General features: G+C 40.6%; 1 protein-coding gene across 1 annotated transcript; it reads left to right on the top strand.

The window, feature by feature from the left end:
* Window positions 1-15,441: 15,441 nt before the first annotated feature.
* On the top strand, window positions 15,442-54,279 carry WNT2 (Wnt family member 2). The gene is made up of 5 exons (XM_003789793.1): window positions 15,442-15,822; window positions 17,942-18,168; window positions 23,489-23,766; window positions 35,623-35,887; window positions 53,109-54,279. Exons 1-5 carry the CDS (start codon window positions 15,740-15,742, stop codon window positions 53,336-53,338), a joined length of 1,083 nt encoding a protein of 360 aa, XP_003789841.1. The 5' UTR covers window positions 15,442-15,739; the 3' UTR covers window positions 53,339-54,279.
* Window positions 54,280-72,089: the final 17,810 nt, after the last annotated feature.

A 72,089-nucleotide genomic window follows, 5' to 3' on the forward strand; every position in this document is an offset into this window, starting at 1 on the left:
ATAAGATGGAGCCATATACTAAGAACAGTGAGGCTGAAAGAGCCCTCCTTGTACATAGCCTAGAGCAGTTGCACCGGCTCTGGATGGTCTAACTGACTTGTTGCAGGGTAAGAGGAATAAACCCCTCTTTAATCTGATTAAGCCATTGTGGTTGCGTTTTCTGTTAATGGTGCCAAAGGCACTCCAGGCTAACATGGGGTTATACTTACATTGTCTCATTCTGCTCTTTACTTTTCCATCAACACTGATCTCAGATGCATCCATGTCAAAAAGAGAAGAGATGATTAACTGCACTCAACTGTTCTATAATATCCCATCACATGTCCGTCTGAAATGTCACCTCCCTACTCCCCACAGATAAAATTTTGATTTCTTTTTTTGACTTATTCTTCTCAACAGTATTATACTATACATGTATGTGTGTGTCCTTACGTACCTGTGACAGAGTTTCTTTAATAAATATCAGTGGAATAGTGGAATAGTCGTAGGGTATGAATGCTTCCAATTCACTAACTTCTGATATTGCCAGATGTCTTCTGTTTGCCCCTCCAGCACCTTTCTCCAGCCTACCCCACCCTGGGAGGACAACTCTATGAACTACAGAAATGAACCTCAGCTCCTGGTTAGGTTTGTCTGATGAGAATCCCAGCAGAATAACTGAGGAAGAGTGAAGTCTAGCTAATTTTTTGGGAATCTATTCACCTGGCTTCCTCCCCTCAAGATTTCTTGACCCCCACTGCTCTTCCTTGGCCAGATTTCCTCCTCAGAGTTCCAGAAACTTTCCCTCCTTCCCCTTGGCCCCTTGAGCCTGAAGGGGTAACACTTCCCCTCCTCTGCTCACATCTTCATAAATAATCTCTTATCTCTTTGTAGCCCATCTGTAGCCCAACTACCTAACTGCTATATTTCTCTTCAAGGAGCCTTTATTAATGTATAGACTTACCAGCAGTACAGAAGAATATTCATTACCCCCAGAATCATGCCAACACTTAATAATAACTGACTTAAATTTTTACCATCTTATGGATTCAATAAAGTTGATTATTTGTTCTGTACTTTTCTGATCAGTATTACATTGAGAAATTTCCCTACAAATTTCTTTTTGCTTCATTTGCCTTTTTTCTACTAGATTGTCTTTTTCTTGTTGAGTTTTATTTCTTTAAATATTTGAAATACTAATCCCTTATCTGTTATATGTGTTAGAGCATCTCCTATCCGCTGCTTATATTTTGCCATTGGCATTCTTTGTTGCCCGAACCTTTAAAATATTTACCTTTATTTTCTTCTGTTTTAAAGTTTTGCTTTTCATATTTTGGTCCTTAATATATATGAAAATTATTTTTGAGTATCATGAGTACAATTATTTTAAGTACAATATGAAAGTCTGGTCTTATTTATTTTCTTATTGTGAGCCAGTTTTCACAGCACTGTTACTGAATGATTCGTCTTTTCCCCCCGATTCAAAACAGAAGCTACCAGTGTTCCAAAAGTCACCATACATAGAGAAAATGCTAAATTATAGCTAAAATGTACTTTTATATACAAAATATTCATTACAAAATTTTACAAGATGTTTTCCAAATATTCTTTATGTGTTCACCACCTCTTTCTACATATACACAAAGTCTTGTCTTCCACTCGTGGTGAACATGTTCCAAGATATCTGTCATCTTATAGATGGTGACTTGTGGGACCCCGTGTATTTCCCACACCTAACTTTTAATGTCTGTTTGTGAGTTTTATATTCTATTCCACTCATCTATATGCTGCCAATATTAAGATCTTTTGGTATGTCTTAATATCCCAGTTATTAGATTATCCCAATTTAATAGATTTAAATTGTTTATTGCTGACTAGAAGTGTAAGTTTTTTTCTGTATTTAATCTTGAGTCCAGTAATCTTGCTGAACTACCTTATTCACTATAATAGTTTTTTTTTCTTTTTTAGGGATGGGGGTCTCACTTTGTTGCCCAAGCTATCCCCAAACTCCTGGGCGCAAGAGTTCTGCCTACCTCAGCCTCCTAAGTAGCTGAAACTACAGGTATATGCCACTGTACCCAGCATATACTAATAGTTTTGTACATTGACATTTTTAGATTTTCTATGTAGACGTTCACATCATCTGCAAAAAATGAAAATTTTATCTCTTTCTTTCCATTTCCCATAACTCTTAATTTTTTATCTTGGTAGAACATTGTAGGGTCTTCATCCCATAGTTCATAATAGTTAATGGTGATAATGGATCTTCTGGTTCTATTACTGGGAGGATATTTCTAATATTTCATTATTAAACATTTCTATAAGTCTAGTAGATTCCTTTCAATTATATAAAAATGCTTTCTCCTATTTCTCTGTAAAAAGGTTTTTTATGGTACATGATTCTCGTCAATTGTTGATCTTTAGCAAATATTTTGATGCATAATATAGGATAATCATTTTTCCCTTTCTCTTATTTAGATAAAAAAATAGCTTTGATAGTTTTTTTGATGTTGAAGTATTCTTGAATTTCTTGATCATGATTTACATATGCCTTTACATATGGTTTGATAACATTTTATTTATGTTTACATCTATATTCTTAACTGGTAATAAATCATTTCCTTTCTTGTAGTGACTTTGTCTAGTTTGGTTAAAATAAGTTGGATGGGTCTCTAGCGAATAAATCTTACTGAATCTGTAGTTACTCTCCTTTTTTTCCTAAAGGTGCATGCCTTTGTTTTTTTTGTTTGTTTGTTTTTTCTGGATCCATCTTATACTAGACACGTCTATTTTATTTATTTCTTTCTTTAGAGACAGGGTCTCATTCTTTTCCTGACTAGAGTGAAGTGGCACAAGCATAGTTCACTGCAGCCTTGAACTCCGTGATCCTCTTGCCTCCATGTCCGGAGTAGCTGGGATTACAGGCATGTGCCACCACATCTACCTGTCCACTTTCTTAGTCTTTTCAAAGACTAGTACTTGTTTGGTTGAACCTTTCTCATGAATCTGTGTTTCCTATTTCATTAATTTATGTAGATTGTGAAAATGTTCACAAAATATTCCTGGTCCCCTCCCACCACATCCATACCCTTGCACTAATATAGCAGGTTCATTTAAAAAAAAAATAAGAAGTTAGAATCCCTTCCTCTACCCTTGTATTCAGGTTAGTTATATGAACCTTTTTTTGACCAATGAGACATTAGCAAATGTGATCCAAGCACAGGCTTGAAAAGTGCTGTGCATAAAAGTTTGTTCTCTTGTTGCATTTCTGATTTCCCATCACATGAACAAGTTCCAGTAACTTAATAGATAATGAGAAAAATACGGCCCAGTTCTCTCTCCAGCAAACTCATAGACATGTGACTGAGGCCATCAAACATAAATGACCACAGTTAAGACTAGCAGAAAAATGGCCCAAATACACACAGTGTAAATATCTGATTCACAGAATAATTCACGGATAAATAAGTGCTGTGTTAAGCATCTAAATTATAGGGTGATGTGTTACATAGTAAGAGTAAACTGATAAGTCGATTACTGAGAGGGATGGGTTCAAAAATCTCTCACTGACAGAATAGTTTACCAGTTTAACCTAGGATTTCTATTAATTTTTTCTATGAAGACTTGAGACTATATAATTAGGGGAATTTAAAATTATTGTTGTCTTCTACGTGCAATGTATCTTTCATCTTTCTGTGATCAACTTTTTAATCTCCACTAATATTTTTGCCCTAAAATCTAATTTGTCTTATTCTAACTGGTCTGATTCCTCCTTTTGTCCTCAGGTTCTATTATCTCTCTAAATAACACTGTAGTGGTTTTAAAAGGAAACCAATCGGCCAATCCCTGTCTTTAAACAGAGAAGGAAAATTCAATTCATTGATATTTATTGTGATTATTGGTATATTTGCATTCATTCCTACTATTCCATCTGCTTTCTTTATAAGCTATTTCCTCTTCTCCTTCCACCAAATTTATGAAGTTTGATTTTTTCTCCCCTTCCCTTTTCCCTACTCGGTTATAAATTTATATTCTTTTTTTATTCTTTTAGTGATTATCTTTAAAATATTAACAATACCAGATGGAAGGTCTAAAAGGAAGAGTAGCTCTACCTTTCCCTTAAAACTAGAAACTAGAAAACTTTAACTCTGATCATTCTCTTTTTGTTTCACTTGGCCTTGAGCACCTGTTCTTGTATTGACTGGACATTTGAATGTTCTATTTTGTGAAATGCCTGTTTGTTTCTTTCATGCATTTTATAATTGGGTTGTCTTTCTTTTTCTTTTTGACTGATTAAAGTTTTTAAAAATATTTAGAATACACATCCCTTATTGAAAATATGGGCTTACTGTTTCACAATCCTAATTGTGTCTTGATGAACAAAAATTCTGAATTTTAATTAAGTTTAATAAAGTAAATCATCTTGATATCTCTTAGGGTGAACCTTCCAGGTTTTTTTGGTTTCAAAATTATCATTGTTCTATGCCTATTGCATTTTCAAGTAGAATCAGCACATGAGGAGATGTATCTGCACTCAGTATTGATTTAGATGACAAGGTCCGTAACCTGAAGCTGAGGCCATATTGGAATAAGACACTGGGGGACTTGAGAGAGAGTGAGCTTATTTTACACGTGGAAAGAATGTGAACTGCTATGTCCAAAGGGAAGATTGTGGAATATTGCATTTTCCAGAGATGGCAACGATAATAGTTCCCATTATCTCATGTTTTTCTGCAGTGTTACCTTGTTACTCTCCTATCAAGATGTAGAGTCTATTTCTCATCCTCTTTAAATCTGGGTAGGTCTTGTGACTGCTTTGATGAGATCCTGATGTATTCCTTAACTAGTCGGGCAGATTTTAACTTCCTGTATCTTGGTGTCCTAAATACCAAGTCCAGGCCATGTAGAGGATCACAGAGCTGTCAGACAGATGAGTAAAAAAGCCATATATATATTTTAAAAAGCCATATGGGACCTCTAACCCAGTCACACTGCCAGATGAATCCAGTCCCAACTGCAACCGTGGTAACATGTGAAGGATCCAAAACATGAACCACCAAGCTAATTCTAGTCAACTGACAGAGTTGTGAAAGGTAATGATACATTGATGTTTTAGAGCATGGAGTCTTGGGATGCTTTTTTTGATATACAATAGATAACTGGAGCAGTCGTATATTTTATGACTTTTAGTTGTTACCCTGGAGATTATCATATGTATTCTTGACTTATTAGAATCTGTATTAAATATAGTTTCACAAAAATGCATTTTTATTTAGTTCAAATATTTTTAATATCCCTTGAAACATCTTCCTTGTTTACAGAGGAAACAAGATTATTAGAAGATATTGGAATAAGACACCTAGTGTTGCTTAGTTTCCAAGAGTTTACAGATTTTCTTGTTCTTTTTCTCTTGTTTATTTCTCATTTAATTCTATTATGATCATGGGCCATACTTTGAATGATTTTTGATTCTTTGAATTTGTTAAGTTTTGTTTTATTACGCAGCATATGATCTACCTTCATAAATGTTTCATGTGCATTTGAAAAGCATGTAAGTTCTGCTATTATAGGGTAAAGTTTTCTATAAATGTCAACTAAATCCAGTTGGCTAATGATGATGTTGAGTTTTTCTATATCTTGGTGATTTTTCTGTCTATCTGTTCTATCAATTACTAAGAAAGGTATGTTGATATCTCCATTTGTAATTGTGAATTTGTGTTGTCTTTTTCCTTTCAGTTCTGTCAAATTTTTTTCATATGTTTTAAAGGTCTGTCATTTTTTGCATACACATTTAGAAACTATGTCTTCTTGGTGATTGACCTTTTTATCATTATGTTATGTCCCTGGGTAAATTTTTTTGCTTAGATATTTACTTTGATATTGGTATATTGACTTCTTTCTTTGAGTTAGTGTTTGCATCATATATCTTTATCTATTCCCCTTTTTACCTACCTATAATATTATACTTGAAATGAATGTCTTATAAACAGCAGATAGTTTGGTCTTGTGTTTTTGTTCATTCGAAAGTCACTGTTTTTAAGTTGTTGTGTATGGATCATGTGTGTTTTATATAATTATTGATATTTGGGGATTTAATTCTATCATTTTATTATTTGTTTCCTATTTGTTCCTCTTGGTTTTTCATTCCTGTTTCCCCTTTCCTGCCTCCTTTTATAATATTTGGACATTTTCAATTTTGTTTTAATTAATTATTTATTTATTAAATAATAATATAATAATTTGTATAATTTTTAAGTGGTTGCTGTGGGGCTTATATTATATATACCTAACTTTTTACAAAGCATTCAGGATCAAAACTTTGCCATTTCAAGTGTAATATAAAAAGTTATCCCATACCACTTTTTACCCCTTCCTTTTAAGTTATAGTTTCTTATGTATCACTTCTACATATAATGGAGACCCTATTTGGTGATGTTACAATTTTTGCCTTCAATAATGAAACATATCTTAAAGAACTAAAAAAGACAGGTGGCACCTGTGGCTCAGTGAGTAGGGCACTGGCCCCATATACCGAGGGTGGTGGGTTCAAACCCAGCCCTGGCCAAACTGCAACAAAAAATAGCCAGGCGTTGTGGTGGGCACCTGTAGTCTCAACTACTCGGGAGGCTGAGGCAAGAGAATCACCTAAGCCCAAGAGCTGGAGGTTGCTGTGAGCTGTGATGCCACAGCACTCTACCAAGAGAGACAAAGTGAAACTCTGTCTCTCTCTCTAAAAAAAAAAAAAAGAGTTTATTATATTTACCCAAACATTGACCATTTTTCTTTCCTTTTTTTCATGTTTTCCAAGTTTCCTTTTTGTATCATTTCATGTCTGTCTAAGGAACTTCCTTTAGCAAATCTTTTAGAAAAGGTTTACTGACAATTAATACTCTTTGATTTCTTTCATCTGACAATGTCTTTATTTCACTCTCACTTATGAAGGATATTTTCTCTGGATATATAGAGGTCTGGGCTGATGATGCTTTTTTTTTTTTCAGGGCTTTGAGAAAGTTCATTCCACTTCCTTCTGCTTTCATAATTTATGATGAGAAATGTAATGTCATTCAAATCATCGTTCTACTCTGTTCTCCATAAGCAATGTATCATTTTTCTTTGTATACAAGATTTTGTCTTTGCCTTTTTAGTTTTCAACAATTTTACGATGATGTGCTTTGGCATTAAGTTCTTAGAGTTTCACCTCTTTGGGTTTACTGACCTTTTTTGAATCTCTAGGTTTATGCTTTTGGCCAAATTTAGAACATTTTTACTCATTATTTAAATTTATATAAATTTTTTTTTGCAGTTTTTGGCCAGGGCTGGGTTTGAACCCGCCATCTTCGGCATATGGGGCCAGTGCCCTACTCCTTTGATCCACAGGTGCCGCCCATCTGCAAATAATTTTTGAAATTATGAACTGTTTCCCTTCTCCTTCTAGGATGCCAAGGACATAGTGCTATACCCTCTGAGGCTATGTTCATTTCTTTTCAGTCTTTTTCTCCCTCTGCTGTTAAGATAATTTGTATAGCTCTATCTTCAAGTTCATTCACACTTTTTCTGCAGTCATGTCAATTTTGCTATTGGCCTTATCCAATGAGACTGATATTTCAGTTATTATATTTTTCAGTTCTAGAGTTTTGGGGTGGCTTCTCTTTTCATTATCTATTTCTTTACTGAGACTTTATATTATGGATTTGATTTAATGATATTCATCCTTATTTCCTCAAATATTCTTATAATAGGTGCTTTAATGTCTGTGTCTGATAATTTCAACATCTGTCATTTAAGTTGTAGTGTCCCTTTGTTGTCCTTTCCTATTTGAGTTTGAGGTGCAATTTTCCTGGTTCATTGTATGCCAAGTAATTTTAGTTGTATCCTGGACATTTGGAAGAATGTTAAGAGACTCTGGGTCTAGTTTAAATCCTATCTATGGAGCATGTTGATATTTTTGTTTTAGCATACATTCAATGTTGAGTTTTTTTTGCAGTCACAAAATCTTCTGGGGGGGGGGCAGGGGGACATAATCTCATTCTGTTGCCCAAGCTGAAGTGCCATGATCTCAGCCTAACTCATAGCAGCCTCCAACTCCAGGGCTCAAGCAGTCTTCCTGCCTTACCCTCCCAAGTAGCTGGGACTACAGGCATGTACCACCCCACCGGCTAGGTAACAAATTATGACAGCTCTCTGTGGCTTTTGGTTCTGATAAAAGCTTAGTTTTCAAAACCTTTACAGTGCTATTCATGTCTGTCTTAAATATATGGGGTACAAAAACATGTATACACATTTTAAGAAAGGAAAAAAACCATATTAAAATTTTAATAATCCATAATATTGGTAATTTCTTATCTTTTATATTATATCTTTGCGTCTCCTGTAATACTCAAACATGACGTAAGTATTTTATATATATATATATATATGTATATATATATTTATTTCATATTGTATCTTTGCATCTCCTGTAATACTCAAACATGACTTGATATATTTTTTTTTTTTTTGGCAGTTTTTGGCTGGGGTTGGGTTTGAACCCACCACCTCCAGAATATGCGGCCAGCGCCCTACCCCTTTGAGCCACAAGTACCACCCGAGTATTATAATTTTAGTACAGTTTTCTCTTTTCTTAAAGTGTGTATACTTTTTTTCGACACCCTATGTATGTATCAATTAAACCCATTGACTTGTCTGGAATCTAGGTTGTGATCTGTCCCATAGTCCTATTCTCAGAATTCTGGATCTTTGGGAGCATATCCACTTGTCCATAGCTTAGGGAGTAAGCACAAGAGCTCACATATAAGTTGAGGGGATTGCTTTTTCCAAGTTCTTTATTCTTCATGACTTCCTGGGTACTTTCTGCTTCTCAAGGATTCCTCTTTTTGGTCTTCTGGCTTTAGTTATCTGTTATCTTATGCTACCACATATTTTTTGTAACTACATCCATGTCAGGAGCCACGTAACAGAAGGAAAGAGAAAGAGAAAAGGCTATGGAATTTCATATTGTCTTCTTGAGACCACAGTTTCTCAGGAGAGAAATTTTCCCATATCTTGGAGTTTTAGGCATCTTTGGGCTGTCACTGCTTGTAATATCTACTTAGGACTTTCCAGAAGGGTGGAGTATGAGAGAATCAAGCAGAGGGTAAACTCAGGGGAATCTCTTTCATACTCTTTAAATCAAAACTGGAGGGCTTCTCTGTAGGTCTCTCTGTCTATGCCAAGTTTTCGTTTTAAAGTCTTTGGGTGTTTTGTTTGTTGATTTTTGTTTTGTTTTTCTGTGGGATTTATTTATTTTGGCTGCCTGTGTCTAGACTTCAGGGTACCAGAGGAAAAACAAAATGAGAAATTTACCACCATTTAGTGGTACTTAATATTTTTGTCTTCCTCAATCCACCTGATACTATTTGCTTTACAGAGTCCTCAAACAGCTTCACTGTGAAATCTGCCCAAGTTATATGTGTCTATAGCTATCTTCAGTGGGAGAGATAGGACAGAGTACTTACTTCATCCTACCTGGATTCCCCTGCTGCTTTTTGTGGTACTGGTGTCATATGTTTTTTTCTCCATGTTTTAAACTTCAAAAGATATTATACTTATTTTAACTATCAATATTATTTTATGTTTTTCCACAAATTTATCTTTCCCAATGTTCTTCATTCCTTCTTGCAATTCCATAATTCCATCTGGAATCATTTTCCTTCAACCTAAAAAGATCTGGCTTAATACTTATCATTAGCTCAGCTAATAGTGGATTTTCCTACCTTTGGTTTGAAAGCGTCATTATTTTGTCTTCATTTTGGAAGAATCTTTGCAATGATTATCGAATTTCAGGTAGGCAGTATTCCTCCCCACCCTATCTGCTTTATAAGATGCTATTATATCACCTTTTGAATTCAGTAATTTCTGTTGAAAAGTCAGACTCATCTTGTAGTTTTTCTCCTGAAATTATTGTGTTTCTTTTCTCTGGCAGCTTTTAATGTTCTCTCCTTATCTCTGTCAGCAACTTATATGTGATGTTCCTAAATGTGGTTTTCTCTGTATTTGTCCTATTATAAGTCAGTAGATTTTTTGAATAGGTGCTCTGATTTCCTCCATCAATTTTGGAAAGTTTTCCCTTGGTATTTCTTCAAATATTCTTCAGTCTTGTCTCTCTGTCCTCTTCTTCTAGATCTCAAATTTCACTTTAGTTAGATCCTTCACTCTATCATATTTATTTTATTTTCTGTATTTTTATCTTTTAAATTATCTCTGTGCATTAACCTTGATGCTTAATGTTGATTTCCTCTGCTTTACGAAGCCACTGTTCTGCTGATTATCCACAGATCCTCAACTCACCTAGCTAATTCTTAATTTCAGATACTGCTTCCTTCCTCTTCCCCCAGTTCTGGCTTTTAAAAAAAAAAAATCTTTTCTATAGATTTCAACTCTCTTAAAATATTTGGGGTTTTTGTTATTTTTTAAAATTTCAATTTTTAGTTATTTGGGAGTCCCTCTTGGGCAAATCAGAACTCTAAATTACTTGTGCATCCATTTCTATTTTCTGTTGGGTACGGGAGATTCTTTTGTAGTTTTTGTTTGGTTTTGGTTTTTTGCTGGTTTTTGTTTTGTTCAGGGTGTTTTGGTAATATTTCATTTGATATTGGGCATAATGAATGAAAAATTTTGGAGACACTGAATGATGTTATATTCCTCCAAGGAGGGTCAAGTTTTCTTTGGGGTTGCAAATAGAACACCCATGACTGATCTTGATCTTATCTAAAGATGGTTTTAGACTTTATTCAGGTGGCTTTGTGTACATTTTGCCCTTACTCTTGGAGTTTAGTTCTTATTATCAAGGTAAGGAGAAAAAAGAAGTAACAAAAGAAGAACTCCACTTTATTTTTAAAGGACATTTTCACTGATTATAGATTTCTATGTAGACTATTTTTTTCTTTTAACATTTTAAGGATGTCATTCCATTTTCTGACTTTCATTGTTACTGATGAAAAGCCAGTGTAATTCACATTCTCGTTCTTCTGTATTTAATAAATCTTTTTTCTCTGGTTGCTTTAGAGATTTTTCTCCTTATACATGGTTTTAAAGAAATGGATCATGATGTGAGTGGGTGTGACATATTTGTATTTTTTTAAAGAGTTTTCTGACATTGTTGGATCTCTAAACTTATATTCGTATTATATTGGACAAATTTTGGACATTGTTGCTAAAACACGTTTTGCCCTATTTTCCTTCTCCTTTCTTTGTGGAACTCTACTTACACATATATTAGGGTTACTGGAATTGTCCCACAGATCTCTGAGGTTCTATTTATTTAATTTTTAATAAATATCTTTTCTCTCTATTCTTCAAATTAGAGAACTTGTACTTTTACAAGTACAAATTTCAGAAATCAGGTAATTATACTTATTAGGCCTCACATGTTCATTTGTTCCGTATGGATTCCATTTTTCTACTGAGATCCTCCGTCTGTTTGTTCACTGTTCATTTGCCCATCCTATCTTCCTTTAAATATTTGAATATATTTATAATACCTACTTTAAAATTCCTAGTCATTCCTATATCTGGACCATCTCAGGATCAGTCTCTGTTGACTGCTTTTTCTTGAGTGTGGGTCACCTTTGAGGTTTTTTAACTTAACTATTAATTTTTTTTTCAAGAGACAAGGTCTCTCTCTGTTGCCAGGCTGGACTTAGACTCCTGGGCTCAAGCTATTCTCCTGCCTCAGCCTCCAGAATAGTTGGGACCACAGGGACATGCCGCTGCCCTTAGCCTATTAATTTTTATTGTTAAAAATACATTGTAAGAAGTCTGTATTATGTTTTCATCTTTTAATGGATGTTTTTGTTCTTATAATGCCCTTAATCTGTCTGAGTTTTCATTCTTCATTAAAGCATGTGATATGGGGAAACAAACTTTTGAATTTTGTCCTACGCATGCTGGTCACAGGAAAGCTTACAATTACCTTTAAGGCATTGCCTTTCTAGCGTCTCTTCTCTGAGGTCTCTGTATCGTGCTAAGAGGGAACTCCAACGTCTCTCACCAATGTATGACACACTGCAGGCCATCTCTACTAGGCTTTGCCGAAGCTTGTCCTTTCCCTACTCCGCCCAGCTCTTGTCAAGGACTTGTAGTAAATCTCCATGTAGACTTGTACAGAGACCCCCTTTTCACCGCTACCTATTCTCAGAAATGCTACCCTGCCAATTTCAGGTGCTTCCACAGCCCTCAACTTCAGTCTGTCCTTCCTTAACTAAGACTGCTGCCTTGCTTGGGTTCCATCTCCTTACGTGAAAGAAAAAAGCACTTTTCAGCAGAAAAACTAGGACAATTATTAGACAGTTGTAGCACAAGTGTCCTATGTTTCCCTTCTCTCAAGGATGATAGCCATGTGCTGCCTACTATCCAATACCTGAAAAGACATGCCTCACGACGTTTTGCCCAGTTGTATAGGCCCCACTTTTTTGTAGGGCTGCAAGTTAGGTACCTGTCACTTTCTCATGGCTTGAAGCAAATATCTTTGGTATACATTAACTTAAATGCCCACTGGGATTTAAACGGCTGATATTAGAACTTTTCATTCAGTTAGTGAGTGGCTATATAGGAAGAACTCAGTTCAGACCGAAAGGCAAATGACTATTTAGTTAAAGAAGTAACTCTCCACTTCTAAAGGGTGGAGATGATTTGGTAGTAAATTAGTTCTCTCTCTTTCCCTGCCCTGGGAGATTAGACAAACAATGGATCTAACTAAGAAAATAGACTGACTCATTTGGCTACAGTGCTATACTGAAGTTACAAGCAAACTAGCATTAATCTCCAGAAAGAGAATTGGGTTCTGTATACTGTAACTGAGTTTTCTAGTCAATTCTGAGGTTTGTCATTGAAGAAATCAAAAATCTGATATTACATCCATAAATCTAAAGGCCTGCTGCACCCTGTCTTTCCTTACATCATCATCTGCTATAGCTAGGCTGAAGTCATATGCAATTTTCTTCAGTATTTATTAACTCTTCTTTAGGATGGTAGTTTTTATGGGAAAAGAAGTGAGGTTTGTTGTAACTGTTTTTCCTCCTAATTTTCTTGAGCGTTTCACAACTGCCTTTACTAGTGGACATTATCTTCAAAGTTCAGGAGTCCCTCAAGAGAATAGGTACAGATGAGGAAGGAGGAAAAGGCCTTCTTGGCAGAAGCTAAGTTGTATGGGGCTAAGGAATGGGTCGTAAGTGAATAGGGGTGGAGAATGGAAACCAAATCAGAGATTGGGAAGAGACCAGTCATGGTCTAGACTGCCTCTTCAGGTCAGGAAGGGGTGTTTGGGTGGACCTTTGCTCACAGCTGGGTTTAGCTCCTCTTGAATTCTTCAGCCTTTTGCCTTTCACCAAGAAAACGGATTTTTCCTCTGCAAAACATGTGGGCCTCCTCCTCCTGCCCTAGGGTGAAGTCCTTTGGAGTGGATTTAATTAGCTTTGAGGATGGTCCATTCCTTTTCCAGGAGGTCTGTTTCAGGTTGAGGTCATCCCATTGGCTTCGCCGTCAATGCTCACCATCAACTGAAGGGCAGGTCTGCTGGCCACTCAGTAATTCCCTGGGCGGAGAGGAATGGCCACGAAGCTGATGGTCGCACTCCATGTATTCTAACACCACTTAGTTGTGAGGACACAACGTCCTGAGATGGGTGGGACGTCAAATCGGAGTTTTTTTAGGTAGTTCCAGTTCTCACTCTCCGTGAGAAAATCATACTGCTGCCTACCTCTCCCAACATGCACATCCATCCTCGTGGTATTCACTGGTAGAAATGAAATGTTGGCAACCAGCGGTTCCTCTAGGGCCAACCATGTCTTCTGCACGTCCCAAGTGTCAGGATTTATTTCAAGAAAGTGTGAGACAAAGGAGTGTGAAAGTAAAGTGTAGCCTATTCCTTCGAGGCGTCCGGGTAGGAGACGTTAGGAGTAAGCATAAAGGTACGTTTTGTTGCTATGTGACGCCTATTACTGCCTCTCCTCCCCCACCCGCTGGGTACACAGACTCTGAGCAGAAATGCGCCCCCGCCGCCCCCGGCGCTCCCCGCCCCCCGCGCGCCCGGCACAGACCGAGCAGAACTTCCCCTGGGTCGTGGCCCAGCGATACGGAGCGGCCCTGGCGGGGAGCCCTGCTCTTCCCGAGTCGTGGGTGGCGCGGTGCTTGTTTCCCTCCCCTCCCTTTCCGGACCCAAACGGGGATGTATCTGGGTCAGCCTGGGAGGGGCTGGACCTGCCAGGGACCGGCGTGGGGGAAGGGGGTGGCGATGACAGCATCTTTCAGGTTTTTGGCGTCTCTGAGCTTCTCCTCCTCGTCCAGCCTCTCACCGAGCTTGCGTCCCGGAAGGGCTGACGCTCTGGCCGGTTCAGGCCTGAGGGATGGGCGGGGGGAAGAGCCCGTCTTTCCTATCTGGATGGCCACCCATCCTACCCCCGACGCCCTGCGAACTATTCGGCGCCCTCGCCCCCCGAATACACACACTCCCTATTCCCTAGGGCACGCTCCCCGGGTAGGCGGCGGGTCCCTCCACCCCAGGAAAGGAGCAATGGAACAGTTCACGGCCGCCGCCAGTTCCTGGTCTTCCTTCCTTTCGGGCGATAAACGGCGGGGCTGCAAGCCAGTTGCGCTCAAGATGCTCCACCCGCGGGCTCGAGCCCCCGTCTGTTGGTTCAGCGGGGCCCGGGGTCCAGGACCGAGCGTCCCTTTATCTCCTCAAGGCGCACAGGCTGAGCTCCCGGGCCGCGGGAGGTGCGACCGGTGCTTGCTGGGGCGCACACGCCTGGCGGACGCCTGGTTGCCTCGATTCCTCCCTACGTGATCTTTTGCGCTCCACAGCCCCGGGAAGCAGCTAGGCGTGCATAAAAACTCTATCTTTCCTGGGTGCTTTGGCCGAAACTGCTGAGTGAGGTCGCAAAGGTCGTGGACCCCCCGCCCCCCACCCCCGGCCCCCACACACACCCCAGTCTAGGTCTCCTCTCTACGGACTCTGTATATAAGTCCTGTACCCTGAGGCCTGGCTCCTCCCTCCCCAACCTTGTCTTGCAAAGACACACAGCTCCAAATTTACAAGTGCTCACTCTTCCTCCCAGCGTTAGGGAGAGAAACGAAGCAATTGAGTGAAAATCATTTCTGGAGTCTTTTATCCTGTACACAGTAACTCCTTATCCTTCCCCTGGTTTCCCCACATTGCATGTTCAGGAACTTCTGTTTGCCCAAGGGTAGCCTTGCCTCGCGCTCCTGTGACCCGAGCCCACAGATGCTCTTTGGCCGGAAGCTTCCCGAAAGGTCCCTTATCTCCGGGGGTGCTCGAAGTCAGGCAGAGGTGCTCCTCTTTCCCCGCCTCACCTCACTCCCAGACATCTCTTGCCATCATTCCATCCACTTCGGTATAAAACCCCACGCTTCCTCCACCCCCGCCAGGCGCAGCGCCCCCTCCCTGGGCTGCGCCCGCCGGGGAGCAGAACGGACAGGGGCGCGCGGGAGGCGCACAGAGCTTTCGGGTTGCCAGCGCTCGCAGCGCCTGGGGAATTGGGCTGTGGGCGAGGCGGCCCGGGCTGGCCTTTATCGCTCGCCGGGCTCGTCCTTTGAAACTTTATCAGCGAGTCTCGCCACTCGCCGCAGACGCGAGCGGGGGGCGGGGGCGCGGCGAGGCGCCGGCGGCCGTGACGAGGCGCTCCCGGCGCTGAGCGCTTCTGCTCCGGGCACGCATGGCGCCCGCACACGGAGTCTGACCTGATGCGGACGCAAGGGGGTTAATATGAACGCCCCTCTCTGTGGAATCTGGCTCTGGCTCCCTCTGCTCTTGACCTGGCTCACCCCCGAGGTCAGCTCTTCATGGTGGTAAGTCCGCGCGCACTAGCGCAGAGGGATTTTGGAGATGGGAGTGGGGACCGCACTGGCCACATAGCCCCTGCCTGGTGGCGCGTCCCCACCGCCGAGGCAGTCTCGGTTTCTGGCCCGCATCCTGACTACTGCCCTCTCATCGCCCGCTTGCGATCCCAGTCACTTTCCCCCCGAAGATCACTTGGGCTTTGACAACTCCCCAAACCACATTCCCCCTCAAATGAGAGCTCTGATGTTTGGTTTATTTGGATCCAGCCGAGCGACAGCAAACTCAGCCAATTTCTTATCCTGTTGACTGACGTTCTCGCCAGGTCTCTAGCTCTAGCAGAGATGTGTGTGTGTGTGTGTGTGTGTGTGAGAGAGAGAGAGAGAGAGAGAATTCACCTTGAAAACTACAACCTACCCCACACCCCGCGCCTCCCGCCCTCCCAAAACTGCCTCAAGATAAACCGCCCCGCCAATGCAGGCAGTCAGGATTGCAGAGCCCAAAGCGTGTGATTTTGTATTATTTCCCGTCCTTCCACATTCCTAATGCTTCACCCTAGTGGGGCGGAAGGACACGTTGGTGCCTCCAGTGGTCACTATCACCTTCATGCAAAGCTACAGACCCCGAGGGCTGTCTCTAAATGTTACCCTCTTCAAAACCGTCATCCCAAAGGCCAATTTTGCCGCTTTCCTTTGTACGTTGTTGATCTGTTATTATTTATTTATTTATTCATTTATTTATTCATTTTTGCATAGTGACGGGATCATGAACTCTAACAGGTCTGAGCATTCCAAGGGCAGATTCTCTCCCCGTGCAGAAACTGTTCCCCATCTCCCAGACTTTCCCATCTGGCAGAGAGATGGAGTTAAGAGCCCTGTAGCTTCCCTGCACCTTCAAGTTTCAGAACAGATATGAAAATGCAGATACAAAGAGATCGGCTACCATGGGCTATTTTTTTCTTTTTTCAGAGAATCTGGTAAAAGTAGAGTCTCAGTCAAAAGAAAGACTAGAGCAGGAAACTTTTTAGGAAGACACTGGAGCTCTTCAAAGGAGCAAGGCAAGGCGGTGACGGGAAGAGGGTTCGATCCCTCCCTAAGCCCGCTTTGAACAGGAAGGCGGTTAGCCTTGACACTGCTGACACAGGATCAAAGATTGATTTATCCGACTGACCATTTTTCAATAAAATGACCATTTCTGTTTCCATGGGTGTATAAACATTATTTATGGCTCTGGCTTTTTGTCGCATTGTCTCTCAGCTGTCACTTAAATATATTTTTTGGAAGTCACAGCTGTAACGATTTTATGATCATATAAAATAATGAAAATACGAGAAAAAGACATTCTCCTTGTTTGATCGCTTCAAAAGGCACCTATGGCGGCTTGGGTTCTATAAAAGGTACCTTTCTAAACATTTCACAACTAATAGAGAACATCTGGGTAGAGATGATGATGTAATTTTTTGTTAAAGTTTCTTTTCAAAAAGTACTTTATGGAGCTATAACACTGTTTGATTCTTCCAAACATTTAGTGTCCTTAATAACAATAGAAAGAATTTCTTCCAAAGGTTTTTTTTATAAAAGCCAAAAAAAAAAAAACCTACAAAATGGAAATATTTAAAGGACTTTTCAGTAAGGAAAGAACAGCATGTCTGTGAGGAGAATGCAGCATCAGATACTAGCAGGTGTTGATTAGACAGATAAGGGTTTTAAGACATTATGTCAAATAAATGGGAACGAGGAGCTTCTAAAGGTCGGTTTCCCCAAAGCCAAGTCCAGACATAATTGTGCCACCGAGATCAGAACCTACTCGGGAAACCTCTTTGATGCTCTCTCCCCAAAACACATTGCCTCTTCCTCCAAAATCAGTTCCCAGACTCCCTGCACTACCCAGCTGGCCTGGAGCATCACCTGGTGGCCCTGCTCTTGTCTGAGGCAGTCGCCGCCCTATTTGGGTGTGGCTTCTACCAGATCACTCACCAGGCCTGCCTGTCCTGTTTTTCTACTGAATCCAAAGTAAATAACCTTCTCTTTCTAACATCATCTAAAGTATAAGGAACTCTTTCCTATCCGAGAACACTGAGCCAGGCCTTGCTACTCACATTGCCCTCACCTCTATGTTGGTCCCTTACAGGTACATGAGAGCTACAAGTGGCTCCTCCAGGGTGATGTGTGACAATGTGCCCGGCCTGGTAAGCCGCCAGCGGCAGCTGTGCCACCGGCACCCGGACGTGATGCGCGCCATTGGCCTGGGTGTCGCAGAGTGGACAGCAGAGTGCCAGCACCAGTTCCGCCAGCACCGCTGGAACTGCAACACCCTAGACAGGGATCACAGCCTCTTCGGCAGGGTCCTGCTCCGAAGTAAGTTCCCTGCCGCGCCCCCACCCCCCCCGCCCCCCAGCGCCGAGGGCTCCCCACTCACACGGAGCTCCCCTCAATCTTTAAGGCCCCCACTCATCCTGGATAGCATTTAATTTAATCAGAAGTTTGTTCTGTTGGGTGACATTATCCCTGTGTCACAAATGAATGGAGAAGTCAGGAACTTTAGGGTAGAGTCTCACTGGAAGCCGGTCAGGCAGTGGGAAGTCCTACCCTAGGCTGTCGCCTCCACACTCTGGCTCTGTGCGGCACTTCGACCCTGTATATCATCCTACACCATCCGTATTCAGATTGTGTAGACTCTAACTCTAGGAGAAGGGAAGCAGCAGCCACAAGGCTCTTTGGACTTCTTCCTCATCTTTCTGGGTCTTCTCCAGAAGAATCTGAGCGTATGCTCGAAGTAGAATGTTTAATGATTGTCATTATTACAAAAACACCATGTGTTATTAAGAAACAGAGACAAATCTCTATTCACTGTCTTTGACTGCCCATTCAGCTACTCAGCCGTGGGTTGCTCTGTGTATGAATGAAATGCTTTTTACCCCATCACAAATTTCATAAAGGCAGGGACTAGCCTCAATATCCTGAGTCTTGTTTGGTGCCTGGTGTATTGCAGGCCTCATCCATTCCCTAGGGTGAATTCATTATGAGGGGATGGATGAACTAGTAGTGAGCGCCTGTTATTTTCCAGCTACAATGTAGGCAATAAGGATATTTATGGAGGATAGGGGTTGAAAACAGGAACACAGAAGAGTTTTTCTTCCTTAGAAAGAGCCTTAAACATTATCTAATTACATAATTTCATAAAACATCTGAATATGGAAAGTAGCTCACTAGCTAGGATACAATCAGACAAAATTAATTGAAAATTAGATCTTATTTTCCATTAATACTCACCTACTATCCTGGCATCATTAGCATTCTCCAAGAAATGTCACAGCCCATTTGCTATTAGGAAATCTGACTGAAAACACAGCAGTTTATGTGTGTACCCCAGAAACGGGAAACTTTACACTTGTTTCTGCCCACCACCCCCCCATTCCTAAGAAAATCATCCAGACTGTGCACTTGGTAATGCTTAACAGAGGGTGTTTCTATCATGTAATCATCACAGCCCTAGGGTTTTATGAGGCCAAATGCATAACTGAATGTCTCTAAAATCCCCCAAGGGCGTAGTACTCTCATTCTTAGAGTATCCTTAAAGTTAATTTACTGCGATATTCTGCAATTTTATTCTCTAGTTTAAGAACTATATTCTTCTGCATTCCTTTTGGAGTTTCGATATGACATCGCAAATTTTTGAAAGGTCAGTAGTAAGTTTCAGCTCCATGGAATTTTAAGACTTCACCTAGATTATCTCACCAGTGAATCAATTAAAGTACTGGACCTTGTCAAAGAGAGTTTACAAGTATCTAACTCAAAGTAATCTCTGGATATATGTGCAGCCTCTCAGTGTTTAAAATGTATCAGGATATTCCTTTACTCACAACCATTTTGCAATAATTTCAAATTAGATGTGCTTCTCATTTATAAAATGATCACTTTCAGATCCATAAAGATGTCTCATATTGGGGGAAAAAAAACCTTTAGACTGCAAATAAAAAAGCAAATTCGTCTACTGTTTCTAAAGATAGTATATCTGTGAAAGTTGGGAATTCATTCATAAAATACTTTAACAGAATCTTGGCAATGTTTGCTTCCTCAGAGTTGTAGAGTGGCTGAGAGAGAGAAAGTTAGAACTAAAAGCAATGGAACTGGTTTGACTTATTCTAAGGCCTCAGGTAAATAAGAGATTCCAGCTTGTACTTCCTTCAGATTTCTTTTAGATGAAGCTGAGTGCTTTGCCAGAATACTCAGAACTTAAAACACTCATGCTACACAATTTCCCTCCATTTTTCACAGAGGACCAGATTCCTTCCTATACATTTATGCAAACTCTTGTGACTGTCAGTGATGATTTTGTGCTGGTTATGGGAGGGCCGAATTTGGCCTAAAGCAGCTTATCCTGGAAATAATCATGAAATTCCAATGAAGCTATCCAAAGAGTTTTACAATTAATTTGCTTGGAGGGAAATTTACATCTTAGAGTTGTGAAGAACTCTCTTTGGGAAACCCAAATGTGCTTATAGATGAATGGGAAAGGCAAAGAGCAACATCGTTTATGGGACAAGCCCAAAAGTTACTAAAATATCCCAAGGTCATACAGGAATGGAGAATATTTGCCTATTTTGCTTTAGAGAGTCAGAGTACGACAGAACAATTTCAGAAATATTTTTAATTTGCTCATTCAATGGACAGTTACCCATCACAGAGGCAGAGAAACAGAGACAGAATTAGTAAGCCCAAAAATACTCTTGCAAAAATATACCTCCAGAATTCAAGAATGAGTCTTATAAAACAGAAAGGTGAGTAGGCCTCATCCTTGTAAATTTTTTTATTAAGGCACATATTTTAAAAGAAAGTTGAATAGCCGATAACTTTCAAGGAAGCCTAACTTCTAGTGGTTTGCCTTCCTTGGTAACAATCCCCCAGTCCAAATAAAAACTGTGCCTAAGTGCTTAATAGTTTGATTTATGCTTGATTTATCTCAATCCAAAAATTAGAGAAACCTCAATAGTAACACATCAGGAAGTTGAAATATCACCAATTAGATTTGGATTTTGTTTCATTTTTATGATGGTTTTAAAAAGAATCAGTTTTTCTAAGAAGAGGCCCAAGATCAAAATTTGTTTTGTTACAAAGCCAGCTCTTGAAATGTGCTACTATTTCACACATAGCATTTTAGTGATTCATCTAAAACACTTAACTGAAAACATCTTAAGGCCATATCTACATGATACCAAACCATCTGGAGGTAAAATCAAAAGTCAGTCAATGTGCTAATTTTTTTTATTTAAATAAATGAACATCTAGCTATTTAGCAATGTGTTTTAATAATAAATGAGAACTATGCATATGTTATTTTCGCTTTGTAAATCATTTCTAAAAGTAGCTGATTGTGCTTTTTTTTTTTCTTTCATCAAGCAAATTGGTGTAATTGTTTCCAAGTTGCACCAGGACAAATTCTCAACCTAGACAGACAATTTATTTTTCTGTTGCTGTCTAAGTACTATCTGACCACTGACCTACTATCATCTACTTCTTCCATGCCATTTCTCGAAAAGACCACCTTATAAAACTTTTCTTGCTCCTTAAAAAATATGATCAGAGCCAGGCCTAGTAGCTCACACCTGTAATCCTAGCACTCTGGGAGGCAGAGGCAGGTGGGTTGCCTGAGCTCACAGGTTTGAGACCAGCCTGAGCCAGAGCAATGTCTCTTCTCTAAAAGTAGCTAGGTGTTGTGGTGGGCGCCTGTAGTCCCAGCTACTAAGGAGGCTGAGGCAAAAGAATAGCTTGAGCCCAAGAGACTGAGGTTGCTATGAGCTATGATGCCACAGCACTCTACCTACGGTGACAGAGTGAGACTCTGTCTCCAAGACAGAAAATAAATAAATAAATAAAGTAAGATCAGTGCTAAATACTTAAGCACTTGGGAATTTTTCTCCTATGTAATGTCTGTAAACGTAGTTGCTGGACCCCACATCCAAAACTAGGCTTTAGAAGATAAATGGGGTAACTATGGACATGGTATTCTCCTAAACTAAAAATGGATATAGCAAAAATTTCATTTATCTGAAAGTCACTACCTGAGATTAAGCCACATTAGCATCTATTAGTCACATTCTTTTACAAAACATCTCCGTTCCACTTAGAATATCTGTAGTCCTTATAATACAAGCTAGGACTCTAAAAGCGCTCCCAGGACCATCACACTTCTCTCTGGAGAGCACTACCAGCTACCTATGGCAAATATTCATATAATTGATTTTACCTAACTACAAGGCATGATTGATTCCCTTTTTGATGGCTAGAGGTTTGGGGAGGGATATTTTCTAAAGGCTGAGGTAAGTGTCATTTAATATGGTGTAGATATGTTTCCTGATTTTAATAATGAGACCAGCAGAGCAAATATTGCAAAGGATGGATAATAAATTTTAGCATTAAATGACAAACGGAAACAAGCAGGGCTTCAATGCGAAAAACTGCTTTGTTCTCCCAGCTGTGTGGTTCAAAAAGTCACACTCGTCTTGACATGCTGAATCGCCGAATGGTTCTCTTTCTCTGCCTTGCATTGGCATCAGGTTGTCCAGCTTCTACTTTGATTGTTAATATATTTGCTGCAGCAACCATTAATAAAAGGGCATGCTAATAACAATGAAATACAGCTCCACTTGAAAAACGAGGTGCGCAAGGACCCTAAAGAGCCTTATATCTGTCACTATACCACAACACCGTGTTATGAGTTACTACAGATTATTAAAATAATTTAATGTAGTTATTGCACTGAAATATGTACCTTTCAGCCTGTAAGTGAAAGTAGCCTGTGCTCTAATAAAGAACAATTCTAAGAGAGCACCCCAAAGGGTTCTTGCCCAAGTCTAATTATAGGCGGTAAATTTGTTTCCTTCCAGAAAAACCAAAGAAAAGCTTTTCACTGTCTTTTACCCAATACTAGTGATTAGTGCAGGTGTTCCAGAAGTAAATTCACCTTAATAGTTAGACATAGTATGTAACTCAAGGATATTGCATATTGCCTTCAACAATCTCTCCATTACTTGTGAAAGTCAAGGCCAAGCCACAGCTCTCCAGTGTTAATGCCAGGGGCTGGTTACTGCCGGAATTCTCTTCCCACCTCAGTCCCTAGATTTCTTTGAATTCACTATTTCATTCTCAATAATTTAAATGTATATGTGTGTCCTCAGTAATGCCTAGAAGTTTCGAAGGTTTTTTTCCAAGGGAAGCTGTGGTGTTGTGAATACCCAAATATAGTATGAAATGATAGAATTGTGGAATTTTGACTCTATTTCATGCTGAGGAAACCAAAGCCTAGTGATACTGTATTCCTCTCTTCTAGGGCATCCAGGGCTCCCAGCTGAAGCAGGGCAAGGGTGTGTCTGAGCCTGATATAAAGCTAGCAGCTGGGCCTGGCTAGCAGCTGGGCATGGTCTTTGAGATTGTTTATTCACTTGGAGAAGAGTTGTCCTACAGATGTCTAAACTGACAGAAGCCTATAATAGATGGAGGCGATTCACATTAAATAAGGAGCCTTGGCTCTGGCAAAGAATCCTTCAGGAATACCAGTCCCTTTCTGTCGAGTGGGAGAGGATGCCAGAGAAAGATCAAGTATTGAACAGTCATCATGTAAAAGTTCCTCAAAACTAGCCCTCCCAGACCACTTTTAATCAAAGCATTTTTGTTTCAGGTAGTCGTGAATCTGCCTTTGTTTATGCCATCTCCTCAGCTGGAGTTGTATTTGCCATCACCAGGGCCTGTAGCCAAGGAGAATTAAAATCCTGTTCCTGTGATCCAAAGAAGAAGGGAACCGCCAAGGACAGCAAGGGCACTTTCGACTGGGGTGGCTGCAGTGACAACATTGACTATGGGATCAAATTTGCCCGAGCATTTGTGGATGCCAAGGAAAGAAAAGGAAAGGACGCCAGAGCCCTGATGAATCTTCACAACAACAGAGCTGGCAGGAAGGTATGGAAATGCAAGGGGGGTGCTCACTTTGTAGACCACATGGCTTTATGAATCACTTAAGCAAAGCTTATCTTAAACCTTCCTAGAGCTGATGAAATGCTGTGAAGTCACAACTTCCCACCAACCCCCAGCCCATAGCTGTTTGTTCTAAAGAATACCACTGATTAGGTTGAAATATTCCCACCCACACTCCACCTTCCTTCCCACAGCTGAGCCAGAGTCCACTCATTGCTTTCAGCATTGTGTTGAGTTAAGCATTTTGTGGTCCCTGTGGATACTGTATCATCTGGGCACAAGATATAATCTGTGGGTTAGGATAGTGCTTCATCCCACGTGGGAATGGTACATTGGATGCTTGTATCTGAGGGATATCAAGACCTACAGCATCTTTTCCCAAACTTTTCATGAAAGCAATTCACTAGTTGCTGATTAACCTCTTGGGCTATGGATCACTATTCATCCCCAGTCTCCACTTCTTAGATGAGGATGCTGAGGTGCTCAAGGTCACATGGTGAGTCAGTAGGAAAGTCAGGACTGGAAGTCAGGTTTCAAGGCCTAGTCTGGGGGTGCTTTGACCTAGGATTAAGCCATCTGAGTGCCAATGTCAGATCCATTGAGGAACCGGTACAGCCAGATTAACTGGAGCATCTGAATGGTGCACTTGCTACCTTTGTGTGGAAAGCATTAACTGACCCAGCTAATCAGATATTTGGTCAGAATGATTCCAGAATAATCTAATCACCAATGGGAAGAATAACCATAATTTGTCTTTTATCAACATAACATTAAAAATGTGCTTAATATTAATATGTAAAGAAAGATCAGCATAACATTGAAAGGTCCCCAGGGAGGCTTTAATAAGAAAAAGAATAGAAAAGAATCCAGATCTGTTTGGATGAAAACCCTTTTACTAGGCTCCTTTAGAGAAAAAACTTTAAAGATAGTGGGAAGGAAAAAGCTCTTGCTTAGCACATGGAATAAGATGAGTGTGACCTGAACTGTTTACAAATAATACCTTTCTAGAACTTAAATCAACATTCCTTATTTTCATGAATTTATGAACTTAGATAGTGACTACTGCCAAGAATATAGACTATGGTTGTGTAATCCTCCAACTATTGGTAATTACTGTTTGTGCAATGATTTGGATAAAAATATCGGCATTGACCTTTATGTTAACACAGATACTGCATGTATAAGTTATACACTGTGGTGTCTTTGATAGAAGTATGCTGCTTTAATTGTTCAAACAGGAGATACAAGTCTATTTCTATATTGGAAAGATAAATGCATATGGTCATACATTGTATCCAAAAGAACGTTGGCTTATCAAAATAAATGTAAATTTTTAAAAATAGGTCATTAGATATTGAGTGTTTCAACTCTTCAAGACAATAGATCTTAACTACAATATTTTAGGCCCTGAATAAACATGACGTTTAATGTAAATCACATGATTCTTCACTATGCAGAGGTGAACAGCTGTCAGGCCTCAAATATTCTCCTGCCTACTCTGCAAAACTTAGGAGGCTACTTTTGATTGGAATAAAAGTGCACACGCTGACTTTTTAAAATGTGGCTTTAATTAATGGTGGGTGGGCAGACTTTTTCAAGGAGATGCATGATGTCAGTGAATATGAACTTTAATGAGAGTAAATGTATTGAGATAAACATGCGTCTCTAATTCTCTTCTTGCGGTCATTAGACCCCCAGTCTCTGCTCCCCCTTCGTACCAGCAGAAGGTCTGTGAAATCAAAATGAGAACAGGCTGGGCTTGTGTTGGAAGGCAGGCCTCCTGAGCTAAGCCTCCAACTGGCCTGGTTCTAGAAAACCCCATCGTCTCAGAGCTGACAGTAACATTGGTCCACTTTTGTCTTCTATAGGTTTTTCAGTGTTTTCCAAATTGACCAATATGAACATCTACTTTTTAAACTGGAAGGGTTGGGAGAGGCCACTACACTTTGTTTAAAAGAAAAGCCATCTCTTCCAAGATTGTTCTGTTTAGTCAATGCCAGAAGTGAAAATTTAACACTGCCATTCACAATGAGCCTTAAATTTTCCCCAATTTTTGAACAGATTATTTATTATAGCAGCTGGTTAGAGCACCCTCAAGTGTCTCTGCACTGTAATATCATTTTAGATCCTCTGTGCTATAATACCATTTATTTTAATCACAGTTTCAGCAGAACTTCTATTTTTTTCCTTCATGTCTACTTGAATCCACATCTCTGATTCTAGTTTTCCTCCTCCAAACGGGATTATTAATAAGTACTAAAAAGATGAGCCTACCTTGTTCAAAACAAATATTCTATCAAGAAGGAAATTCTATAGTTTCCCTCAGCAGCTCTTTTTAGGTCTAAAAAAGCCCTGCTATGAAAACTTCCCAATTATATTTAAAGATATTCTTAGGCAAATTACATGTGAAAGGTCAATAGTCACCATTTGTTCACTTTCATTATCTTGCAGATGCCTTTTAAATTTGTCCACTGTTTCATCTAAGATGAAATAATTATAACTTCCTTTAACTCTCCTAATGGTATTGATATAAAAAAATCATAAAACTAATCAAAAATTGACCTTCAGTCACCCTAGAAGCTTCCTTAAGAATAGAGAACTTCCATGAAAATGCTCTCCTCAAAAGGTGTCTCCTACTATAGTGAAAATAGAACATTGGATTTGAAATCCAAACTACCTTGGTTTTAGTCTTACAATCCCACTAGCTTTGTTCACTAAATGTCAGTTGTTCTCATGTGTGGCAGGGCGTTATGTAGCACTACGGGAAGATGAGTATTAGACAGACAGCATAGAACCCCGTGTACAGTCAGTGCTCAGTAAAAATTAGTTCCTTTCTCTTTAGTGAAGTTATTTGTCACTTGGGTAACTGAGCTAGGGAGAAATCCAATTTGAACTACAGTAGAACCTCCATGGTTGACCACCTCCTTAATTTTCCTAGACTGGACCCACACTACATGTATGTGTCAGTACAACAGGCTTAGTTCCTTATATTGACCAGTTTGTTACAGTCCCTTGGGTGGTCAATTTATAGAGGTTCTACTGTATTACTTAGCATTCAGCCTGATCATGCCATCTATCCATGGTGTTGGCTCTGGTTCAGTTAATATACTAATAAAACCAGACATGTTTTTACTGAGCTGTTTACAAATAATAACTTTCTTGAACTTGAAAAATCAACATTCCTTATTTTCATAAATTTATGAACTTAGATAGTGACTACTGCCAAGAATATAGACTATAGTTGTGCAATCCTTCAATTATTGGTAATTACTGTTTGTGCAATGATTTGGGATAAAAATATCTGCATTGACCTTTGTTTTAACATGGATACTGCATGAGTAAGTTATAAAGTGTGGTGTCTTTGATAGGAGTGTGCTGCTTTAATTGTTCAAACAGGATATACAGTTCTGTTTCTCTGTTTGGAAAGATAAAGGCATGTGGTCATACATTGTAGCCAAAAGAATGTTGGTAATTTACAAAATACTGTCAAGTGTTTTGAATTTGATATTTCCAAAACCCCTATGGGAATAAAACATGGTATGAATATTTCTGCTTTTCAGAGGGAAAGCTGGGCCTGAGAGGGACGAAGTGGCTAACTCAGGGTCCCGTAATCATGACGTGTAGGGTCTGGGGGTTCAGGCCTGGCTCTGTTCTCCCCTGTCTACCTTTCCACATTGCCCTTGTTGAGAATTTTCAAGAAAAACAAAACAAACAGTATATCTATATTTGGGGGAAAAAGCAGCAGCGTCTGCCCTTGGAAGGTAGTTCACTCATGATTTTTCTCCCTTGTGTGTGTCCTCGCGAATTTTCTAAAATGAATGTATACAAGGAAAAGTTGTAAACATGTCCAGAGCAAATTAGCCTTCTTTGTGGGATTCACAAATATCAGTGAACAGCACTACAGTTTGAGGGCAGTATTCCTATTTGCTTTTGAACTAAAATTGGTTCAACAGATATTTTATTAAGGAATAAATACAAGATAAAAAAAATGTATACACATATTAAGAGAGGAAAAACTGTATTAAAATTGTCAAAACTGTAGGGCCTGCTCCTGACCGTGGCCCACTAGGGCTCTGGGACAAAGCAGAGACTTCCAAGTTCCACCTTCAGGAAATGTCTCCAATGTAAACAGAAAATGGATATTGTACAACATGTAAGCACGGCTTCACAGTCAAGGAAATCTAAGTTCTAATAAAGACTTCAAAGAATAGATCACTAGGGGCCACTTAAAATAAATAATAATAAATGAGTAATGAGTCTGATGTAAGAGAACTGGGGCATGATGAAAAAGAAATTATACTCTTAAAAAATATGGAATATCAAAAGGAAAGAAAATAAAACCTGAACTGAACTACAGAGCCAGACTACTTTAACCTCCTACTCATCCTGACCCTCCCTTCAGTAATCTTCAGTATCTTTATGGGGTACAAATTTCACTTAGTAGGTATTTATTTTCTGATTAGTTTCCTTAGTTCACAAAATTAAATTCATTTTGAAAAAGTAGATCAGTTCTGCCAACTTCACCTCTATCTAATTAGATCTAAAAATAGTATGTGGGCTGGGGGCTTATGCCTATAACCCCAGCACTTTGTGAGGCTGAGGCAGGAGGATGGCTTGAGGCCAAGAGTCTGAGGCCAGCCGGACAGCATAGCAAGACCCCATCTCGACAAAAAATAAAGAAATTAAAAATTAAAAAATTAGCCAGTCATGATGGCATATGCCTATAGTCCCAGCTACTAGGGGAGGCTGAAGGAGGAGGATCACTTGAGTCCATGAGTTTGAGGCTCCAATGAGCCATGATTGTGCTACTACATTCCAGCCTAGGTGACAGAATAAGACCTTGACGCTAAAAAAAAAAAAAAAAACACTATATGCTTAATACTGTGGCTTTTTATATATCATATGAATCAAAAACTAACCAGAGTTAAAGTTCCAAAAGAGGGAATAACTCTTAACAAAATTGTTACAGTTCCATGCAAAGTTCTATTATTAATGGAAAATGTTTTTTTATACTTGCCTCATTAGTCAATAAGAATTATTAAATATATGGTTAGCTGAGGGTAATGTTCTTGAGTTCCATGACTATAAATTCCACACCTTATATTTTCTAGCTAAGCCCACCCATGGACACTGTTTTTGAAGAATGACAGTGCTTAAGAAATCACAGTGTCTTGTTTAAGTTAATAAATGTTTGCATAAAAAAGCAAATCAGCTGTATAGTTTGCTAATGAATATTTCTTGTTTTTCTAGGTGCAGAGCATATATATTTAAAGGGTATAAGTTAGGCCAGTTTTCAGTAACTCCTATCTTAACTCCTGTCAAAAGGATTTAATTGTTAATAAATGTACTTGGCTTTGAGCCAGCATTTGAAAATTAAATAGTATGTTTTTAAATATGTGTTTCCCCCAGGAAAACTGATATAGAGCCAGAAATATGTAAGTTACTTCATGCGATACACCCAACTAAAAAGTGAAGTAGTAGCACGTCTCTTCAGATGCTCGAGTTTATCTAAATCATTTAGTTAAAACACAGCATGGTAAGGACCTAAAATATTAAATAAATCATAACTAGAATTTCTCAGGTAAGGTCCATCGTTAAGCTGTCAAATATTTCGCACAGTATAAAGTGGACTGTCTTTTGTCTAAGAGGAAGAGCATCAGAATGACATGATACGGGTTCATAAACTTAACAAATGCAGGTGTAAGAAACAAATTCTAATGTTCCTCAAGGAAGTCTTATGAAGACGTCCTAAGTATAGCTTGAGCTCAACCTTCTTCAGAAAGTCTGACTTAAGAAACCACAACTTCATTTTTCCTTGGGAGAAGTTTGCCTTTGTAACTGGAAAAATAATTCATTTTAGACCATAAATAGGTATGCAAACACTAACCATAAATACTTGTAGAACTCACTGAATCCAAGAAAACCAACCCCAAGGATGGCAAACCCCAGTATGAGAAGCACCTGCAGAGTGATTTATCATGTCACCTTCGGTGTCAGAGAGGCTGCCTGTGAGATCTAGGGCAAGCACCTCCATTTCCCGGTGTCTCAATATCCTCATCTGCAAAATGGGAATAATAATGGGATATATTTTATATGGTTGTGTGGACTGAATAAAATAGTAAAAATAAAGCACTTAGCATGGTTCGATATATGGTAAACACCTAATTTGCTTCATTATTATACTCTGGCAATAAGTTGGGACAGAGAAATGTTCTAGCCTATACAATGCACTTATTTCCTTATTAATAACCTGTTAGTTCTCTTTTAATATTCAGACTTCTGCCTCTATGATATATAATGGTGTCATCTAAAAGTATTTTTAAAAAGAAAAATTTTTTAATTTTAAAAATAGGCCTTAGCAGGTCAAAGGCTTAAAATGTTCAAAATCAAAGATCAAAGACCACGTTAAAAAAAAAAAAAAAACTCTGCTAAGTAAGATTTTAGTACTGAAATTATTAGGAGTCTATTGAAGAATTTTGTTGAGAAAACTTCTATATTAAGCTAAAAATGGTTTCTCTGAGGCTTAACACCACGAGAGTCTTGCTGTCCACAGATGTTATCAAAAAACCTTTTGAAAGTCGTCATATCAAATGAGCAAGTGATTATTGACAAAATGCCACAGAATAAAAACTGGGCGGGATTAAGGCAAACGTGGTGAAGAGAGGGGTTGACTAAGAATCATACTGTCCAGCCTGGTGACATAAAGAGCCATGAGGGCTATGAGAATTGTGACGAGGAACTACTAGAAGGCCAAAAAGGGAATCCCGACAGCAACCTGCATTGAGAATCATAGAAGACCTTTCAGGAAAGAGGCAAGAGACTAAATAGAAATTGGAAAGTAACTGTACCTGGGCTCTGGCCTGAAGATTTGTTGTTTTGTTCATTTTTTTTTTTTTTTTTTTTGAGAGTGCCTGGTGCTATAGCTCTCAGTAACGTCAAACTGCTGGGCTCATGCCATTCTCTTCCCTCAGACTCCCGAGTAGCTGGGACTATAGGCACCTGCCACAAAGCCTGGCTACTTTTAGAGACAGGGTCTCGCTCTTGCTCAGGTTGGTCTCAAACTAATGACCTGTCCACCTCTGCCTCCCAGAGTGCTGGGATCACAGGTGTGAGCCACCGAGCCCGGCCTAGCCTATTTTTTTTAGAGATGAGGTCTTGTTTTTGCTCAGTCTGGTCTTGAATTACTGAGCTCAAAGCAAACCACCCACTTCAGCCTCCCAAAGTACTAGGATTATAGGTGTCAGCCACTGGGCCTGGCTGGCCCTAATGTTCTGAACGAAGCTTTCAGCATCACACACTAGAGACAGCAAGTCATTGCAACTGATTCTTATTTATGTTCTTTCTCCATCTACTGTAGAAATGGTACTTGCACATAGCAACAAAAGTATCAAACGGAGTAGTGCAGAAAAGTATAATATTATAGAATGGGAAGTTTTCTCCCTTTACAATCCTTGTTACTTTGCAGAACATTTCAAAAGTACAAACTAACTCAAAGAAGTTGACAGGACATGTAATGTTTTACCTCTACCTCCCAAAGCTCATTAAAATTACAGCACTGGATGTAAAAATGGTGTAAACAAGCAGTTAGGTGAATAGTCAAAGGAATGAAACAGCTTAATGAATTTCTGGGAATTGGAAAGCAAATGATAAAATTGTAACTGATAAAGAAGAATAGAGAAGCCACAATATGGGGGGAAAAAAAAGTCAGCAGGTGACCAAAAAAAAAAAAAAAGGCAAGGAGAGGAAGATGCCCTGAGAGTGCCTTAGATACAAACAAGCCCTGGAGAAGAAACAAGCCTGAAAACAGACATTACCTGAAAAATCCATAGATGGAATAAGGAACCTCGTCCCCTCCCCTCCATGAGCAAACCTGCTCAAAGTCTGGCATTTAATCTCCCAGGCTCTCTGGAGTTAAGAGTCCCCAGCATAAAACCCACTCACCAGAAAGCAAAATTCTCTGGTCCACAAGCTTACCCTATGTAGCCAGAGCCCCTACATACCATTATACTAATTCATTCTTGCAAATGAAGAGGCTGTCCAAGGATTATCATATGTTAGATTAAATTCAGCAGTGTGAATGAAAAAAAAAATTCAGGAAAATGACTCCAGAAGGAAAAAGTAGTAGTTTAGGAACCATAAGAGAATTTTTTTTAATTCATCTCCTCATAGAGATACAAGATATTAACATCTACAAATAAGAAGGAAGGCTTTGAAAAAATGACAATTTAAGAGCAAGAACTCAGAAGAGAAAACCAAAGAAATCTCTCAAAAAAGTACAAATGCTCCAAAGACAAACAGAGTTTAAGGCTGTCCATCTTTTTTTACTGTCTAATAATTTGCTAGCCAAAATAAAAGGTGTTTCATTGTTTCACATTAGTTCATATTTCTCTGATTATTAGTAAAATTGAACATCTTTTTGTCTTTCAGTTAGTGCTTTGTATTTCTCCTATGAATTGCCTATTTAATACACTTTTGATGGCCATCAGTTTGGAAGATGCACTGTAATCTCTTCCCATTTCTCTCTCTACTCCCCCCCCCCATTATAACAGGTCTGTGATATTATCCAGTCAGTTCTTGATTATTTCGAGGGATGGAGGGAATCTGAATATTAAAATTCAGAATTTCAAAAAGTTATAATGTGATTTATATTAGGATTTCAAGTTTTTTTTTTTCCTTTAGCACAGGTGTGGAAGTGATGCATATCTGATTCACACCCCAGTCCGTCCTTTGTCTAGCTGGGTGATTTTAGAGATTGTACTTTCCTCACTGAGTCCAGGTTTTCCTAAGTGTAAATGGAAACAATAACTTACTTATCCTAATTGCAATAATTACATGAGATAATGTGTGTAAACCACCTGATGCAGAGCATGACACATAGTTAATATGCAGTAAATGGCTGTTGTTGTAGCAATGTTACTATAACATTTGGATATTAGAGTTGTTCCAAACCAGGAAGCTTCACTGTGAGCTTTTCAGTCCCCTAGCCTACTCGTAACCTCCCCTGCCCTCTAACACCATCCGCTTCCATCCCCTTCCTCCTGCCTCTCTGACTGAGCAGGGCTTTTCTTCTTCAAGGTTAAGGGTTTGAATTTCAAGTCTGAAAACCCAGCACATAGAAAAGGGGAAGTAGCCCCAAACTGTGATCGAGGACAGGCAGGTTGTGTGTTAACAGTGGAGGCTGGAGGCGTGAGCAAACCCAGTACCAGAGAAGCCATCTCACTCTCCTTCCAGCTTGTCAGATAAAACCTGTCATTAATTTACAATCAAAAACTGACCACGTTACCTGTTGAAATACATTCAGTTACAAGTAGCCAGAACCCCAAGGGCTCAGAATAATGAGAAAACCTTATTAATTTGAATCGTAAGAAGTCTGGAGGTACAGCAGGTCAAAGATGGGTTCATTCAGCAGCTCGACCATATCCTCCAGAGCCCAGTTCTTAGCATCTTTCAAGAGTGTGTCTGAGCTTGTTGCCTGTCCTACATGGGCTGCCCTCCTGGCCCAAGGAGCCTGCGGTGGGAAACAGCACCGAGAGACAGACGAGATTTGTCTCCTCCTTGTGTCTCCTTTAAAGAGGGAAGAAACCTTCTTAGAAGATTTCCGAGAGATTTCTTCTCACATCACATTGACCCAAACTGAATCAGCACATACCCAAGGCTGAAAAAAAAAATCAGTGGCAGGACATTAAAATGACTATTATTGATTTAGGCTACTCTGGGGTCAGAGAAAGACCTCTGAAGTACAAGGCTGCCCAACACCTGAGCAAACCTGGCAGCAAGGAAGGGAGGAGGTGGGGGTTGCCCAGATGATCAGCAGCGTCTGTCACTGCCTTTGTGTGGGTAAGGGATCATGGGCTGTATTTTTAACATCCAATTTTAATTCACATGCAAATCCTTTGATTAATTATATGAAAATATCAGCTTTGAAGTTTGCACCATGGAAACTCAGCATTACAAAAGAAGGGCAGTAATATTACTTGTTTTTTAAAGTATTGCTTATAAGTGAATAACCTAGTTTTAAAAGGAATAAGCTTGGGGCTGGGCACAGTGGCTCACGCCTATAATCCTAGCATTCTAGGAGGCCAAGGCAGGTGGATGGCTTGAGCTGAGGAGTTTGAAACCAGTCTAAGTGAGCAAGACGGAATCTCTACTAAAAATAGAAAAACTAGTCGGGCGTTATAGTGGGAGCCTATTGTCCCAGCTACTTGGGAGGCTGAGGAAGAAGGATGGCTTAAGCCCAAGAGTTTGAGGTTGCTGTGAGCTACAGTGTTGTCATGGCACTCTACCAGGGTAACAGAGTGAGACTCTGTCTCAGAAAAAAAGGAATAAGCTTGGAAGAATGAGCATTGGTCTTCAACTCCCAAGCACTTGGCATAGGGGGAGTCATGTGTGGTGCTCTCTGAGATTTTAGGAGAGAAAACTCTTAAACGAGTGGGACCCATGGAGGGCAGAGTGTGGAGCCCCGATGGCACTGCTCAGGTTGCATTGGAGGCAGAAGCCTGCCACCCAGTTCATCCAGTGAGCCTCATACCAATCATCTGAAACATGGAAGTAGGGAAGCACATTGGTATTGGGTGTATAATTCTAGAGAGGAAAGTACATGCCAAGACATCCTTTAGGTCCCTGTGACTTGGAGAGCCAAGTTAATGAAGTTCTTTCTGCTTACTTCTCTGTCCTTGCCCTCTATGGCTGCCTCATGCTAAAGAGGACAGATTTCAAATGTAACAGGATCACAGTCTTCTCTGGGGCAGGAAACAACATCGGGATGCCAAGGCCCAAACAAACTCACATTACCAAACTTGGGCAAGTCACCTTACCTCTCTCATCCCAGTTTCCGTCATCTGTAAAACGGGGAGAACAGTAGGTCAGTGTTGCTAGGAGGACCATGAGCACTAACTACTCTCTTCACTTAGCAAAGGAGAATTGGGCCAGGGTGGGAGACCTCTCATCAAACCATTTAGGGGCTGGTGCAGCTAGCATAGCTGGCTCATACCAAGATGAAAGCAGAAGCATCCTTGGACAGCTCCAGGCCCACCTGTCCCCTCCCATCTCCACAGACCTCACACTCACAGAATAGGGATACTTTGTGGGGAGACAGCTGAGATGGGCTTGTCTCAGTGTCCTGTGTCCTTTCTAAGATAGATCAGAGCAAACCCAGCCCTATTAGCTAAACTCAATAACTTTGCTGGGTTTGAGGTATGATCTCCCTAATTTAATGTCAGCCTTGGGTCACTAACTGACTTTTTGGTGCAGCCTGGCTCTGTCCTTTTTTGGTTATGTAACTGTGGACAAGAGCTGTAACCTCTCTAAGTGTTGATCCTCAGTCACTTGTGAAATAAATATGGAGGCCCAGGAGTGTTGAGAAGACGAAGGTCATTAAGATAGAGCGTATAAAGCATCAGCATAGTGCTGGGGCTTAGAAAGGTTCCATAAATAGTAGCAATTACTATTGTTGGTTTATTGAAAGATGAAAACTTAGCAATTACCTTGTTAATCTAATTTGCATAATATGTAGTAGTACACATTTTAATACAATAAAGCCACATTTATTTAGAAAATACTCTAATTTGTTTCCTCACTCTTCAAACTGGCCATTACCCTATCAAATAGCGAGAAGTCAGTTAGAGGCACAATCTCCCCCACCTCTGCCCACTGACCCAGTCAGCACAGTGTGGCTCAGGTGACTGGCAAGTGACAAGTGATGCTCCAGCATCTCTCAGTCATTAGCCCAAGATCCAGTGTCCTCAGGGTCACTTCCTAATTGCTTGGAGGTGAGGGAGGTTGTAGCACGTGTCATGTGCTTGAGTCCACCTCCCCTGAACTTGCCCCTGTCTCTCCCGGCAGGCTGTAAAGCGGTTCTTGAAACAAGAATGCAAGTGTCACGGTGTGAGTGGCTCCTGCACCCTGAGGACATGCTGGCTGGCCATGGCCGACTTCAGAAAGACGGGCTCCTATCTCTGGAGGAAGTACAACGGAGCCATCCAGGTGGTCATGAACCAGGATGGCACTGGCTTCACAGTAGCTAACAAGAGGTTTAAGAAACCAACAAAAAATGACCTCGTGTATTTTGAGAATTCTCCAGACTACTGTATCAGGGACCGAGAGGCAGGTAAGTTCAAAATATGCTATTCACAGCACCTAATTCTTTCAATGATCAATATTCCACTATTTAAATGAGGCTCTGTACTTCCAGCCTGCCGCCTTCAGGTTTAAAGCTCATGTTCCTTAAAATGTGCACGGAAACTGCACAGAGAACCCTCCTGAGCACCTGGAGAAATGGGTTGATTCTACACAGATGAATGACGTGTAGATTCTGGAGAAATGGGAACCCAACTAAGAATAGACAGGGCAAAAGTCCAAATGTGCAGATTAGCAAAATTCTTCAGCCTGGGCAAAAGTCTAGTTAGTGGACTAATGTACACTGTCTATATTGGCAGGCCAGCTCTTCCAAGTGATCCTGAAGCTGAGAGGAGCACAGCTTTGCGATGTTTCTTCCCTTTGTGACCATAGAAAGGGTTGTGGGGCTTTAAATTTAGCCTCTTCTGAAAACGACTTACTTTACCTTCCTTGCTCTCTACAATGTGCTTAGAAGTTGCCAAATACTAAAATGCAAGGATCATCCCCATCTCTTGGCTGTGAATGGGCAACGTATAAGTGCTGTGTGATGGTACCTTCCAGATGGTACCTTCTCTGTCTTGAACTCACTCAAAGACCAGATCTGTCAGCCTCAGCACAGCAATCATTGCCCGCTTCCCCCCATGTTGTGTTGTCATGTGTGTGTGTGCTCCACCTCTAACCCATCCTGATCAGCACGGAACTCTGGGCTTGACTTGTTCTTTGTAAATTCTGGTGCAAAATTGAGTCCAAGTCTGAGACGACAGGAGGTGATGGGAGCCCACAGCCTACTTGGGCTCAAGCTAATTTCTCAGACTGGTAGAAAACAAGAGAATTCATTCACAGAAAAGTCAATCTCTAATTTAGATTCTTAGTTTTCTCTTTGTTCATTCCAAAATAATTGCAAAGTCCCCAGGAAAACAGTGTAATTAGCAGGTCGGTTCTAACATTAGACTGACCGAGGGCAGGTTACCAGGGAATGTCACAAGGAGGCCAATGCCTCTTTTTGCCCCTGATGGTTGAATTTCCTTCCTGGTTTGCTGAGCTGGTTCTCACAGCATTTGAGCAGGTTTGTACATGCAGCCTAGGGATTAATGACGACTAAGCAGAGGACCAGATGCTGTGCCCTGCCACATTCCTGACACACTTTGGGACCTCTCACAAGTCATCCTACCTGTCAGGCTGAAGTTTCAGGTGAATCATCATGAAACTTGTTCTTTGATACAGAATTGTCCCAGGGGTCTGGCTCTCCCTCTCAGTCACTCTCTGTTTAACCTCAGCCTCCTCAAACTGAACATGGAGATGATGGTATCTTAATGATTTTAGGTCCTGTGTACTGACAGCTATGTGCTGGGTACCAGGATAAGATCAGTGCACACACCATCTTACTGAATCCTTATAGCAGCTCTGTGGCAACAATGCACTGGAAATAGTTACTGGGGAAACAAACAAACAAACAAAAAGAATAAGAAGAGGGTAACTCCTGGATGGGTCAACCCAACCAAGAACCAAATTAGCATGTTAGTTTTTAAAGTCAGATAAACAGCCATAGAAATCATCATCCCCATTGTACAAGTAAGAAAAGTGAATGGTCTGCTCAAGATCTCCTTGGTAGGAGGGGCAGCTGCCTGACCCCACCGCCTGTGCTTTCACCCTGACACCACACACTTGCCCCTGCCTGCTCCCAGGACGTGTATGTGAGAGGCCTTGTGCAGCACAAGCCTTGCTTCAAACCCAAGGCAACCTGCCTCCCTGGCACATCTTTTCTGGTTCTTTGGATTGAAACAGTCTGCATGGAGAAGCAAGCAGTTATACTTGAAGAATATTTACTGCCTGGTAGATATTTAATGAAATGAAATACTTTTCTTGTACCCTACAGACGGGACCCTGAATCTAATCCCTGCTGCCCCTTCAAGTCACTAAATTATCCTGGCATACTTTGCTTTCATACTTCCTGTATTAGCAAGAAATTCTGTTTCTTGATTCTAAAAAGCAGGCATATCTGCAGCACCCATCCCAAGCAGGGCTTGACCTCCATTCCCTCCTTGATTCTTACAGGGAGGCCATGAGGTGAGTATGTTAAAATCCCATTTTATAAGAGAGGAAACTGAGAGAGGTGAAAGATTTCACCCTACCACTTGTGGCCGATAAAGTGGCAAAGCAGGGACTTAACACTGAGCCTAACTGTCCTTCCAGCCATTTCACTCCTCCCCACTCTACACCAGGCACGAAGCTGCAGGTGTCGGCTTTCTGAGAGAAGCTATTGAATTTATTTGTGCTCTTGGTTCTCTTTTATCTTAGACACACTTTTGTTTATCTGACCTAAAAAAGTAGCAAATTTTGTTTTTGGCTGGTGTTAACTAAGATCCACCCTATTCTTTTCTTTTTTAAGTAGCCATTGTAATGTATTTGATCAGATTTCCAGTAAGATTCCTAAATTGTTCATAAGTTATTGGAACTGTTTTTAATTAATGCCCCTTTTATCTGGGCCTAAAAAAAGTACCAGAGTTATCCATGCAGACTTTGCAATGTTTCTTTTTAATTCTGTTGGCCGTTGGATGATTTTTTAGTAAAAAATATGATTCAGGGTATTTGATAGCATGTAAACAAAAGTCAGTATTGTTAAAAGAAGTTTTATTGTTTGTATTTGGAGCCATGTACAAATAGCCTCATGTATGGGATTCAGGTTTTACATGAGAATGCTTCCTTCAACCCACAGAGCTGCCGAGGGCCCTGCTCTTGATTGCACAACTAATAGCTATAGCCTTCTAAAGATGAGGCTTTATCCTGGCCATTTTCTATTAGAAGCGTCTATAGTATGTCAGGCAAGTCAGTCAAAAACAGTTGCAGAAGTTTGTGGGTACAGAGTCATCCTGAAGTAGCCTCTAACCTCTGCCAGCGGGGCAGGGCATGACCAGGAAAGAAGGGAGGCTTCCTGTCCATCACTCCCTGTGGGATGCAGGAGCCTCTCCTTCAAGTAAAGCTGGTGGGGCAGCGTCCCGCCCTCTCAGGCTGCAATAAAAACCACCCAGCATGTGCTCCCAGCACTGAAATCACGCTATGTTAGGGAAGGCCTGTTTTCTAGCAAGTGGAACTCTCACATGTTTGACATGTACCGTCATCAGGGTCTAAATAACATCAAAAGTTTGTAGTAAAATTTAAGTCAAGTAACATATGATTTCTATTTTTTGCATTTTCTCTTTTAAAAATGGCATTGACTCTTCTTCTTTTTTTTTTCATTAACCCTTCTTGACATTATATCCCACACCACCCACTTTGCTTTGCTGTGGTTATTTTGTTTTATTTGGTTTGGGTTTGGGTTTAAATCATTGTTTTTGGTTTCTAAATTGTGAACATGTAATATTCAATTTAATGAGGACCTTCTACTTTTCAAATGGAAGGCAGTGGTGATGAGCAGAGTGGATATGGTCATGTAACTAGTATTTGGAATGGACTGGCTTTATTCTTCCTGGTCAGAAACTACTTTCTGTTCAAAATAATCTGTTGATTGATGAGAGCTGTCTTGTTTTGTCAATTTTTTTTTTTTTTAGCTGATACAGTCTATAGGTCTAGTTCGCTATTTTCCAAAGTGAAAGCCTCTTCAGAGTACTATTGAATTGGAGATTCTGTATGCTTTTCAGATTTGAATGTATAATGACTTGAAAGATCAGCGATCTAGTTAATCCATGATTCCTAATTTTCCTAAGTATTACATGAGAAGAAATACAGAAAGATATTTTTCTTTTTTGGAGTCCCTTATCTCTTACAAATGAAAAAAATAAAAAAAGTCTTTATATGAGGAGGTCTAGATAAATGTTACCCAAAATATATCCCTGACCCTGGCTTGAATAGTATAAGAAGATCGTTCTTTCACATTTAGGTCTTGCATCTTCAGGAACACTCTTATATTACAAATAAACAAATTAAAATAATTTCAGTTGTTCCAACGTTCTCTGGAATTCAGTTGACAGAAGTCATCAAGTCAGCCCACCCGGGAAATCCTGAAATAATGATACCACCACTTGCAAATTATGATGAGAAGAAGTGCAGAGTTGAGGCCTGGGGTGTTCTGGGTGAGAGCAGACTTGGCTGGAGAAGGAGGCTGGGAACACTGGCTGAGTTCCTACTGAGATTCAGGCCCTGTGCTCTGCACCTAATGTGCCTGTTCTCTGATTTTCTCTCACCTTCACTTACAAAGAAAGAAAGTGAGACTGAAAAGTTACCTAACTTGCCCAAGATTGCATGACCAGTAAGTGGTAAACTAAATAAAATAGATTAGTAAATAAAAATCAAAACAAAAATCCATACCTTTCTTATGGCACCACTTACCTCCTGAAATTTGGGTGTTACCTGTATGTGTGTGCACGCACAGGGCACAGTACGGTAGTCCCGTGTGAGAAGGAGGCAGCATGAGGACATGGGATTTAATAGGCTGCGATGCCCACAAAGTGGAGAGGTCAAAAGTGAGCAGAGTCCAGCTGCACCCACGTTTAGTTTAAGTTGCCTTGAAGCCCATTTCAATTAGAAGCCTTTCGAGTTTTTAAGTGTCAGTGTCTGTAACTGTTCCTCAGAAAGAGTAAGTGCCAAAACCCATTGAGGAAGATATTATTATGGCAACAATATTAAAAGACATTTCCCCCTAGTCTTCAACTGAAGCAAGCGAGTGCCCTGAGGTTCAACTATAATTACGCTCCGTGCTGCTCAGATTTGAAGAGTATGTACAAGCATGAGACGTCGTGCTTATGACACTTTGCAGGCCAAATTGGAGACTAGAGCTTGAAAGCCAGGCTTTCTGGGATGAGTATTCTGTGGCTCTGTGGTTATCTACTTTGGTTATTGCCCCAGGCATCTGCAAATCAAAGAAGCCCTTGAGCTAGAGATAGTTCCATCTCTAACTAAGGAATGCTGCTGTCCTCTCTAGAGAAAGCGTCTGCACCTAATCACAGCCCACTTTGACCGGTTAGGATGTAAAAACGCTGACCTGGGCCAGAGGTCACCCTGAGGTCTCCTCTCCAAATGTAGGAAGCAAGCAACCCTCCACCGCTTCTCCAGTCAAGTTCAAAAAACAAATCGAGAGCAGCAGTTGTTTAACTTGTTGCCTGCTGAAGACCCAGTACTTGCCTCACGGCTCCGGGCTGTGAATGGTGTGAGCTCTCAGGTATCACTTTTCCCCCCATAAATCAAGTCTGGCAAGCAAAACTCAGAACCCTTGAGAACACCATCGGGATCATGGTTTTCAGGAATTGGTGTTCTAGCATGTCCTGTGTGTGGCTTGGTTTGTAGAATCGGATAAACAGTGGTTGTGTCCCGGCAGTGGAATAAAAACAGGGAGCTGGTAACACGTCAGCCAATAGCAATGGGCAGGAGCGACCAACATGTCAGCCAATCGCAATGGGCAGGAGCGACCAACATGTCAGCCAATCGCAATGGGCAGGAGCGACCAACATGTCAGCCAATAGCAATGGGCAGGAGCGACCAACATGTCAGCCAATAGCAATGGGCAGGAGCAAGCAACATGTCAGCCAATAGCAATGGGCTGACCTATTTAGATACTAGTATGTGGTATTCCCGCCAATGTCAGTGTCTATAACTCATTTGTCACTGGACAAATATTTGAGCTTCTTTGTGCCAGACACTATTATGAGCCCTGGGAATACAAAGATGAGGAAGGAAGAAGGCCCAGTTTTGCCCACTTCACTTTCTCCACTTGGTCGTGGTCCTTGAAGCACTAGCCAGGCACTGGGACGCCGTCTGAGTGCTGGGGAACCCTCAGCTTTGACACCAAAGGGGTGTGTTTTAGGTTTCAGTCCTTGCTTCATTGCACTCTTACAGGTTTTATCTTATATTTGTCATTTTTACAAAGTAAAGAATAAGTTACTCATCTCTTTCTGCTTTGAGGCTTATGGAAATTAATGCACTATTTAAAAGGTGCTAAGACATCTAGACCAGAGGGAACTGATATAAAAATGCCTTGGTGTGGTTTATAAGTCACACTGTTCATTGGCAATTGTTGATTGTGTTGTGTAATTAATATGAATTATTACCCGGTGAGCCCTCTCTTCAAACTCTTCAGCAGCACAAAATGCAATTAGCTTTTCCCTCCTTCCTGTTCTCTTTCCTTGACTCGGTAACACCACTCTCTCCTGCTTTTCCTCCTGCCCCTGCCCCAATAGCTGGACCTTTTCAATTTCAGTGGTAGTTTCTCCTCTTTTAATGTTTGAAGATCTTCGGGGCTCAGTCTGGACCCTCGTTCCTCTCTCTGCTTTCTTTCTGGCTTGGTCTTCTCAGGTTCTGTGGCTTTAAATGCCATCCCTGTCTTCATCTTTCTTCCCTACCCTCATCCTGTAGCCTATCCTCTGCTCTACTGCTCTGCTCAGATTCCCCACATTATATCCACCTGCTCTGTTCAAAACTTTTTTTCCCCAGCGCTCCCTGTCTCAGAAAATACTTCTGCCACTCACTCCAGTGATGAAGCCACAAGCTCGAGTCGTTCATTCCACCCCTTTCCTCTCACCTCCATCATCCACCGTGTCACCAGGATCTCTTGAATATTTCAAGAGGACCTGTTTGTCTGTCTTCTCTGCCACCCCTAGGTCCAAACAGAGCTCTGTTTTTTCATTCATCACACCTGCCACAGCGGTTAGTGACTTTGTTTCAGTATTTGTGTGCTACTTGCCTGTCCCACTGGACTTCACTGGAGATTCCTTGATGGTAGGAATTGGTACGTCTTATTCACTGGACAAGTCACACTCTGTGTGACTTTCCATATCTGGGGATTGCCTAGTATATAAACATGTGTTGTGTTGAGTTGAATTGAATGGGAGGTTATTAATGACATAAATTAAGAGTTCATTGTATTAGCTGAATTCTGTAGGCTGGTGCCCTGTCCTAGCTTAAAGATAACTTTGTTTCTTTGCAGAAAATTACAGAGCATGTCTTCGCTCCTCACTGCTTACCTTATGATACATGGCCTGTGAAAATTTCCATTTAGGCTTAATGTTAAATGGAACTCTCCTCATATTCAAGTGCATTAGTGGGACATTTACAGAGCTTAAGATGTTCCTTGCTGGCCATTTCCCCAGAGATAAAAATCTCAAATAAATGATGCATCAGCAGGCTATATCCATCGCTTTTAGCTGCCACCAGATTCTCAGTTCTCTTTAGGAGGCCTTTTTCACTTACTGCCATCAGTGAGAGCAATGGTTAATTCATGATTTTATTGTCAGTATAACCAAAAATATTTTTTGTATCCAATGCTATTTTATGTTACAGGCATGATATAGAAATCTGTTATCTTTCTAAATATAAATTTAGTAATTAGCATAATTTTAAGATACACTAAAATATTTCCTGATTTGAAACTGAATGGTGAAAATTGAAGGAAAAAAAGAGAAAAATTTCAGAAAAGAAACATTTATTTCTTATTTGAATTCTTGGACATAATTTGAACTACTAACAGCAAAGAATTTACCAAATAGATGTCCTTTTCTTTTGTAAAGAGAAAAAAACTCCTTTCTACCTACCATATTAATGAGTTACTAAGGAAAAGATGATGTTAAAATAATTTGCTTATCTCCCGTAAGCTTTCCTCATGAAACCTGGTAAATCTCTTCCTTAAAGATGTACAAATTTCATAATATTGAGAAAAGAGCCATATGTGATCTATTAGGAGACTTTGGTGCTACAAATTGCTACCTTTACTGCTTCTGTTAATTAGTATCCATAAACAAATTAACTTCTCTGATTCTCTTAAAATACGGGTATCTCATCCAGCAATTTCTAAGGTTCCTGTGCTTCAAAAAGTGACTGAATTAATTATTAATTAATTTTAATCAAATTTGCAATAACAGCACCTTAACTTGATGTCACCAACTCCCCTTAAGTAGTCATTTTTAATATTGATCATTTAAAAATGTTTCACCTTTCTTGTATGTGTTTTGTCTATACCAAAGGAGGCAATTTAACTAGAGACAAGGTTTAGCAGGTCTGCTACCCCCATAGTGGCTAAAGCAGGCATCCTCAAACTACGGCCCATGACGGGCCACATGCAGCCTGCCCAGGACATTTATTCAGCCCACCTGGTGTTTTTGCTGCCGCTGCCTGTCCTGCTTAGTCGCTGCCTATCCTTTTATTTAATTTATTTATTTATTTATTTTTATTTCTTATAGCATAACTGTGTACATTAATGCAATCATGGGGCACATATCCTTTTAAATTATAGTCCGGCTCTCCAGCAGTCTGAGGCACAGTGAACTGGCCCCCTGTTTAAAAAGTTTGAGGACCCCTGGTAAAGGCTGGGTGACCACTCCCTAGATGGAATGGTGATCTTAATTTTTAAGAAATTGCTTTCAGTTTAATATTTAATGAATCAGCACATAGGTATTGGCCACCTGAGCACTACTCGGTATATAGAAGAAAGCTCTGTCCTTGGGCAGACAAGATGCATGAGAAGTGAATAAGTGTTTCTTGAGCCCAAATGGACAACATGCAGCACAGACCTTGGGAAGGAAAGTCAGTGGGCTTGGGGACAGGAAGCCCTCTATAGAAGATGCTTAGTAGGCCTGACTTTTGAAGGATGGGAAGATTTCTTTGGAAAGGAGTAGACGAAAGGCCGGAGCAGCTGATGAGAGTAACTCTTACGAGAAAGTGGTCTGTAGGGCTGCGATATCAGAAAGTCATCTCAGTGGGATGGTGAGGAGATGGCCTGGTTAGGGGTATAGGTGAGGGGCAGTGGGAAGTAACTTCAGGTGGGCTAGGTAGTGCCAGATGCAGAAAGCCTCACGGAGTGTGACTGTAACAACTTTAATTCCATTTTAAGGTTTACTAATTTAATGGGACATGCTTTCCTGTGCCAATCAAACTTTTCCAAGTTAGGGAAACATTGAACAAAACCATCTGAGATAATTTGGGGATATTGTCTTTCCTAAGTAGCTTAGCTTTGCAATCCTGAATGTGAGGAAGGGGTAGCAGATGGATGTGCAGTCTCTAACATTTGCTCTTTAACATTCTTTTGTTACCTCAATAAATCTGTGTCATTCATGACAACGTGTAAGTCAAGCAGAGGAGAAACAGCCTATTGGATGACAGGCTTAAGTGAATCTTGCTGTATGCTCTAATAGTCAACATATGGGCCTCTGTCAGCCTGCAGTGGCAGGAATTTCCAAAGACTCAGGCCTATCGAGAGAGGGAGAGGAGAGAGAGAGAGAAAGAGGGAGCCCTTGCTCCAAGTCCCAGAAGTATGGGTCTGGGAACTATTAGCAAGAGCCCCTCTGCTCCTCCTCTGCTGTCAGGAAGATGCATGTTAGTGGAGACAGAAATGTTTTTACACTGGGAACCCTGACTCCATTATGAGTTTTATAGCTCTGGGGATGGGATGCTTTAGTCTGTAAAGTTCCCTCAGTGTTGCTCCACCAGAAAGTGTGTTATGTGGTCCTGAACGTAATCGATGTAGAAACTCTGATTCTTCCTCCTCCTTCCCCACGCACGTGTGAGCTCTTACACGAGTCAGGATGAGGACGACACTCGTGGGGAAGAGTGAGGTCTGACTGGGGCAGCGCCTTCCCACGAAACGGGCATTGTTAACCTTACAGATTCTGCCTGGATCTTCTGGACACAGTTCAGGCAGATGACCTCATAGCACCTTGATAAAAAGATGACCAGAAGGTTGGAGTCTGAGCTTGGGCTCTTGTGGCCTTGCAGGCCACACCTGTGGGTGCACTTCACAGATAGAAAGCCAAAGGAAGTCAGGGAAATGAGCTTTCAACTTGCCACTTCTCTCATACATGAACTTGTAAATCAAAGTGCAATATGAAATAATATTATAAAGCAATGGGAATTATTTTGTAGAATAAACATGTTCAATGTGAAGCATCCACATATATGTTTATCCTTTTAAAGTATCATGTGAGAGACTCCAATGGTAGGACCAGTAATTTAAAATATTTTTTAAATGTCTCCCTTGGAGTATTTTAGAGCCAATTACATATGCTTTTATAGATATGGTGTGGTGAAAATATTTGCCCTATAGAAATCAAGTTGGTTGTTAAAAGGGCTCAGAGAATCTTAGAATGTAGTATGAAGAGTTGGGCAAGTGATCACGTTAAGTAGTTCCATTTTTGAGGAGATAGGAATGGATGCTATTGGCTTCCTTGAACCATAAATTTCCTCTTAGAGGGGGCTCTTCCTATTTGCACCTGTGATAGATGTAAAAACCACCCTGAGGGCACATGCATTTTGGAGATGTGTCCTAGCATTGCAAAGAAATAATTCTTAGTCCCTAAAAAGGTTATAGGAATCTCCTTTGAATGCCGGCACAGAGAAAATGCAGCAAAAACTACTGATGCCATGTTAGTTGCTTTTACATTTTCTTGCCTAACTTCAGGGGTCTTAATAGTCAACAGCATATTAGGAGCAGATAAAAACAGGCTTCTTTTCAAAAAAGGTACATGTCAGGACTTTTGCAAGTTCTTCATCAGATAAAAGAGTTAAGGGAGAGAGCAGGAAAATTCTACAGCACTGGTCACATATTGTTAGAGGGGGCCTTGCTTTCTGGTGTCCATCTGGGCACGTTGTACAGGGCAGAAAGCCTGGTTTCAGGTCTTGACCTTGCTACCAGTAGCTGTGTGAGCTTGGGCAAGGTTAACTTCCCTGAACTTCCACTTCCTGGTCTCTAAAATGGTGCTGGTAATAGTACCTTCCTTATAAGGCTACAAGAATTAAATGAAATAAGGCAAATACAATACTTATCACAAGGCCCAGCCCACACAAGTGCCCCGTAAATATCTGCTCCAGATATGAACAAAAAGGAAAGAAAGGGAGTAAAACAGGAGGTAGAAGAAAAGGAAGGATGAAGAATGAAGGTGGGGGAAAGGAAAGGAAAGAAAGGAAAGAAAGGAAAATATGGATGAACTTTCCAGCTTGGAAAATGTAAAACTTGCCCTTGGGTTTCAGGCTGATAGTGTAGCTGGGCTTGTTTCTGTTGTGATCAGAGCAGGGATGAGCAACTCTATGATTTGGGAAAAATGATCTAGAACTGTGTGTCCCAAATATTTAGAACTAAACAAATAGGCATAGCATAAAACTCAGGGGCTCCCTTTCATTAAAAAGAAAACACACACACACACAGAAATGCATAGTCTTGATTCATGTATTTTAAGCATAATGGTGATGCTCTCTGTTTTGGAAAGACTGATGGGAGGTCTTTGAGACAGTATAGTTCTAATACCGTCAATAATAATGGACCTTTATTATAATTCAGTAAGAGAAAGTAACACTAGCAAATTGCATATAGATTCTACACTCCCAAAATTCTCTTTTAAGAGTTTGATGAAATGGCTCCATATTCTGCTAAAATGACAAGTGTCCCATCTGCTTTTCTGCTGTATAGCCTGTCATTAGATCTAATTAGATCCAAACCTAAAGCAGGGCCAATTTGTCATCTATCACAAGGCCTCCTCCACCCTCCCTTCCAGCTTCAGAGGCTGCCCTGCTCTGCTCTGTTGGCCTCTTCCCTGGTGCCCCCAGCTATAACCTCAGCACTGATCTCACTTCAGTGGCTTTCAATCCTCAAAAACCCTCTCTCATCTTCCTTCTTCTGGGCCCTCATTATACCTGCTGGGGCAGATTAATTGTATTTTCCAGCATTTTATAACTGGGCAGTGAACTACTGAAACATCTCATTCCTGAGTCTTTGTTGCCTATACTGAAACCACTTCTAAGTTAAACTCTTGTCAGCGGTCACTGCTCTGTCTGTTCCTCTCTCTGAGCTCTGATGGTGTTGAAGTCACTCTACTGAGCAAGCCTTCTGTCCAGTCTTCTGCCTTTGGGGGACAAGAGACACCATAACCACTGGACCACAACCATTGAGTTGAGTTAGGCCATCAGCTCAATCCTCATTAGGCTTCAAGCCACTAGGGAAAGACCACCAAGTTAGATGTCAGAAAGAGACCCCCAGCCTGAGTCAGCTACAGGACACTGCCTGCCTGTTCTTGCTGCCTAAGCCCCCCACCCCCAAGGGGCATAGAGAATTATAATGGTAGTGTACTCCTGTTTTGGACACCCGCAGGTCAGTGGAAGTGAAGGATATTTACTGGTGTGCCCGGCTTAGGAACAAAACACAAGAAGGTAAAATTGTACAGTCACATTTGGGATGCGAAGTGAGAACGTTCTTCATGCCCACTGAGGGTCTCACTCACACCTACAGCTTCAATCACACCTTTGGGCAGAAGATTCCTCAATCTGTGTCTCCATCCCAGGCCTTCTATTGAGTCCTAGAGAGTATGGCCTACAGATAGTTCTACGTGGATGACCAGTCACAGCAAACTCCACATGTTGAAAACTAAAGTCATTATCTCTTCTCAACACCTCCCCAGGCACTCCCCACCTCAGGGAGTCACCAGTGTCAGCACAGTCACTCACACCAGAACCCGAGGAACCCTCTGGACTCTTCTCACCCGCTCCCCAGCCATCCACTCAGTCACCACGTCCTACCCATCCTGCCTCTACCGTTCCCCCTACCACTGCCCTAATGGGCTGCTCCTCCTTCTGGCCAGGCACTTTCTTGGTCTTTAACTTGTCCCCTGGCCCCTCCTCTGGCCCCCTCACTCCATGCAGCCTGCACACTTGGTGATCCTTCAGAAGCAAGATCAGATCACGATGCCCTGAGTATGAGTCCTCAGCAATACCACATGGCCCTCCAGCTGCAGTTTAACCCCTAATCCTCTACCACTCCAGCCCTATCTCCTGCCAGGCTCCCAGCTGAACGCAGTGTTCCAACCACAGGGCGCACATCCTGCCCCCCACCTGTTACAGAGCTGGGCTCATTTTCTGGCCTTCACAGGTGCGGCCGCTACCTTTCTCCTCTTTTCCTTTCTCTACTTTACCCTCCCTCCTTCCCTTCCTCCACGTCCAACATGACCACATTTCTCTTCTTAGCTTGGTATGGAAATATAAAATGCATGCGGAGAAGTGCACAGTCCCATGTGTACAGCACGGCGAATTTCCTCAAATGAACACACCTATGTAACCGGTGCCCAGATCCACCACCCAAGAGGCCCAGTATTCCAGAAGCCTCCCTCACCCTCCTTTTCTCTTCTCTACTTTTAATAGCATTGGCTAGTTTTTGTTTTTTTTTTTAATCATTGTTATACTTTTTATAAATGAACACTTAGTCTCAATTGACAACCTGGCATCAGGTATCTATTTCTGTGTAACAAACCAGCAGAAAACTGAACACTCAGTGGCCCAAAACAATCCCCCGGTCACACCGTGGACCTCATGGTTCCTCATGGCTGTGCTCTATGCCACCGGCTCCATAACCAGGCTCCGTGGGAACTGGGCCTGCACCCGCTGTCTGCGTCTTCTCCTCCGTTCCCTCCTCCATCTGCTGCGTTCATCTGGATCATCTTCCACTCTTTACCGAAACTGTTCTCATCAAGGAAGCACCAGTTACCTCCCTGTCATGAAGCCCAAGGAACATTTTTCAGTCTTTTCCTGCTTGGCCACCCCTCTATCCCTAATTCAGTGAGTCACCGAGTTCTGTGACTCGCCCTCTTCAGCCTACCCAGCATTTGTCCTGCTTCTATCTCTTCTCATTGGCTCTTGTCTGGACTATTCCAACAGCTTCCACCCTTCCCTCCCCACCCAAAATGTTCTTCCAGACTTATCCTCTTGTAGTTTTTTGGGATGAAAACTCTGGACCAGCCCAACACCCACCATAGAATAAAAATCAACCTGCAGCATGGTGTAAAGTTACTTTAAACAGTCACATACCAAAGGCTTGAGCCAGGAAGCCAGTTTTCATGTCTGGTTAAGGTGGACAACCAATCATGTGAAAACAAACTGTCAGTCTCTGACCACTCCTCCCCACAATTGGTAGACAACTGTTAACTTATTGCTCCAACCTCCCTCTCTAAGCTCTTTGCCTAATGCCTCCCCGGAATCCCTACCCCATGCTGCCTAACTGACCTGGAATCTGTAGTCATTTGTGAACCTGCCCTGGGAATTTCTGCTAGGAAGGTCTCCCTTGTCTGGAAGGCCATTTCCCCACTATCTACCTGCAGATCCTCTACTTCTCCTTAATATCCTATCTCTAATGCCACCTCCTCTCTAAAACCACATACATGATGGCTCTTTTCCTGGTCTTGCTACTATTAGTATTAATACAAAGAAATATCATTATTGGCCAGGTGCAGTGGTTCACATCTGTAATTCTAGTACACTAGTACTCAGGAGGATCACTTGAGGTCAGGAGCTTGTGACCAGGCAGGGCACAGTGGCTCATGCCTATAATCCTAGCACTCTGGGAGGCCAAGGTGGGTGGATTGCTTGAGCTCAGAAGTTTGAGACCAGCCTGAGCAAGAGTAAGAACCCGTATCTACTAAAAATAGAAAAATTTTAGCTGGGTGTGGTGGCAGGTAGTCCCAGCTACTTGGGAGGCTGAGTCTGGAGGATTGATTAAAACCAGGAGTTTGAGGTTTGCTGGGTGCTAGGCTGATACCATGGCACTCTAACCTTGGCAACACAGTGAGACTGTCTCAAAAAAAGAAAGGGAGGGTAGGAGAGAGAGAGAAAGAAAGAAAAAGAAAAGGAAGTAAGGAAGGAAAGAGGGAAGGAAGGAAGGACGGACGGAAGGAAGGAAGGAAGGAAGGAAATTATTATAATATTCTTGGCTCCTGCCTCCTAGAATATAAACTCCTCAGGGCAAGATTTTTGTCTTATTCACTGACATATCCCAGGCTCCCAGAACTGTACCTAGCATGTAGTAGTCACTCAAAAAACACTTGCTAAATGAACGCATGGCTGGTTAACATTAAGTGACCAGTTATTATGCCAGGCACTTTCACACATTATCTCATTCCATCCCAAACACAAGCCCTGTGAGGAAAGAGCTGTTTTTAATCCCAATTTCCCGTTGGAGGAAACTAAAGCCAAACAAGATTAAGTACTTTGCCCAAAGCCACACAGTTAATAATGTGGCAAAGCGAGGATCCGAACCCTGCCGAACCCTGATTGTCCAAGCTCTAAATAACCTCACTTAACAGTCTTTGAGCTTTGCTTGCTGTGGTGCTTTGCACATGACTCTGCTGTGGGTCCCAGTAGGTTTTCAACAAATGAAATAATTATCTCCAAGTCATGGAAGTGTCTCTTTCACTGTTTACCTCGGCACCACATTATGAGTTCCCTGAGAAAAGGAACTGGGTCCTAGTTATTTTATTTACCACCACCCCAGAACCCAAGCAGCCAGCACAGTGTCTTGCACATGTCTGTGTTTACTAGATGTTTATTGAATGAAATAACCGGTGTGCTGTGAAGAGGCAGCATTTGGCAGGGCATCCTTTTTGCACTCAGTAATTTTAAATACTGTCCTGATGGTTGCCCTGAATCCAGCCTCTGCCGCTGCCTTTTCCAACCCTTTGCTTCTTCAGCATGTTGTAGGCTCAGGGCCATCCCTGGCTGACCCATCCTCTACCCTGACCCCGGCCCTTTACCATCCTTCCTGTCCTCATGAAATTCCCCGGCCGGTCTTCCTGCTCTCGGAGGCCCATCACGCAGAGTGAGTTCTGCCCCACCCTCTCCTCTTCTGAACCCTCTGCCCTGCTTGAACCCTGCTGCTTCCCTGGTCATCCTTGACAGGCAGGGCAACATGACATTTTTGTAGATAATTCTAACACAGAGTGGATTGTGATAAACAGAGAGAGTCACGAGGCCCTGTAGGAGTTACAAAGAGGGAGACATTCCGAGTTAAATGATGGAGAAGCTGGAAATGAATTGAGTCATTGTCTGTTTCATCCTGCTACAAGTTTGTTTTGCTTAGTTTGGCTTCTCTAGGTTTGTCAATTATTTAGGATTGTTGACTTCAAGTGATAGAAACTCAAGCAGTTTAAGCTACAAGGGAAAATTTCTTATGAAGATATAGAGTCTCTAGGAATTCAAAGGTTGGAATGAAGCCAGTTCTCAGGATGACGTGGATGTAGAACCAGAAAATGGTTTGGGATCCAGGCAGCTTTCTCTTTCCATGTCTGGTCGTCAATGTCACTGTGCGTTTGCTTCATTTCTGCTTCTCAGTGAATCTCCTCTATTCCACCGACCTCATTGTGGCACATGGCTGCCAAAGGTAACCACGTTTAAACTGAAGATGTTGACTGGCTGTCAATCTCACACTCTCCAGGGAAATCTACCTGATTGGCCCAGCATGAGTCAGGTGCTCACCCCTGGTCCAATCACCTGCTGTCAGTGCACAGGGACATGTTGTCCAATGTGGCTGCCAGGCACCCATCCCTGTGGTGGAGGCAGAAGTAGAAAGGACCTTTGGAAGCTGAGTAAACTCTCTAAAAATGTCTACTACCCTTGCTCTGTTGTCTGATCATGTTCTTGTAAGAGAATTCTGGGCGCTTCCATAGAAGCAAAGAAAATTGAGAGGCTTTTTAGCCTTGAAATTCTTTTTCATAGACAAACAAATAAGGATTACTATTGAGCAAACATCACACTGATTAAGATGATGTTCCATCTGTAATTCCCAGTGGGTTTTTGATGCAAGTTTTGTTCACTGAAGGCCTAGAATCCTGGCCTCCCCCAGGGCCCCCCCCACATCTGTTAGGCTGTTAGGCTGCAGTAGGGGTGACAGTTACGTGATAAACCCAACAGGGACTTTCTCCCTTCTCAAGGTCTCACACACATGATGGCCACACCTCCCCTTCAGCAACTGCAGTTCTATTTCCTTCTGATAAGCCAGAGTAATCAGGTTTGGGGAGACAGAATTCCCTCCCTTTAAGAGTTCCATGCCCTGATGAATTTCGAGGCATGTCTTCCTTAATTTGATTTGAGGTCAGGAGAGAGGAAACAGGAGAGATTCTTCTTTCATTCTTTGTGGTCTTGCCTATTCAAGGATCCTGCAATTTAAGGCCTGGTAAGGATAATCTGAAAAGTTTATTCCCAACTCAGAAGTGGGAGAGCTGGATGCATGTTGTCCAAGGCAAATCCAAAATGTCACATCCATCCTTCCTGGACTGGGCCTTCCTAGCATCACCATAGTCCCTGAAGCTGGCACAGAGGATTACATAGGGCACAGGCCCCAGAACAGCTGTGACAGCCCCAGGCTGTGGAGAGGTGGTGCCAGGGCCCTTGTCCTGGAGGATGTACCTGCAACTCTTCTCCTCCCAAAGCATATTGTATTCTGTCTGACCTTCTCAGTGACATCACCCTGCCTTGTCTTCTAGGCTCCCTGGGTACAGCAGGCCGTGTGTGCAACCTGACGTCCCGGGGCATGGACAGCTGTGAAGTCATGTGCTGCGGGAGAGGCTATGACACCTCCCGTGTCACCCGGATGACCAAGTGCGAGTGTAAGTTCCACTGGTGCTGCGCCGTCCGCTGTCAGGACTGCCTGGAGGCCTTGGATGTGCACACATGCAAGGCCCCCAAGAACGCCGACTGGACAACCCCCACATGACTCCTGCAGAGGTCACCATCCACCTTCCCTCCTGCAAGGACTCCATCGGATCTACAAAGACACTGGACCTTTGGGTTCTCTCTGGGGGGTTGTTTCCCAAGGCATGTGGCCTCTGTCTCAACAGAAGCCCCTGTCCCTCCCTCGGGGCCCCACATGCTGCATGTAAAGCACACCTGTTCTATCCGTCCTCCAGCTCTCGGGGGAAGCCACTCTCTAGTGAGTTCTCCTAGGAAAGGGTATGATGGGCTGCTCCAACGGGAGGGTGCTGAGCCCAGACCACTGCTGCCCTCCACCTAGATTTTTCCTCTTTCTAGAGCGATTGGCCAGGCAGGGGAAAAAAAAAAAAAAGAGTTTCTCAAAGCATTTGTCTCTGTGTCTTCCAACAAATGCTCCCGGTTAAGAAATTCCATATGTCTCTTCAATGGGTAAAGAGAGTGCAATCAACAGCCACTGAATTAACTTCAATTCTTGACAAAAACAAAGAAGGCTTTTTGTGTCTGATCTAGTGTTTTCATAGCCACCAGCCCCAGGGGTGATTGGTAATTGTCTGAAGAAGGATGGCTTTCAATAAACTTCAGTCTTACAATGCATAGTTTCCAGTCAATGCCCACAAATAGGGCACTCTTGCCACATTAAAATCTGATGTAGCAAGGTGGGAATGTGAGTCCTTTGGTACAGTGGCATGTTCAATCTTTGCAACAGCAAAAGCCTCAGAAAGGGTCTGCTCTGCACTACCTGCCCTTGATGTAAAGAATCTTGTGGGGTCGAGACTTCCTTCTCACTCAGGATCACAAGGGAATAAAAGAGAATATAGGCAACCTGGTCCCATTGTGTAACTATGAGGTGAATATGGTGGAAATTAACTCAGTTCATGGAATATCAGCAAATGTGTCTGTACAGACAAAGAAAAAAAAAGGGAGAATAAAATTCCTATCTGGTATGATGCTTTGACCCATGGCATTCTGTAACTGAAATGACGTTGAGCATGAAAACTTTGGGGATGACAAGACCAGTGAACCAAAATGCTGACAAAGAGGTTTCCAGGGCTAAATCACACCTGGGGCAGCCTTTACCGTAAGCAGATGCCTAAGTCGGCTGCATGTGCTGAGGCACAGCAGCCAGTACCCCTCGCCCTTCAGACACTTTTTAAAGACCTGTCATGCTTAATTATATTTATTCCATGCTTACAAGATGACGTGATGCTGTAGCCTAAAGCAAATGACACACAGCTTTGCTTATGAAGTTGGTAATCCTCCCATATTATATTGCAAACAAATCGTAACTTGGAGACTATATTTAAGGGACATAACTGTAATTATGGGAACGTCGCTATGCAAATTGTGGTTGGCTTCTGCCATCAGCCAAAAGATGACATTCAGGGAAAATGGAGAGACTGCCGGCCTCGTTTTGCACAGTAAATGAAAGAAGGGTGAAACAGACAGAGCTCCTTCTCACCTCTGGAACAATTTGGTTCTTGTTCACACGATCTCCTCACAGGAGCTACATTAACAGGATAGGTCACTCTATGCATCTGGTGTCAAGTTAGTGATGCGTGCTCATTTTTTAGCACATTGGCCTCCAATTTCTCTATTCTTACTTTGCAGCAAGTCCCTGAGACTGAGGCTCATGGGAAACAACCCACTAGAGTACTTTGTCAAAGTTGATATTTGCCTCACACGCTTCTTAAAGATGACAGGATTCATCCCCTTTCCTGAACTCCCAAGCCCCTTAATTAGTTGTCTACCTTTTCCAAAGTGACTCTTTTGATCCTATGGATTCAGAGGGCAGGACCAGTGGGCACGTCTGAGCTCAGTGTGGGGTTAGGCTGGACACCTACCAGCTGCTCAGCCTCAGCGACACCGAAGCTTGCTGTGAACGCCTTCATGGGAAGGCGAAGGCACTTTCACCGGGATCCCAGAGCCATAGGCTCTTCTTCCTACTAGATGAACTGCAAACTCATAAAGCCATGGATACATTTAGGAATGGAAAGGGCCTTAGAAGACATTTTAGCTCCCCTCACTTTGGGGAAACTGAGACCGAGAGAGGCAAAGGGATCGCTACACATATCAGCCGTTTCCCAGATCTTCATCACAAATAGGGCCACACTCTAGGAGTGTTTGAGAAAGTGAAGCACTTTATCCATAAACGAAACTAGTTTCCAACAGCATTAATTCAGTGGATTCTAAATAATTCTAACTCCCAGTGATGCTCATTGTTTTTTCATATTCCTGCTAATTTAGATCTGACTTTTTTATGGTGAAATGCATCCCTCCTGACAAGTAGCAAGGAGACACGGCTTATCCCTATGGAAATCTACATAAATGTCCTCATCTATAAGGCAGAATATGGCAGGCACTGCCACTGAGGAGGCCAAAATGAGAGGGTGAATTTTGTGTGTGTGTGTGTTTTCTTCTGAAAGAGGAAAATTCTATTCTATTATTTGAAAAAATCTTTTAAAACAGATAATTTTCAACTCAGTCTTTTAGGGCTTGATGAAGGATCAGTATTCCAGAATTCTGAAATACACAAAACTCCTGGTTATCTGATGCTTTTAAGGAAAGGTATGGCATGAACCACACTCCCCCCCCCCCAAAAAAGGGTAAAATCTATTCTGGCCAAATGTCCTTACAAATTCCCTCCTAATAGAAAAATCTTATTATAAATTAAAGTTTTCTAATTCCAAGATAATGCTCATTAATTTTCTGCAATGTCCAAAAAAGGTCCTACAATAGGAGATATAGAAGAGTTAACTGGAGTTTTCTACAATAAAGATGTAATCTGCAGGGAACGCCCAGACTTATCATATGAGTTGCTTTCTTCAACTTGCCTAAATTGGTTTGTGGTGTTGACTGGTGTTTGTCTGTATCCTCGGAGGATGTTTTAGCAAGGTGCATTCTGGTCACCATCCTGCACAGTCCCCTCCTGATCTGAAAGAGTGAACACTCTGCCTTAAAAGATGAGGTTACTCCCTCCCCTGACACGCCCAAGCACAAAAGGCCCCAGTGCTGTGACCACACTCAGCTCTGGCTCTGTACCCCTGGGGAAGGAGGGCTTTTGGCATGTTATAGGACTATAGGTGCTTCAGGATGGAATTGGGAAAGACACAAGGCCCCCCAGAGCACCATCTGCTCTAGCTCATCCCATGTCACCAGCTTAAAATAGACATCTGGAAAAAAGGGCCAATCCCACGGCAGTCCAGTCTGGGTGGGGCCAGAGGATGGGAAGGGATGAGAGAGGGAAAGAGCCGGATGGCTTTTGCCAGGTGACTGCCTGAGCTTGGTGATCAGAAGCATAGTCTTTTCTGCTCTTGCTGGAAACTCTGCCCATCCTCCTGCCATTGTTTCTGTCCCAGAGCCCAGCACCTAATTCCTGGGGCACTGTGAGGCCCATGGGCTTAGGGGCCTAGGCCATGGCTGCGACGGCCTTACCTACTACGTAACTCTGTTCCAAGTGGCCAGGATTAATTTCAAGAGCCCTTTTGAAATTGTCACAGCTATATTCCTTTTTGTTAGAATTATTACAATGTCTGGAAAAAGTTAGATATTGCATTTCTTGTTCAAAACGGAGGTTTTAAAGTCAGAAAATCCAATTCTGGGCTATAGTTATTTATGAAGGAACCTCACATTGACTTCATGAGACCTAAAGCAGGGCTGTCTCCAAAGCGGCCAACATGACCGGGCATGCGCTCTGCTTTTTCAGGTCAGGATATTGTTATTACTTCTCAGTTATTAAAAGCTGGCCTGGGGCTGGTGTTGTCTCACTCAGCTGAAAAACATCCATCTCCCCCTCTTGCCAGCTCTCAAAATAAAGGCTCAGAGAGGTGTCCAGTGGACCAGAACCATTCTTTTATGTCTATTTACTGTACTTCAACCTGGGTTTCCTTATCTTGAGAGCAAGAGTTGTACTCAACAAATAGACCTTGCTAGTTCCAACTCTGGTAAATAGCTTTGTCAGGTCTGTGCTAAACTTCTGAAAAGCAATCTGCTAGTGTGAGCTGACAGCTAAGCCCTGCTTCTTTTGACCTTCTCCTTACCTAGGTAGAGAACATTTTCACTCATCCATGAGAATTTTCTTTACATTTTTTTCTGAGGCTCAGCAAGGTGACAGGTGGTTTGCAAAACCCAGCATGATGATTATTTTTCTAAATCATAGTTGTTCCAGCACTCGCTTTTTTTCCCCTCATATTCACATGGATTCCTGTGTAACCAAACCTCCCACTTCCACAAGCTAATAAAAGTGTCACGCAGATTGTTACAAAGAACTATTGTTATTTACAAGTCTGCATTTTCTGTGAAATCAAAACATAATAAAGTGAATTTTCAGTGTTAACTTTGTTATTTTAAACTCATGGTAGTCTTGCCAAACCCTCTGGTGAAAAGAAATCCCTGCAGGTTATGAGAACTATTCCCTTGTCTCTTCTCAGGACCACACTTAAAACAATGTGATCGAGAAGCATCTTTAAAGTCTGTGAAGATTTTTAGGAAAGGTAACGGCCTTACCTTACCGATCACTATTTTCGAAATTGATGGATAAGACATATTCAAAATAGAGAAATTATGCCAGATTTTCATCCTGTGTTTTGCTGTAGGTACCAGCTAAGTGCTTGCCCCCTTGGTGTTTTGGCAGTGTTTATAAACTCATGTCTCTCCCCTGGAGCTAACTCACTCCTGTCGACCTCACTGAATTATTGCTTTCCCTGTAAGTGCTTACTCTGGGCTGAAATAACATTTTCTCAGCTTGATAAGAAACATACAGATCTCTTGCCCAGTTACTGAGATCTGATTGTGTGGGCTGCTTAATCAGTAGAGGCTCAGAAAATAGGAATGAACTTCCTATATGAATAGGTTAAAGGGTTAAAAAAAAAAGTATAGAAAAAAACCAAAGTAGTATAGTAGAGAAATTTTTAAAAAGAAAAATAATTAAAAAATCAAATGGGAGTGAATTCTCCTCTAGCAAAGGAAACACAACCCCCACATTCCTCTTCCCCACTGAGCTAGGCTTTGGGGTGGCATTAGTCTGGTTCTGCTCTTTAAGAACCCCAACATGGTCCCATAGTTAGACTGCTCACTGTCTCTCTACAATTCCATCATTTCATCCAGAAACTCCCACACCTACTTGTGTATCTGAAAAAGAAAGGGCAATTCATGTGTCTGTGTGTGTGTGGTTTTTTGAGTTTTTGTTTTTGTTTTTGAGATGCAGGTCTTGCTACATTGCCCAGATTAGCTTCAAACTCCTTGATCTCAAGCAAACCACCTCAGTAGCTGGGACTACAGATACACACCACCATGTCCAGCTATGGGTATTTTTCAAAGGACATTTCCCCCAAATATTTTTGCCCAGAGATTGTCAGTGAAATTTCCCTTATCTAACCCTTTGTGCTGGAGGGCTCTCCTACATATTCTAAGATGTTTGGAGGCAACTGCCCCAGCCTTCAGTTGTAACAACCAAAAACATGTCCAGACATTGCCACATGTACCGCAGGGGAAGGAAAGAGGGACAGTGAAATGGTTCCACGTTGAGAACCACTAGTCGAACACTTTGAGTTAAGTGCTCCCTTTACTTGCGAGCCACACTCTATTAGGAACACCTCACTGGGAATATCATTTTATGGGGTTGATCCCCAGTATTAGTGTATTGGACTAGCTAAGAAGGAGTCTGTTGGAAAAAGATTATCACAGTACCATGAGGCAGAAGGAGAAAGGCTAAGACTTGACTTGTGGCTCACATGGGCTTAGCCTATGCATCCCTGCAGGCCGTCAGGCATAAGGCTCCCAGGTGTTTAAGAATAAGCTTTAACCACGGGGAATCAAAGGAAAGATAGAAAGTTTACAAGGAGAAACAATAATGTGGTTTTAGAAGCTGGAGGCCGAATTGTTCCTAGTAATGTCTCAGGTTCACAACACTCAGGGGTAGGAGGGAGACTCTCCAAATTGCCGAATATGTATGGCCTGGAAGGTGGAGCGGTGAGAACAGTATAGCTGTGCATCACATAGTTGAATGATGTTGAGTTTCTCAAGACAGTCAGAGAAGATAATGATAAAAAGGAGATACTGCAAAAAGGAGAAAGTCTGATTGTCAAGTAGAGAGGGAGAATTTGAAGTCGAAGGCCAGAATGGGTATCATTTGCAGGTTATTCACTAAAACCCATCTCTGCCAGTTTACCCCAGCTGCCAATAATCTTGGCCTTGTGTGGGTGGTATTTTAGCAGAGCGGAGGATTCGAAATGCAACAGAGTGGGAAAGGGACAGCTGTGCTGGAGGTAAGATGAGGAAGAGTGGGGAAGGAAACAGGCCTGGGCTGTGGTTGACGAGAAGGTTAACCCCAGGAATCAGAAACCCTGTCTTCTTAGCCTTGAAAACTTTTCATGAGCCAGATCGGCCAAATATAAACTGTATTTACATTTTATGCTGCCCAAAGAAGTAAAAAGCAGACAAGAACCATTTGGTTGAACAGACAGCTTATGATCTGTTTCTTCACGGCATTATCCAGTTCTAGATGAGACAATGATTCAAATCTGATCAGCATGATCCACTTAACATTTACATTATTTTGGGGCTCTCAACTTGATTTTGTGATTTCTGAGTAGTGACCAACCCTGTGAAAGCCCCTGTAATTGAATCACAGGCTCTGGACTTGCCAGGCAGTCCACTCGTTCCTATTTTAATAGCATTTCAGGCTTTCCTAAGTTCTACAGACAAAAGGAGTCACATTACCCCCATAAACCCAATTCAAACAATTAAATGATGAAGATGCATCTAGTATCCACTCAGCCGGACTGCTCACACTGGTTGCTTCAGCAAAGGCTGGGAGCTTCACAAACCCATCTGTAAATGTTTAGGGGCCTCACGTTACAGGTGGAGGTCGTACACCAGCCGAACAAATAGCAGGAAATACAGAAAACTAAATCTAAATTGGAGTCTCCCAAAGTCTACCCACCCATATAAACTTTGGCATCTGCCCCTTGATCATTACTCTCCAATAGTAATGAAGGCTTCATGAAAGGCCTTGAACTCTGAGTCGTCATTCTGGAATTGTGCTTAATCAAGACAAATATTCCCAGCCTAAGAGTACAACTAGGAGGAGAAGGGAGTACGGGTTTAATTTTTCCTATATATTGCTGTAACTATAAACAATGCCTTATCTTCTCAGCAACTCTCATGAAATAATAAGGACTAGTGTTTTTAAAAGTATTTACACCAGCCCTTGGAGATTTTATTAGAATCATGATTCACAGATGAGAAATTTTCCTCTTCTACGGGGGTTAGTAACTGGAGTAAGAATTACTCAGTAGACTGTCTATACAGACAAATGAATATGAATGCTTCCTCTGGCTATTAACCATTCATTGGCAAATTTCTTCTTTTAATTTTCTGAACTGACCAAATGATGAGTCAAGAGGTTCCCTCTGGACTGCACATTGTAGACAGATAATTTAAAACTTTCTGAAAATCATGTTGTTCAACAGAGCAGAGAGTTACATAGTATTTCCAGGAGCCTGAGAGTGCGGGTTCCTGGAATCACAGAATGTCACATTTGGAAGAAGAAATTTTGCAAGTAATTTATTTCAACCTCTGGATTTTATTCACAAGAAAACAAAAGAAAGCTCATGGTTCAGACTATGATGTGAGCAAGACATTCTGATTCATCTTTAGGGAAGGACAGTTGTTATTCATTCAGTAAGTCTACACTGAACATCTCCTGTGAGTCAACTGCTGTGCCACAGACTGGAAATGTAGTTGTGACCATGGCAGACAGGCCCTTGCTCAGAGCTTGCTGGAAGAACCAACACTTAACACTTTTTACTTTACAAGTACTTCCACATGCCTGCTTGGGTTAGTACTTAGAACCACCCTGCAATGTAGATAGGATGATCCCCATTTCAAGGTGAGCAAATTTCAGATTTAGTAAATTGCTCCAAGTCATAAAAGGCCTGTAAGCTTATGAAAGGCACAGCTCAAACCCAAATATAGTAAAACCTCTGCAAGTCAACCAAGAGACATTAACAAACAGAGTAGTCAACATAAGGAGCTAGATGTACCGTACTGATATGTACAGTGCATGTCCAGTCTATGAAAATTAAGTCTACTTGTGAAGGTGGTCAATGCAGGGAGGTGGTCAACTGTGGAGAGTCTACTGTGTTTGTCTTCTAACTCTTACTCCAGTGTTTCTTCTAGAATACCAGATTTCATGTTGATTAAAAGTTAGTGAGAAGTATTCTGCCTAATTGGCTACTGAAAATGACTTCATGGGTTCAATAACTATATTTTCCAAACAAATAGGAGAATGTGTGGACCAACAAAGGATTTCTTCAATTTTTTAATTTAATTTATATGAAATCTAGAGAGCAAATCATATGTAGATACTATGTAACAAAGTTCTACTAGAAAGGAAATGACTTTTATTGATAGATTTAATAAGGTACTTGTATTCAAAGTAAAATAGTTCTGAGACTTTCCTAAAAATCTGAGACTTCTGGTCACAAGAAATCTACTATCTCTGTCATGTGGGTAGTCACTCCACAATTGAAGATATTTCCTAATCTAAAATCTTATATATCAACAGAGATGATGTATGAATTATAATTTATTTCAGAGTTTTCCCCAAACAGCTGACTAATGCTTGATTACTAAGGTTTAATTAACATGTCAATAACATTTGAAAATACCTTTCATAACAATCTTGCCCTCTTTCACTGAAGAAAGGAGACAGAATTTTCTTAGCAACAATGTTTATGAAATTTTTTTCTGAATTATATTCAAATGTAATAACATATTATAAGATAGTTAAAAGCACAAAGTGCTTACAAATATGATATTGTTATCTACTAACAATAATATTTTTGCCTTGTTTAACATGAACTATGGGCTGTCTTTCTCTCCATAAAGCAAATAGAGAGAGATTTGTATAGTACTAGATTGTTGGATAATGTTCTTAGGTAATCTCTCTCCTACCTTCTAATATTGAAACAGTCCAGAAGAGCTAAATATGAGTTCCCTGTACTGACCTCTAATTGATTTCCAAATGACTCTTCACTAAGTCTGACTTTATGGTTGGGATTGTTTCTGTTGGTGGGAAATAAATTAGTAAAAGGAAAGTCTCTTCAGGAAGTAAGGGAACCAAGGAGAAGTCCTTACACGAATGAATATCTGAGGAGTATAGGAGAGCAAGAGAGAGAATCTTTGTGTAAATGGAATCTTAAGTGAGGGGTCAAGGGAAAGGGTGGAGAATTTCTATTACAATTATTCTAAAAGTGTTTGGAATAGATTTACACTCATGTTTATTCATGATGGAGGAAAACCGTCCCCAGACAGGCATTTTAATTTGTTAGAAAGATGCTAAGAAATATGAGATCATGAAGAAGGTGGTACTTTAAACAAATAAGTAAATAAATAAATAAATAATAAAATCTAGGGAGTTTAATCCTGAGTAGAATATGATTCATTCTTTTGGAGCAAATAATAGTGTGAGATGATGGCCAAAAGCAATTTTTCTATTTCTTGGACATGTAAGCAATTTTCCTTATAGCAGAATCAGATTCCTAAGTAGATTGCATTGACACCCCTAAATGTCATTTTTCTTTCATTGTCCTTAAACAGGCTTGAAATTCTTATCTTTACCAATGCTACATGGGGCTATCCTGGGCCAGAGGAAGACCCCATCTCTACTAAAAATAGAAAAATTAGCCAGCATTGTGCCAGACATCTATAGTCCAACCTACTTGGGAAGCTGAGTCCAAAGAATTTCCTTAAACTCAGGAGTCTGAGGTTGCTATGAACTAGGCTGATGCCATGGCCCTCTAGCTGGGGCAACAGAGTAAGACTCTGTCTCAAAATAATAATAATGATAATAAAATAAAATTTATTTCTTTTCTTTATATCTTCTGAAATTTTCTTTTAAAATGCATGGATATTATTCAGCTGTATTATTTAAGTCAACAATTATTTATTCAACAAATATTTGGTACAACTTACTATCTGCCAAACATTTTACCCAGTGTTTGAAAAACAAAACTGAGAAAGCAAATTAAATAAATAAGACTTTTATCTCTGATAATATGGCAAACCAAGTATCTCCCCCAAAAGCCTCCTACTACAAAATGCTTAGAAATTCTATATAAAGTAAAATAGTACCCTTTGATATATATTAGTGAACTCTCCCCACCTCAACCCTTAGATATAGGAAAGTTCCAAAGGCCAATACAAAGAGAAAGCTGAAAATTCAAGTTTAGTGACTTAATGGAAGTTTACTAATGTTTCTATCTAGAAGTTAGAATTTTGAAGACCATGTCAATGTAGAAAATAAAGCCTTGGGCCATTTTTCAGTGAGGAATTTGAATTAATTTTAAGATATAACATCCCATTTCCTCCCACACAAAGTCAGGAACTTCAAGGGACTACCTATATATTACATAATGGAAAAATCTGACCATCAGCATAGGGAATCAATAAGGAACAAGTTTGTTGTGACATGGGATTGATGTAGGGAAAACATATCCCCTAACCATTTACAGCTATCATCCTCTTCTCATCTTAGTCTGATGTTACCATTTATACTAGTTGTGTGTTCCAAGAATTGCCTACTCAAGAATTTAACCTAAAAACAAAAGTTCTAGATTGAGAAGATTTGAGACCAAAACCTCCAGGAGGGTGGCATTTTCTTTTCTTTCTTCTTTTTATTTTAGAGTCATATTGTCAACTAAGGTGAAGAATATTCTTACAGATAAAGCTTAACCAAACCTGATTCTAATTTTGTAAATCTTGACTTACAGAACACATCACAAAATTAGTAATCATGATCAAAAGTCACAGGGAAAAAAGCCATAGAATTAGACTCCCAAGAATATCAGATGATAAGAATTGTGTATATATATATATATATATACACACACACACACATATATACATATATACATATATAGACTATATAAGTCTGTTAAGAATGTAAAAGAAAATTTAAAAATGAATCACTTATATAAATAAGGTATGTAGTACACAAAAGAAATTATTAAGCTAAAAGATACTTGAAAAAAATCATACAGGAATTAAAAACTTAACCATTGGTATTAAAAACTCAGTGGTTTTCTGCCTATGGTCATAGCATTGCTAAAGTCTTTCCTCCTGTTGCCATCATAGCAAAGTCAGTCTCACAAGGAGCCTAAATAACTGAAGAGGCTCCTTGTTAAAAGTTTAAACTGAAAAATAACCAGAAGTGACTTAAAAGTCATTTTAAGTAATGAGAAATGACCACAGTATGTGTAGTGATCCACACCAAGCATTCTAACACCACACTCTCCAGAATCTTTGGGCTTGTCATATCTGCCACTGAGATGCACAGATTCATGAATGCAAGCCCACACAAAGTGGAAGTGTTGTGAAACCCAAGAAGAATGTTTCAGAAAAAGATTTCCAGATATTAGTTGCCCAGTTACCTATGAAGAAGATCTTGAGGCATTAAGGAAGACACTGAAGAACATTATATAAGAGATTATTGTAAGTAGTATGGAAGGACTGAAGTGACGGAAATCATTACTGACTGCGGCAGTGACAAGAAGAGAAGCTTTTCCTTTGTAACCAATGGTGACCATAACTCCATAGATACAATTGTCATTCGAATACACCATAATGTCAATGGCTATATCCTGTGAAGTTAGGAGAGCCCTGGTTAAACAAGAGATTGCAGGTTCATCATCTAGGTCAAAGTGTTCTGAAAACTTTGGAAATAGTTGTGAACATCATTTTAAAGGGAATGGCAGCTCAATCATGGAAGAAACACCAACAGTTGTGACAGTTTGGGTGACAGCCATGGCGGTAGTGGATATAATGGCAGTGGGGATGGTTATAATGCAGTTGGTAATGACAGAAGCAATTTTGGAGGTGCTGGAGGCTAAAACAGACTTTGGTGATTACAACAATCTACAAGTTCTGGGCCCATAAAGGGAGGACACTGTGAAGGCAGAAGTTCCGGTCCTCATGGTGGTGAAGGGTTATACTTTGCCAAATCACAAAACCAAGGTGTTTAAGGTTGTTTTAGCACCTGCAGCAGCTATGGCAAAAGCAGAAGATTTTAACGACTTTCAAGGAAAAAAATCTTGTCAGAAGAGGAAAGCCTACTGGCTACAACAGTTTTATGAACTCAGACAACTATAGTGGTGAGGTCTAATTGCTTAAAGGAGCATTTTTTAAAATACTGTTATGGGCAAAAAAATCCCCAAGGACTATATTTATTACCAAGTGTATATTAAGCATTTTAGTTTTTGTTGTATAGAAAGTATAAAGCATTCCAACAAAACTTTTATAAAGTAGTTTTTCTTTATACCAATGTTGTTGATTGCTAAATGTAAGAATCTGATCTTGATGTTTATTAAATGTGTCTTTTCACATGCCTATAATGTGAATAAAAGAAAAATAAATGCTGGTTAAAGGAGAGTTAATGAAGTGGAAGATAGATGTAAGGAAATTACCCAGAATGCGGCCCAATATTTAAAGAAAGGGAAATATAAAAGGGGTTAAGAGATATGGAAAGTCAAATGAATAGTTTCATCATATGCTTTAAAATAGAAGTTCCAGAAAGAAATAAGAGAGAAAATTGGAAAGAAAATCATTTTTCCAGAATGGATAAAAGCTACCAGAGAGAAAGATAAGTTGCCTATAAAGAATAATAATCAGACAGATAGCAGATTTTTTTCAAAGCCATGATGGAAACCAGAATGCAATAGAAGCATATTTTCAAGACTCTGAAAGAAAATGTCAATCATATACCTACAACCAACTGATCACTGACAAAGCAGACAACAATGTACAATTTGGAAAAGATGCCCTATTCAATAAATAATGCTGGGGAAATTTGAGAGCCACATGCAGAAGAAAGAAATTGGATGCCTCTCTCTCACCATACACAAAAATTAACTGAAGAGGGATTAAAGACTTAAATAAGACCTGACACCATGCAAATCCTAGAATAAAATTTACAAAAAGCCCTTCTGGACATAGGCCTAGGAAACAAATGTATTACTAAGATCCCAAAAGCAAATACGACACAAACAAAAATAAACAAGTGGGATTTAGTTAAACTAAAAAGTTTCTATATAGAAAAAGAAATAACTAGCAGAGTAAATAAACAACCTAGAGAATGGGAAAAAATATTTGTAAACTATATATCCAACAAAGGATTAATATCCAGAATCTTCAAGGATCTCAAATCAGCAAGAAAAAAAAAAAAAAAGAAAATACATTAAAAAGTGGGTAAAAGACATTTTTCAAAAAAAGATATGCAAGTGACCAAAACAAACATGAAAATGTGCTCAATATCACTAATCATCAGAGAAATGCATATTTAAACCACAATGCAATACCACATTACCCCTGTCAGAATAGCTATTATATTAAAAGTTAAAAAAAAAAAATAGTGTGGATGTGGTAAAAGGAATGCTTATATGTAGTTGGTTGGAATGTAAATTACTACAACCTCTATGGAAAACAGGATGGAGATTCCTCAAAGAACTAAAAATAGACCTACCATTCCATATAGAAATTCCACTACTGGTTATCTACCCAGAGGAAAGAAGTCATTTTATCGAAAACACACATGCATTTATATGTTTATCGCTGCACAACTCATAATTGCAAAAATATTGAATCAACCTCAGTGCTCATCAACTGATGACTGGATAAACAAAATGTGATATATATATGAAATAGTGCCTTTTGCAGTAACCTGGATAGAACTGGAAACTATTATCCTAAGTGAAGTATCTTGGGAATGAAAAATCAAATACCACATGTACTTACTTATAAGCAGGAGCTAAATGAAGACTATACATGGCCATGTGGTATAATGGACTATGGAGACTCAGAAGAGGGAAAGTTGGGAAGGTGCTGAGGGATCAAAAACCATGTATTGGGAACTAGGTATACTATTAAATGATGGGTACACTAAAACCTTTATCTCACCACTATACAGGTCATCCATGTATCAAAAACCTACTCATACTTCCTACATCTACTGGAATTTTTAAAAGGTTAAATAAATAAATACAAATCAAAACATGTAAAAAAATCTATAACTTTATATCCAGCTGAATTATTATTTTAAAAAAATAAGGGTAAAATAAGACATTTTAAGACAAAATCTACCAAGAGGGGACTTTCTCTATGGGAACTTTAGGAAAAAGGAAAAATATTCAAAAAGGAAAGACTGAGATGTCAGAAGGTATAATGGACAAAAAAAAATTGTACAGATGCAGTTAAATGTAGACAATCCTGATTTTAAAAAATAACTAGTATTGAGTAATTTCTGATAATAAACCAAAGTGAAATAAAGTGTTGGCAACAATATCAAGATAAAAAGGGAGTGATCAAATTTAAGCATTTTAAGTTTTTTATATTGGTTAGAGAAGGGTAGAAATATTGGTGAACCTTAGACCTTTTAAAGTAAGCATGTTAAAATTTTAAAGATAACCATTAAAACATTAATTAAAGAAAAGAACATTAAAACAAGAAAAATGCATAATTTCTTATCTCATAGAGAAATGAAAATAATTTTTAAAACTCTTCAATCAGCTAAAAGAAGAAGAATAAACTTTTAGGTGTGGATGTGGGGAGGATTTAACCAGAAGTAGGGAAATTGGTTAGGACTTTATTTCTCATAATAGAAACAAAAAACAAAACAGAACTAGGAATAAACAATAATTGCTGTGCAGAACTATAAGAAAAAGCCCACAAAACTTCAGCAATGGAAGTAAGGGTTACTTTGAATGAATGAAGAGAATATCAAAGACTTTATATTATAAAATGTCAACTTTTCACTAAAATGAATCTAATGTGTAAAGCTATGGTTCCAATACAAGCCAAGGATAATCAGGATTTCTCCTTAGGAAGTCCCTCTTTCTCCTTTTCTTTCCTTACACTAATTTCTCTTTTCTCTTCTCACTTTTCATTCTGGTTTCAACAATAAAGTTGGAGGCACACAGCAGGTATTTAATAAATTTGTATTCATTTTTTAAAATTGGGAATGAATAAATGAATGATTCAACTATTTTTCAAGCAATTCTTATTTACACTTTGAAAAATAAGCTCCCAACAAGCATGGTACTCTAAATATATAAAGGTAATCCCCAACTTCGAATCTTGCATAAGTAGACAAACCAACCTCTTGCTGATAGCACTCTTTGGATTGGTTACAACTGAAAAATTATTGTTGACAGCTTTCTGAGAGACACAGACAGATTACAACCTTGATTTTAGTGTTAATCCAATTTTTAAAAAACCACAGTAGTTAAAGTACAAGAATAGGGTGAGGCATCATGGCTTATACCTGTAATCCTGGTACTGTGGGAGGTCTGGGTTGAGGTCATGAGTTCAAGACTAGCATGAGCAACATAATGAGACCTGATCTCTACAAAAAATACGCTAACTTAGCTGTGCATGGTGACATACACCTGTAATACCAGCTACTCAGGAGCAGAAGGATTGCTTGAGCCCAGGAGTCTGAGGTTGCAGTGAGCTATGATGACATCACTGCCACTGCACTCCAGCCTAAGCAACAAAGTGAGACCTAGCCTCAAAACAAAATAAAGTGAAATAAAATAAAATGACATAATAGAAGACCCGTAAATACTTACTAAATACTTTCAAAACACTTCTTAAAGTCAAGAAAATTCTGATTCTATATAATAATTTTAAAGTTCCCTATTTATCACATAGCTCAGGAAGCATCCAAGTAAATCATTATGTGTACATGTGTGTATAATGACCCACACAGGGAAGCATCAGAAACACCCTCTAATTAATCTCCTGTAGATGATCAAAATGATCTCAAAGGCCTAATCTGAGCCTGAGATCTGGCTGTCTTGAAATACATCAATATTATCATGTTACCCAAGATTTCCTTTCCCTATACTCTCTGTTTCTACTTCCATAACCAATGAATAACTGGCACTTCAAAGCTATTATAACTGGAATAGCCCTCTTTGCCAGCTTTATACATTTCCCCCCCATCTATTGCTTGTTCATCCATGTGTCATAATTAGGGAGAAATCCCAAGATCTCTCTCACTGCAAACTGTCCAATAACCTCCCATGGAATTCCTGAAAACAGCTGGACCAAAAGTCTCCTCAGACTGCAGGCCTTGCTGCTGCTGTTGCTTTCACAGAAAGCAGTTCAGTGAACACCAGCCCTGTGGGGTCAGGGAGATGCCCTTGCCAATCCAGACCCTTGAATAGCCCAGGGCTCACACCTTTTAATTTCCACTCACATATTCAGCCATTGTTCTCAAAAAGTGATCATATGTCTGAGTGGGCAAATCCAGGGGTTTTTAGCCTCACCTACATGTTTTTCTAGAACCTCTACTCTCCAAAGAACCTCCATGCTTTTATGTGGAGGCTCTATCACCAGCAGATTCTCCCATAAGATGTTTCCCCCTTGGGAACCCTTGAAGTTTCACAGCAGCAGATATCTGTTAGGGCACAGCTCGTTAAAAACAGAAACAGATTTCTCTAATTTCAACTCTTTGGAAGAAGAGGGTGGGTTTCATACTCATTCTTTACCAGAAGCCTTAAAAGGTTCTTTTTGCAAACTAATAAGCCACAGGAATTTTGAAATGATTCTGCTCTATCTTCTTCCTAGGATAAGGAGAGTCTAATAGCGCTCTGATATTAGCATAACTGTCTGGGCACACTAATGACTCTTCTCAGAATGGAATTCTGTTCTAAACTGATTTATATCTTCCTTTTATACCTACTAGTTACAGTACCCAGGTAAACTAGTTGAAAAGTTAATCTGTGCCCTCTGCTTTGGGGTAAGATGCAGTGGACTGAGCAGATCACTTGTTGTTTCAGTTTTGTAATCCTATTTACCATGTGTTTTAGGGAGGGATTTGGGGATATTAAAAAATTATGCTACTATTGTCTTGGCGCCTGTAGCTCAAGCGGCTAAGGCGCCATTCACATACACCAGAGCTGGTGGGTTCGAATCCAGCCTGGGCCTGCCAACCATCAATGACAACTGCAACCAAAAAATATCCGGGTGTTGTGGCGGGCGCCTGTAGTCCCAGCTACTTGGGAGGCTGAGGCAAGAGAATCGCTTGAGCCCAGGAGCTTGAGGTTGCTGTGAGCTGTGATGCCATGGCATTCTACCCACGGCAACAGCTTGAGGCTCTGTCTCAAAAAAAAAAAAATGCTACAGTCATAAAAAAAAAAAAAAGAAAGTTTATTTTTTAAGGACATTGAGAGTTGTGGAAGCAACAAGAAAAACTAAAATCTAAAATTTCAGGGAAGGGAGAGTCCTCTTAGGTGGACTCTGCAGTCATTTCCTCCGTGGTTGCTAATTCTGGGCACAGGCTAAGGCTTGGGCTGGGCAGAAAGTTGAAACCAGGTCTTAATCTAAGCTCATATTCCTGCCTCTGTACGATCTACCAAGGTCACAGAATGTGCGTTTGGTGTTTAATTATGTAATGCTGAGAATGAGGGGAGATTTTAAGCCACTGACAGGAAATGTCACATATACAACATAAACATAATATAGTCTAAAGAGACAAGGATATAGATTGACCGATGCTAATTTGGGGGTGGGGGCAGGGATGTAAACAACCTTCAGCTCCAAAATGCTGGGATCAGGCTTCCTGACATGGAAGCTGGTGCTTCCAATCCACCTGGAATGGCGAGGGGTCACTCATCCATGGGGGTACCTGAAAAAGCAGAAAGGATCAACACTTATATACAGTATGTTTTTTCCTACACAGACATACCTATGATAAAATTTAATTTATAAACTAGGTACGGTAAAAGATTCACAGTAATTAATAATAAAATAGAACAATTATAGCAATATGCCATAATAAACCTTAGGCAAATGTGGTCTCTCTTTCAAAATATCTTGTTAAACTATACTCAAAATATCTTGTTGCCTATTCTCCAACCACAGTTGCCTGCAGGTAACTCAAACCATGGAACAGAAAAACGCAGACAAGGAAAGACCACTGTGTCAGACACGAAGGTGACTTAGGCATGTGGCGTGGGTCGAGGCGAGATTAGCATTTACTTCATGTTGCTGACTTTCAATCTACCATCTAATCTGAATCCTGCCCACCATGAAGGTCTTGACAACCTCTACCAGGCACAGGACACTTGTGATGTTTAACAGACACAGGAGAGAGGCCAGTACAGGGAAGAATGTGAGCTAATGGGGCCATTTCCTCCATGAGCAGGTGTCCTGGAGTGAGAACGAATGAAGGTTTAAATCTGTTTTTCCCTCTATCTTAACCTTGAGCTTCTCATCTCTCTAGGTATTAATTAATTATTTCAAGATAATGTTTTTAGACACAAGTTGCCCTTTTGAAACAAACCAGCCATCCCTTAAGGGCTCAGGAAAGAATAAGTGATCTGTTTTAATACTAGAGGGAACACTGTTCAAGTGTGGGAGCAGAGCTACATGATCTTCACAGCTTATACGGGAAGTTTAAGGGTAGTTTTGATTATACTTTAGTTTGTACCCTGTGAGTGAACAGGAGCTTGGACCACCCAATATATACTGGAAAACAGAAATGTTTTCTGGTCCCTTTAGTTCATAGGATGCCCACTCTTTTTGAATGGGTAAAGCAGTTCTACGTGAGTTCTCTTATGCTGATAACCCCCATTAGTGAAACCCTCTGGGGTCAGTTGTGAACATATGTGAGGGGGCATTCCAACAGATAACCAGGAATGATGATTGAAAAGAAAAGACTGGGCCCAGCCATTCCTACCACCCCACCCCTCAGC

Source organism: Otolemur garnettii, unplaced genomic scaffold (genome assembly GCF_000181295.1).
Source record: "Otolemur garnettii isolate 467f Iridium unplaced genomic scaffold, OtoGar3 scaffold00037, whole genome shotgun sequence".
In the NCBI taxonomy this organism is placed as follows: Eukaryota; Metazoa; Chordata; class Mammalia; order Primates; family Galagidae; genus Otolemur; species Otolemur garnettii.

What these genes read in the sequence shown, in the direction of transcription:
- WNT2 (XM_003789793.1), top strand. Translation starts at nt 15,740, where the DNA reads ATGAACGCCCCTCTCTGTGGAATCTGGCTCTGGCTCCCTCTGCTCTTG. An exon ending in ACAACAGAGCTGGCAGGAAG is followed by an intron (nt 23,767 to 35,622) that starts GTATGGAAATGC and finishes CTCTCCCGGCAG; the next exon opens with GCTGTAAAGCGGTTCTTGAA. An exon ending in TATCAGGGACCGAGAGGCAG is followed by an intron (nt 35,888 to 53,108) that starts GTAAGTTCAAAA and finishes CTTGTCTTCTAG; the next exon opens with GCTCCCTGGGTACAGCAGGC.